Source organism: Camelus dromedarius, chromosome X, assembly GCF_036321535.1.
Source record: "Camelus dromedarius isolate mCamDro1 chromosome X, mCamDro1.pat, whole genome shotgun sequence".
Taxonomy (NCBI): Eukaryota; Metazoa; Chordata; class Mammalia; order Artiodactyla; family Camelidae; genus Camelus; species Camelus dromedarius.
Genome location: NC_087472.1, coordinates 78494331 through 78555278, shown reverse-complemented (window position 1 = coordinate 78555278; position 60948 = coordinate 78494331). Strand labels below are relative to the sequence as shown.

At 51.9% G+C, this 60948-nt stretch overlaps 3 protein-coding genes across 16 annotated transcripts; 2 read left to right on the top strand and 1 right to left on the bottom strand.

Annotated features, from left to right (window-relative positions):
* Positions 1–3871: 3871 nt before the first annotated feature.
* On the bottom strand, positions 3872–6160 carry NDUFB11 (NADH:ubiquinone oxidoreductase subunit B11). Its single transcript, XM_031446633.2, has 3 exons — positions 5919–6160; positions 4266–4396; positions 3872–4096 (listed from the first exon to the last, which is right to left on the bottom strand). The coding sequence occupies exons 1-3, from the start codon at positions 6123–6125 to the stop codon at positions 3970–3972; spliced, it is 465 nt and encodes a 154-aa protein (XP_031302493.2). The 5' UTR covers positions 6126–6160; the 3' UTR covers positions 3872–3969.
* An 88-nt stretch (positions 6161–6248) lies between these two features.
* On the top strand, positions 6249–33402 carry RBM10 (RNA binding motif protein 10). Of its 7 annotated transcripts, none has more exons than XM_064483225.1 (24): positions 6249–7000; positions 8813–8954; positions 18235–18418; positions 19924–20154; positions 22035–22104; positions 23954–24027; positions 25419–25505; positions 27619–27679; positions 27810–27986; positions 28371–28528; positions 28703–28800; positions 28891–28978; positions 29581–29767; positions 29871–30013; positions 30121–30238; positions 30325–30416; positions 30500–30664; positions 31639–31788; positions 31883–31948; positions 32025–32213; positions 32293–32367; positions 32668–32774; positions 32850–32979; positions 33073–33402. In XM_064483225.1, the coding sequence occupies exons 1-24, from the start codon at positions 6931–6933 to the stop codon at positions 33196–33198; spliced, it is 2988 nt and encodes a 995-aa protein (XP_064339295.1). In that variant the 5' UTR covers positions 6249–6930; the 3' UTR covers positions 33199–33402. The 7 variants fall into 7 exon arrangements, with proteins under 7 accessions (XP_064339295.1, XP_064339296.1, XP_031301198.2 ...); XM_064483226.1 differs by having other exon boundaries at positions 28371–28531; positions 29653–29767; XM_031445338.2 differs by having other exon boundaries at positions 28371–28531.
* Positions 33403–39009: 5607 nt separating this feature from the next.
* UBA1 (ubiquitin like modifier activating enzyme 1) lies at positions 39010–60030 on the top strand. 8 transcript variants are annotated; one of them, XM_031445330.2, is made up of 26 exons: positions 39010–39157; positions 46901–47017; positions 47145–47203; positions 47302–47470; positions 47572–47706; positions 48697–48803; positions 49062–49152; positions 49262–49394; positions 49894–49991; positions 50086–50232; positions 50365–50541; positions 50666–50770; positions 50859–50939; positions 51303–51458; positions 52122–52287; positions 52376–52611; positions 54416–54480; positions 54725–54920; positions 55651–55725; positions 55848–56037; positions 57550–57638; positions 57936–58028; positions 58146–58337; positions 59251–59352; positions 59460–59560; positions 59698–60030. In XM_031445330.2, exons 2-26 carry the CDS (start codon positions 46901–46903, stop codon positions 59831–59833), a joined length of 3216 nt encoding a protein of 1071 aa, XP_031301190.1. In that variant the 5' UTR covers positions 39010–39157; the 3' UTR covers positions 59834–60030. The 8 variants fall into 8 exon arrangements, with proteins under 8 accessions (XP_031301190.1, XP_031301193.1, XP_031301192.1 ...); XM_031445331.2 differs by having other exon boundaries at positions 39011–39157; positions 52415–52611; XM_031445335.2 differs by lacking the exon at positions 39010–39157 and adding an exon at positions 42247–42358.
* Positions 60031–60948: the final 918 nt, after the last annotated feature.

Here is a 60948-nt window from a genome sequence, read left to right as displayed (position 1 = left end):
GGTTTCCATGTTTGTTTGCCCTTGGTCTTACCCACGGCCTTGAGGTGAACCCCATAAGGACAGAGACTGTCTTTCTTAGTTTGGGTCCCTCCAGATGCCGACCCCAAGACAAGGACTGAAGTCAAGTAGTTTATCTAGGACATGATTCCAGGAAGCACCTGTAGGGCAGTGGGGACATGTGGACATGAAACCAAGAAGAGAAGGCAACCAATGAAGAGTGATATTAAGTGACTTAGCATGGTGGGCAATTGGGACTTGTCTCCACTGAGGAGTTCTGGGGGGCCAGTGGAGAACACGTACGTCAGGGATGTCCTGTCTGAGGAGTGAGGGGGCAGGAGTACTTACTTATCTCCCAGCTCTCATCAGTCATTGGTTGAAGGCTGCTGCCAGGAGGCATTCATTTCCTGGCCCTTCTAGCTTGCCAGGCCCAGAGACAGAACAGCCTCCTGCAGCTTGGGAGGAAGCCCTCCAGCGAAGAGATGCAGACCCTGGCAATTAGCAGTTGGCTAGCATATGCTGGAGCAATAAAGCCTCAGGACTGTGGGCAGGGAACTGATAGTGTCTCCCCAGGGACTATGACTGCCTTATTGACAGGGCCTTGCACATAACACATGCTCTGTTAGATTGAAGGATGAAAGAGGTTGGTATCTGTTATGTTGTTGGAGCAACGATTGGCCCCAAATATCAAGGTTCGAATATCCTTGGAGCCAAACAGTAAGGTGAAAACATTGAGTTTAAGTTCTCTGACCAACCACATCGGCCCCCACCCCGACCCTGGGAAGTTCTCAAGGACAAGGATCCTGGTATCTGTCAGTCCTGACCCACCTTCCGGGCTTGGCACAGAGTAGGCCCTCAACTCCCAACCCTTCATTCCAAAATGGTCCTTAATAGTTCAGCCACTCCCCAGAATGGCTACAATAAAAAAGATGGGGGTGCTCAGTGATGGTGAGGATGTGGCATCCACCACTGGGGAAGTGTAGATTGGAGAGTTGGCATGCTTCACAAAGCTGGTCCTACGTCTACCCCCAGGAGTTTGCAATTCCATTCTTAGGTATATGCCCAAGAGAAATGAGTGCATATATCCATCAAAAGATGTGTACAATAATATTCACAGAGTTATTCTCAATAGCCCCAAATAGAAAACTATCCAAATGCCCATCCACCTTGGAATAGATTAAGTGTAGTCTATTTCAAACGATGGAAGAGAATACAGCAATGGAGATGGGCAAACACCTGGTTACAAAACAACCTGGATCCATCTCACAAACATCGTGAGATCTAACGTTGTTAGAGGTCCAGAGAGTGGGTACCTTTGGGGTGGGGGGGCTAGACCTGAAGGAAGCTTCTGGAATTTGTTCATGTTCTCTTTCTCGACCTGGGTGCTGGTTACATGAGTGTGTCTGGTCTGTAAAAGGTAAATGAGCTTTGTAAACTTTATGTACACTTTTCTATACATACTTTTTTTTACCATTTAAAAAATTTCAGGGGGAGAATAATTAGGTTTGTTTGTTTGTTTTTAAATAGAGGCACTGGGGATTGAACCCAGGACCTCGTGCATGCTTGGCATGCACTCTACCACTGAGCTACAGCCTCCCCTCCCCACTAGTATTTTTTTTTATTGAAGTATAGTCAGTTTACAATATTGTGTCTGTTTCTGGTGTACAGCATCATGTTTCAGTCATACATATACATACATATATTCATTTTCATATTCTTTTTCATTATAGGTTACTACAAGGTATTGAATATAGTTCCCTGTGCTCTACAGTGGAAGCTTGTTGTTTATCCATTTTATATATAGTAGTTAGTATCTGCAAATCTCAAACTCCCAACTTATCCCTTCCCACCTCCTTTCCTACCTTGTAACCGTAAGTTTGTTCTCTATGTCTGTGGTCTATACATACATTTTATTTTATAAATATTTTTGAGGAGGGGAGATAATTAGGTGTATTTATTTATTTACTTAATGGAGGCACTGGGGATTGAACCCAGGACCTCGTGCATGCTAAGTATGCACTCTACCAATTGAGCTATATCCTCCCCTCTATATATACACTTTAATTCAATTGTTTAAGAAAAGAAGAGGTGGCCAGTGTGGCCAGGCCCCATTGAGGGAGAGGGAAGGTAGTATTGTTGCTGTCAGAAATGGGGCAAGGATGTGGATTTTAGGAATTGGTTTAAGTGTAGCTTCTTTTTTGACCAGAATGGAGGTTTCTGGAGAGCCTGAGAGTTTGATGAGGAGGCGGAGCCGGGAGCATAGGAAGTGCTCCTCCTCAAGGGCCGTAAGTCTGAAGGGAACTGATCGTAGGGGATGGCATCAATACCCATGTTTTTGGAGCACATCCTGCGCCACTCCCTGCTCTAAGTGAAGACGTACCTGAATACCTGCCCTCATGGAGCTTACATCCTGGCAGGGGTCAGTGGGGGCGCGTGTTCTCTGGGCCAATGGTAGGTGTGGCTGCAACAGGTTGACGTTTGTCATAGTGGGTATTATTCCAGTGTACTCAGGTGCTTGGTGGCTGGGATAACATGCCCCTTTCACTCCACAGTCCCAGGAAACCAGCGGGAGGGTGGAGTGTGCTCCCTTTTACACATTAGTATTCTCGGCTTTGGGGCCTGTCCTCGAGTTGGGAGACTGACCCCACAAGGAAGCACTCAGGGAGTGACACTGCTCACTTCCAGAAAGGTTCACGTGGACATCATTCCCACCTTAACCATGTACAAGTGGACGAGGGCTCCTCCCGAGACTCAGCAGCTAGGGACAGGGGCATCACCTGCAGTGGTGGGTCCCCCAGGCCAGATGCTCTTCTGGTAGCCAGTGGCTGGGGGCTCCTGCACTCTCTGACGCCCCAAGCAGGGACGTGCACAGAGATGGTAGCAATGAGCATGTGATGTGGGAAAGCGTGAGCTGTGGAAGGGGGCCACCAGGGAGAGGACAGAGATGCCTGGGATGTGAAGGGGAGCCCAGATGTCCAGAGTTACCAGGGATCAAGAGAGACTCCCTGGAGAGAAACAAAGACAGAGCCAGAGCATGTCTCCTACTCCATCTGCCAGATCCAGAGAGATGGACAGAGACAGAGCCTGAGGTCACTGAGCCCCTGATGCAAGGAGACAGGCTGTTCCCAGAGAAAAAGAATGTGGCAGGGAGGGGCAGGGGCAGGTGGTGGGGAGAGACTTCCTGCTTGAAAAAGAGACAGAGAAAGACAGAGAGAGAGAGAGAGAGATGAGGGGCCTGGGAGAGAAACAGACACCCATTCACACACAGAGTGATGTGCATCTTGAATTAAGAGACCACCCAGGTTGGGGCAGAAGGGAAGAGAGAGGCACCCAGACTCACCAAGACACAAGGCAGAGGCAGAAACCCCAAAGCCAAGAGAAGAAGGCAGGGAGGGAAGCAAACACTCAGCCTCAGAAATAGAAAAGTCTTGCTCTGACCCACCTTCAACCCCTGGTCGCCCTGCTCATCTTCCAACATAGGTGGTCCCAGTGTGGTAGCTTTTTTCTGAAGATGGCTGCCATCAATTGCTTCCTACTCCTCCATCCAGAGGAGTCCTGAGCCAGCCTCTAAAAAAGCCAGGCTATTCTGCTGGAGAGAGACACCGCATAGAAGACTCAAGTACCAAATACGGGAATAAAGGAGCCATCTTGGATGTCCAGCCCAGTTGAGCCTCCAGATGACTCCAGCCCTAGCCGCCATCTGACTGCAACCACCTGAGACCCTGAGAAGGACCATCTAGTTGAACCAAGTCAACCACAGGACCGTGAAAGAATAATACTAAATTGTCGTTTTAAGCCACTAAGTTTTAGGCTGTTTGTCACAGGGTGGCGGATAACCAGAATACCCAGAAAAGACAAAATCAACACCAGCCAGTCACACTTTCAGTCCCTTTAATTAGGTGCTCTGAGAGGGCAGTGTTGGAGGCAGGGAGTGGAGAAGGTGGTGTTTCTTAAGCTCCTCTCAGCAGCCGGTCAGTCCTCATCCTCTGGCAGCTGGATCTTGCTGGGGTCGAAGCAGTTGGACTCCATGATGGGGAGGCCGTTGGCTTCTCGGTATTTTACAAGCCTCTCAGCTTCCCGGCGGGCCCAGTCCCGCATCCTGCAGGCAGCAGCATGGGGGCAGACATGAGGAAGCCTCAGTGGACACCAACCCTATCTTAGCTCCCCATTCCTGTATGGGGACAGGATTCCTGGCAGTCTCCTTCAGTCTCCGCCTCTGCCTCTGCCTCTGCCCCTACCCACCCCGCTCCCTTGGATACCCCATGCACCTGTAGTCAGGCAGATAAGCCAAAAAGGTGCTGCCAAGGACCAAGACAATGGAGAAGCCGAAGAAGAAGACGACCCGCATGTTCCAGAGGTCCACAACGGGGTCCTTGTCATAACCGTGGAAGTCTGGGTTCTGTGGCAAAGAGAAGAGGTCATTGAGGGCTTCCTGCTGCTTGACAAAGCCTTAGGCTGGCCCTGCATTACCTGGTTTCCAGTTTCACCTTGGATCAATCTCCCCTCCCTCCTGAAATTCCTCTCTATTCTTAGGACTTGTCAAGCTCCTTCCCACCACAGGGCCTTTGCACTTCTGTTCCCTCTGCCTGGAAAGCCCTTCACCCTAGTTGTGGCTGGATCTGTCTTCTCATTCAAGGTTTTGGCTTCATTATCACTCCCCTTAGGGGGCATTCCCTAGTCACCTTGTCTATTAAGTGGAACTATAGGAAATTGACATTTTTATACGTCAAAAATGGTTCAATATTGGCAATTTCCTATGGCTCAATCTAATAAAATAACCCCCTACCCCCAAGTCACTCTCCACCCACTTATCCTGCTTAACTTTCTTCCTTGCACTTATTAGTTTACCAAAGTAGCATATCCCCCAAATCCTCTGATCACATTATCTTGCCTTATTGATTGCATCCTCTGTAGTACTGATTCCTAATATTTTACATGTTTATTTTCTGTATTCTCCACTACCATGTAAGCTCTAGGAAAGCAAGGGCTTTATCTGATTTCCATACTGCTAAATCCCTAGCACCACGAACCTTGCCTGGCACACAGCAGGCCCTCAGTACATATTTACAAAGAAGGAATGAATAAATGAGTAAGCATCCTATATCTCCAAGCCCCTCAATCAGAGGTTAGTATTGATGAAGTATCTAGTAAGTGCCAGCCCTTTTCACAAGCACAAGCTGCACAATATCCCAGCGAGGTGGAAAGTGGCAAGAATAATTAACAGCTTCTAATGGTGAGTACTTACTAAGCACCACCTGCTGTTCTGAGCATTTTGACTTACGTAACTACGTGAGTTATTTTATTTTTCAGGTGTCCTAATACTTTCCCCATCTTACAAAGAAAATGAGGCACCAAGAGATTAAGTTACTTGCCCAAGGTGACATATGTGAGTAACGGTCAGTGCCTGTATTCCAACCCAGGCATTTCAGTTTCAGCTATCAGTACAGCACAGCAGACCTGGTTCTGCTACACATACAGTTATGTGAGCTTGAGCAAGTCACTTAACATCTTCATGCTTCAGTTTCCTCATCTGTAGAATGGGTATACTAATAGTGCCTACTTTGAAATAGGGTTGTTTTGAGGATTAAATGAATTAATGTATGTAAAGTGTTTCAAACACCGGCACTGAGCAAGCACCATATCATTTAGTATTCTTGTTTTACTATATTGCTTTGAACGTGTTTTGAGCACTGCCCACTTCAAGTTTGGTATCTGTCCGCAAAATAAGGTCAATCTCGCCTCTGGCCCTGAGCCGAAGGTTATCAGGGGGCAAAGGTGGAAAACAGTCTAGGCAGAATTCCCAAATCTTCGAGGATTTCGCCAGCCGCGCAATCCTCAACCGACTAAGAACGTCCTCTACGGCGCCCCGTCCGCCGGTACCGGATTGACCCTTTCGGCGTCCCGTTTCCCCTCCCTCTCACCTTCTCATACAGATTTTCGTCCTCGGGATGTGGGTCCTCCTGCCAGCGTGAAGTCGGTTCCGACGGCCGTTTTCCCGCCACAGCGGACGGGGTGATCACAGCCCTGGAGGAGCTGGATTCCCAGCGAACGCGGGCAGCCGGGAGCCCTCGCGTCGCTGCCGCTGCCAAAAGGCGGCGACCGCACAAACCTAACACCCCGGCCGCCATGACAGATCGTTCTGCAGCCTCTGGGCGGGGGGGGGGGGGGGGCGGGGGGGGCGGGGACGGAAGTGTGACTCTGCGCAGCTGCAGTCGGCCCGAGCGCGAGAATTGTCGCTCCGCCCCCGCCGCACTAAATAGGTCCCGAGTCGGGATTTTCTTTTCAAACGCGCGAGGCGTCCTCTTTCCTTCCTCTGTCATGGCCTCACAGGAGCAACCTTCTTATCCTCTCGGTCAGGTTATGGAATCTCTGACCACTGACCGAGAGGTCCGCCCAGCTCCTTGATGAGAAGAAAGCGGTGACACTTGGGTGGATGCAGTCCCCAGCCAATCGAACCGAGAACTCCCTCGCTTTCTGGCGAAAGGGGCGGAGTTCCCATTGGTCTTTCATCTTCGAAGGAAGCCAAGCTTCCAAAAAGCGGGCCTCCCCGGATTGGCCAATAGCTACCCCTTCGCCCGACTTGCGGGCGTTCGCACGGGGATCGGGGAGGTGGCATACACTTGCCAATCAGAGCAGGCCAGGGCTGGCCGACGGCGGACGGCGACCAATAGACGGGGCCGGCCAGAGCGCGCTCCCTTAGTAGGTGGATGGTGGTCGAAGCGCCGGCTGCTTGCTCGCCGTCGCCATTTTGTGCTGGTGATCGCGGCCGGCCGGGAGTAGGCGGCAGTGGGTTTCCCGGGGAAGGCTGCGCGCCTGGCGCTTCTCCCCTCCCCCCTCCTCCGCCCTTCCGCCTCCGGCCTCGGACTTAGTCGTTGCGCGCTCCGGCTCCGGCTGAGCTGGGAGAGTTGGAGGAGGTGGCGGCGGGCCGAGGTGATGTCCGGGAGCCCTCCCTTGACAGCCCGGGCCGAGAAGGTGAGCGTCGACGCTGGTCGTGGGGGCGGAGGTAAGGGACCGGGGGCGGAGGGGATGCGTAGAGGAGGCGCGAGGGCGGACTGAGGGCAGCGGGCCTGGGCTACGCGCGGAACCGACCGATGCGTGCGCCGTCCGAGCCCGGGAGGGGGTGTCTTTCTGTTGTTGTTTTTTTGTTTTTCTCCTTTTGAGGGCAGAGGCGCGTGCGCGATTGGGACACAGAATAAGTGCATGCGGGTGGGGGGAAGGGAGGAACGGATGGGAGTGGGCTACTGTGGTTTACTGTGTCTGCCACGCCGAACTTTATCCGTGGGGGGCGGGTGTCTGGGACTTTGGTTTTTATCCATGGGAGATGTGCTGTCTGCTCTCCGTGTGACTTTGGTACTTAGCTATCCATAGGGAAGTGTTCTGTGGCTCCGGTCCTTATTCTTGGGTGGGGGAGGAGGGAGAACGTCTGTAGGACTCGGGTCTCTATCCAGGGTGCGTGTATCTAACCCTGGTCCTTATCCATGGGGAGGGGTCCTTATCCATAGAGAGTCTTCTAGTGACTGGCCCTAATCCACTTACCAGGTGGGTGTGTGGGGGAGTACAAGGAACGTTTGTAAGACTTACTGTCTTTTTTCTTTTGGTGGAGGGGTGGGTTCATAGCTGTTACTCGGACCCTCATCCTGTGAAGGGGGTCCCAGTGTGTGATAATGGCCCTTGTTTACTGTGGCCCGTAGTTTTTCGGGGCTCCAGTCTGTGATTTTGGTCCCTATCTGTTGTGGATACCAGTATGTGACTCTGGCCAGAGTCTAGTGAGGGTTTTGTATCTGGCTCTCCCGACTGGGGCCCCTGGTTGTGAGTCTAACTCTTACCCATCCGGGGACAGGCAATCCTGGTTCCTTGTGGCTTGAGGAGGAAGGGAAAATTGGCATGAGTATATACGTGGAAGAAAGGTGTGGTGGCAACCTAGTGTTGGGCAGGTGCTGCTACTGCCTGGCTTTGCCTGATTCCTGTTCGGAGGGTGGGGCCTGAAGATTCTGGGATCCTTCGTGGTGACCCCTGGCCTAGTCACATGGCTCTCAGGCCTTCCTTACTTCTCACCGCAGCCCCGAGGGTTGGGTGAAGTGCCCTTCCATCCCAGGTTCGGAAAGGGCTCCTTTTACTTCTGAATAACTTGAGCCCAGAGCCGTGGGGGCGGGAACCGCCTCATTGAGGGGCCGGGCTGTGCAAAAGAGATGGGGCTCAGGGCTGAGCCAGTTGCCGTGTGAGGGCCAAAGCTGTGTTGGCCAGGAGCCCAGGGTGGCGGCAGCTGTCTCAGTGCCAAGTTAGCCCCTTCACTGCCCTGAGCCTTTTGGTCTCCTGCCATCTCATAGTGGGCAGCCAGCATGTTCTTGGGAGGATGAAATGGCACCTGGAGGCTGGTGGAACGAGCCCGGTGGGTGCCTGGGACTCCTGTTGTGAAGTCTTGCCTCCGTGCCTGATGTGCCTGATCTCAGACAAGTCATCCAGCACTGAGAACTCCCCTGGGCAGGTAGCTCCGGGCTTGAACTTGTCTAGCGGTCTCAGGTGGTAAAGCCCTGATCACAGAATGAGTGGCACCACCGGGTCTCTCTGCAGGATGCTCCCTGTCTGCTGAAGGCCTTGCTGTCTCTAGGGCAGCGGGCTCTGGCCTCAGGTTTGTGGGGAAAGGAAGGAGCGGGCCAGATGGCAGCTGCCTTCCCACTCGGGACCCCAGGAGCACTAGGAGCTGGGAAACATCACTGGCCTAAGAAACAGCAGAAGCCTGGACAACAAGGGTTTCTCAAGAAGGTGCTCTCGGTCCAGACTGCCTTGACCCCTTTCTTCCTTCTACTCTCCCCAGAGTCCCTGCAGGAGGCATCACCCAGGCTGGCAGATCATGGTGGCAGCAGCGGGGGTGGCTGGGAAGTGAAACGGAGCCAACGGCTGAGGAGGGGCCCCAGCAGCCCTCGCAGGCCCTATCAGGACATGGAGTATGAAAGACGGTGAGTTACCCACTCCCATCCCTACCAGGCAGCCTAGACTTGTCCCTGTGTGAGAATTGATCCAGGAAAGTGCTAGGAGGGGGCTTCTGAGCAGAGAAGAACCCAGTGTAGCAGATGATTAGCTTCTTTTCAGCAAATGTTTGCTTGGCACTTATTGTGAGCCGGGACCTGTGCTAGGCTAAGCATTGGGAGTGCATTGGTGAGTGAGACGGATAAGATTGCAGCCTTCTTCTTATTCAGGGTCTCACGAGGGAAACCGGACAGTTTACAGGCAATGACACGACAGCTGGATGGGTGCCATGTTTGGTTGCAGGGTGGGAAGGGACCAAGAGGAAGGGAGAAATGGAGGCCGATGTCCAGGTCGCTAGTGTGGATGACCCAGATAGGTATGTGGTGCCACACCAAGGTGTGGACAGGCACTGCAGGAGGAGAGGCAGAGGTGGGTGGCGGAGGAGCAATGCCTTATAAGCCTGTGGATTCTCAGGGGAGAGGTGAGGGCTGTAGTTTTGGGTTTGAGGGATGGATGGGAGTGGTGCCTGCAGAGTCAGGAGTTTGCCCAAGACAAGCATGGGGCAAGCCAGGTCAGATAGTATTACTCAGCCCTGCATTTTTAAGATCTGGGATTCAGGGACAGGGTGGGCTGGAGTTGTTATGATACCTCTCTTGGAATGGGACACTTGTACAGTTATTTTTAAACTCCGGTATGAACAAGAAACAGTTGTGACACTTGGTAAAATACAGAGGTCCTGGACCATACCCTTAGCATACTGGTGGATCCCCTCAGTTGATTCTAATGCAGATGGTTTATTCCTGGCATTTAAAGATTGTGTAGGAAGGTAGACCTAACTCTTCCAGAGAGCCTCTATTAAAGAATCAGTTGATCTGTAAAAAGTCAGGGAGGAAATAGTTTTTTTTTTTTAATGTCTTAACAATGGGTTTCTTCCACCACCACCTTTTAAAAAATGTAGAATTATCATATTTTGTTTTCTGAAAAGTGAGCCCAAATTTGAGATGTGGTCATCATCTAGCATTATTCAGTCTTGACCTTCTTGCAAAATGTCTTTTGAAAGGCATTTAACTTTGCTATTCGCTGGAAGTCTCTGTGGCAATTTCTGAGTTTGAGTAGGTAACATACTTGCTTCAGACTTTGTTACCAAATAAAGTTACTAGCTTTTGGCTTTTAAAGGACCTCAGGTGCAGAGGTTTGAGTTAATCATACTTCTCCAGTTCAAGGTAGGTGTCTGTCATAGGTTGGTACAAGACCTTCTCTTGCCATGTTAATTTTTTCCTTTTTATTCTCAATTCCCATAGCTCTCAGCAGCTGTTCTATTGTGTTTGAAATGTCTCCTTCTAAAATATGTAGCATTGTTTCCAGTGTCTGTGTTTTCAATTTACACAAATGGCAGAGTGCTACATTCTTCATTCTGTTTCCTGAACTTTGTATTACTCAGCACTGCATTTTTAAGAGCTGTCTGTATCGACATGTGTATGTCAGTGCTTTGCTTCTGATTGGTCTCAAGGACACCATGGGGTGTACCTACTGCCTTTTATTTAATGATTCTCCCCAGGATGGATACTTGTTCTTAATTTTGGTGTGCTGAAATTCATCCCATTTTTGTCTTATAATCTGTCCTTTCAGAACCTGCTGTGTTCCTACCTCTGGGTCACAAAGATTGTTCTTACTCTGTAGTTGCACCTTTTACATTCAGGTCTTTAAGTCCATCTAGAGTTCACTTTTGAATATGGTAAAAGGTAGATTCTGGTTTTATTTTCTTCCATATAGGGGGCAGTTTTCCCAGTACCACCCCTGAAATAGTCCATTCTTTCTTTATTGATTTGCGATGCCTCATCTCATTTCAAGTTCCCTCATGTACGTGGATCTGTCCAGAGTGATCTGGTTTGCTTCATTGGTCTATTTGCTACTCTTGTGCAGAACCTTACTGTTTTTATTACTATGGCTTTATAGAATGTCTTAATAGCTCCCACTTTGCTCTTACTTCTCAAAGTTGATTTAGCTGTTTTTGGAAGTCTATATAAAAAAGTTTATCAAGTCCCTCAAAAAATTTTAAAATTTTGATTGAGATTGCATTGAATTTACATATTAATTTGGGGAATTATCACCTTTTTAAGTATTCGTCTCATCCAAGACCTGTATGGAGAATATTTTAAAGTTCATTTAAAGGGCATAAAACTCTGAATAAACAAAAGTACAGGTCTTGGGTATTCTTTTTTTTTTAATTGAAGTATAGTTGATATACAATATTCTATAAGTTTCAGGTGTACAGCATAGTGATTCACAATTTTTAAATTTCTAAAGATCATATTCCATTTATAGTTATTATAAAATATTGGCTGTATTTCCTGTGTTGTGTAATATATCCATGTGGCTTATTTATTTTATACATAGTAGTTTGTACCTCTTAATCCCTTATCCCCATCTTGCCCCTTCCCCCTCCTCACTGGTAACCACTACTTTGTTCTCTATATCTGTGAGTCTGTTTCTTTTTTGTTATATCCAGTAGCTTGTTTTATTTTTTAGAGTCCATATATAAGTGATAGCATACGGTATTTCTCTTTCTCTGACTTATTTCACTTAGCATAATGCCCTCCAAATCCATCCATGTTGTTGCAAATGGCAAAGTTTCATTCTTTTTATGGCTGAGTAGCATTCCAGTGTGTGTGTGTGTGTGCGTGTGCATGTGTGTGTGTATACACCACATCTTCTTTATCCATTCATCTATTGATGGACATTTAGATTGCTTCCACATCTTGGCAGTTGTAAATAATGCTGCTGTGAACATTGGGGTGCATATATCTTTTCAAATTAGTGTTTTCATTTTCTTTGGATATATACCCAAAGTGGAATTGCTGGATCATATGGTAGTTCTATTTTTAGTTTTTTGAGAAACCTCTATACTGTTTTCCGTAGTGGCTGCACCAATTTACATTTCCACCAGCAGTGTATGAAGGTTCCCTTTTCTCCACATCCTCACCAGCACTTACTGTTTGCGTTCTTTTTGATGATGGCCATTCTCACAAGTGTAAGGTGATATCTCATTGTGGTTTTAATTTGCATTTCTCTGATGATTAACGATATTGAGCATCTTTTTCATGTGCCTGTTGGCCATCTGTACATCTTCTTTGGAAAAATGTCGATTCAGTTCTTCTGGGTTTTGGGATTTTTTTTTTTTTTGATGTTCTATGAGCTGATTATATATTTTGGATATTAATCCTTTATTGGTATATCATTTGCAAATATTTTCTCCCATTCAGTAGGTTGTCTTTTCATTTTGCTGATGGTTTCCTTTGCTGTGCAAAAGCTTTTAAGTTTAATCAGGTTGTGTATTCTTTGTTAAAGTAATTCCTAGTGCTTCAGTAGCTTTTATTGACATCTTGTTTTTTATATTTTCCAAACTGGTGTTTGCTGGGGTAGAGGAAAGCTACTGATTTTTGTGTTATCTTGTCCCTGCTGTGCTCTCTTGTTACTTTTACTCATTCGTTGTTGATTTTGATGGTCTTTCTAAGTAGTTGGTCATGTTCTATACAAATCAGGCCTGGCACTTTGTATTTCTTTTTCCTCGCTTATAGTGTTGACCAGGACTTTTGGTATCATCTTAAATAGTATCAGTGATGCTGGGTGCACAAATAAAGATTCATTTTGGCAGGTTGTAACAGAAAATCCAAAAAATAGTGACTTAAACAATATAGTTTATTTTCTTGTCCCATAAAGGACATGTGCAGATAGGCAGTCAGTCCAGGCCTGATAGGCAGCTCCTTTTGCTTAGCTAGCGAACATGATGTGTACTGTAGGCTTCTTAAAAGTTAACTAATTAATTAATTAATTTTAACATCTTTTTTTAAGGCACTGTTCTTGCATATTTTTATTTTATTTTATTTTATTTTATTTTGGTGGGGGAGGTAATTAGGTTTATTTAATTACCTTTTTAATGGAGATACTGGGGATTGAACCCAGGACCTGGTGCATACTAAGCGCATCCTCTACCACTTGAGCTATATATACTCTTCCCCCCTGCTGTAGGCTTTTGGAATGTAGTCTTTCATAAATCAAAAGATTTCTCTGATCTTAGTTTGCTAAGATTGATCAGAAATGAGTGTTGAATTTTGTAATTACATGCCTTTCTTCTCTTTTGTCCATCAATTTCATAAATTGCATTAAACTGCATTCTTGATATTCTTGAGATAAACCCTCATGGATCATAGTATGTATGTGTATGTTTATAACTCGTTGTTCTGAAAAAACTTTAAATTTACAAAAAAGTTGCAAGTACAATGAACTCTCATAATCCTCTACCCAGAACCGCTATTGTAAACATTTTGCCGTGTTTGCTTACCTACCTGTAAGCCTAGTCCTTCCTGCCTCCCCCTCCTGCCCCCTCTGTCTTCCCCTCTCCCTTCTCAATCTGTTCAGTTCTTAAAATCTGATGACTAGAGTTCAAATATTGAGGGATACCTACAGTAAGGAAGCATGGAAAAACATTATTCATATCAAAAAACCTTAAAAATACTCGTACCTTTCATACCAGCCACTTCTTGTCTAGGCGTTAATCAGCAAGGAAACAGTTTGGGTTCTAAGCCACACTCACAAGGATCACAACTTCATTTTGTTCTCAGTAGTATCCTCAGCGCCTAGAGCAGTACCTGACAGATAGCAAATGTTATGTTAGTATTTGTTGAATGAACAAACAATTACGAAAAATTAGGAACCAACTGAAATGTCTGGAAACATTTTATTTTTCCCATTTGTTAATTATCTTAACTTTATGGGGGTTTTCTAATATTTTATTATGAAACTTCAAGCACACCAGCAGAGTTGAAAGAATTTTACAGTGAATACCTCTGTACCCATCCACTGGATTCTACCATTAACATTTTACCATATTTGCTTTATCACATTTTTCTTTGTTTATGGTTTTTTTTTACACTCTAGATATTTAAATTTTTTTATGAAGCCAGATTTATCAGGGGGTTTTTTAGTATAACTTCTGGGTTTTGTCTTATAAAGGCCTTCCCCATTATTGAACTAATCAATTTTAAATGTTTTTTTCCCTAATATTTTTAAGGTGTATCTTCAGGGACTTTAATTTTTGATCCGTCTAGAATTTACTTAGTGTAAGAAGTGAGGTAGATAAACAACTTAATTTTCTTCAGGGTCAACAAACTTTTCTGTAAAGGACCAGAGAGTAAATATTTTTGGCATTGCAGCATATGGTGTGTCACAACCACTCTGTTGAAAGAAACCACAGACAGTATGTAAACGAATGGGTATGGCTGTGCTCAAGAAAACTTTGCTTAGATGACTGGATTTGGCCCCCTGGCTGTGGTTTGCCAGTTCCTAGGCCAGGCAGTTATCACAACTAGTATTTATTGACTAATCCACTTTCTCCCTGTTCATTTGAAATGCAGCCTTTGGCTGATTCTAAATTTCCACATGTGTTTTTATGTGCTGTGGTTTTACAGATCTGTCCATTTGTGTTTCAGTTGCTCCACCTTTATAGTATGTTTCCATATTTGGTGGGGCTCCTCTCCCCCTCATTAGTCTCTTTTTTAACAGAATTTTCCTGACTCTTCTCATTGTTTCTTGTCCTTTGCTGTTATAAACAGTGCTGCATTGAATGCTGTTTCCGTATGTGTACAAGTGTATCAGTACATTAAATTCCCAGAGGGGGTTTTCGGGGCCAGAGAGTATATAGATTTTTAGTTTTGCCAGTTACTGCCAAACTCCCCTCCATGGGGATCATTCCATTTTCACTCCTACCAGCAATATAGGAATGCCTATTTCCCGTACAGCCCTGCCAACAGTTTGTTGTCAAACATTTGAACTTTTGCAGATTTGAGTTAAAAACATTCTATCACAAATCCCCCTTACAGAAGAATTCCAAATAATATATGTAGATACTCCCCACTGTAAGAGGTAGGGCTTAATTCCCTTCCTCTTGAGTGTGGGCTGATCTTAGTGACTCGCTTCTAAAGAACAGTGTAAGGGGAAAAGAGACATTGAGCGAGAAGCCTGGCAGACCCCACCATAACCAGGTGCAAGGTGAGCATCACCAGCGCTAAGTCATGGTGATATCCCGCACCCACAGTCCGGTGTGATCAGAAGGGCGGCTCACCTCTATTGTATTTTTCTCTCCAAAAAAAACCATAACCTCCAGTCTAATCACAAGAACACATCAGACTAAACTCAAGTTGAGGTACATTCTAAAAAATACCTGACCAGTACTCTTCAAAATTCTGTCAAGGTCATAAAAAATAAGGCAAAGCTGAGAGATTTTCACAGGCCAGAGGAAACAAAGGGGGCATGATGACTAAATGCAGTGTGGTATCTTGCATTTGATCCTGGAACAGAAAGAGGATAGTAGTGGAAAAACTGGTGAAATCCTCATGAAATCTGTATACTTTTTTAGTTCCAACATGTACCATGGTTCTGTTACTGTTAGCAGAAACTGGGTGAAGGGTATGAGAATACTATTATCTCTGAACTTTTCTGTAAATCTAATTTATTACCATTTCTTGAAATGTTTGATTTCATCAGGATTAGAAACTTGTACATCAAAGAATGCTATTCAAAAGAATGAAAAGGAAACCCACAGACTGGGAGAATGTATTTGCAAATCGTATATCTGATAAGACATTAACACCTAAAATATGTAAAGAACTCCTACAACAGCAACAGAAAAACCCAGTTCAAGATTTAAATAGACATTTCTCCAAAGAAGGTATACAAATGGACAGTAAGCACATGAAAAGATGCAAAGTAACAAGTGTTGCTGAGGATGTGGAGAAATTGGAAACTTTGTGCTTTGCTGGGGAGACTGTAACAACTGCTATGGAATCCTGTTTGGCAATGCTCCAAAGATTAAATACAGAATTACCCTAAGATCCAGAAATTCCACTTCTGGGTATATACCCCAAAGAATTGAAAGCAGGGACTTAAACAAATACTTGTACACCAGTGTTCAAAACCTCGTCATTCACAATACCCGTAGCAACCAGTAGGTGGAAACAACCCAGGTGTCCAGCAGCAGATGTGCTATGTACCATACATACGTATTCAGCCACAGAAAGAAAAGAAATTCTGATGCGTTCTACAACATGGATGAACCTTGAAAGCACTCTGAGTGCTATAAGCCAGACACAGGGGTTAAATATTATATGGTTCCATTTATATGAGGTACCTAGAATTGGCAAACTCAGAGAGACAGAGTAGAATAAAGGTCACCAAGTAGGGTATGGAGTTATTATTTAATAAGTACAGAGTTTCTGCTTGGGGTGATGAAAAGTTTCTGGAAATAGTGGTGATGGTCGCACAACATTCTAAGTGTACTTTGTGCCACTGAATTGTACATTGTAAAGTGGTAAAAATTTTTGTTCTGTATATTTCGTCACAATATAAATACAAATACCTAAATATAAAAATAAAAATGATTTAGGAAAAAATATAAAAGCATAATTTAAGCATTGTGAAAATGGCGTGTCCAGTGTAGTTTTAATTTTCATCTTTCATTGTGAGTGAGATGGAGCATCTTTTCAAATATAAACCATCTGTACAGTTGACCCTTGAACAACGCAGGCTTGAACTGCACAGGTCCACTGATAATAGATTTTTTTCAGTAGTAAGTACTACGCCGCTGCATGATCCATGGTTGGTTGAATCTGAACGTGTGGAGGAACCACAGATACTGAGGGCCGACTTGAAGTTATACTCGGGCTTTTCAGCTGAGCTGAGAGTTGGCACCCTGACCCCCACGTTGTTCAAGGGTCACCTGTATTTTCTGTGAATTCTCCTCCTTCCCTTGTTCTTTTTCCCATATTTTTTCCCTGTTTATTGTTTGTCTTGACTTGGCTGATGATGGTTTTTGTTTTTCTGTTTTTGTTTCCTCCAAGCAGAAATGTTTTATTTTCGTGTAGTCAAATTAATGGTTCTTTTCTTCTGCGGCCTCTGGATTTGGGTCATAGTTTTCCCTGTTTCAGAATTATCCAAAAATTATGTCGTGTTTTCTTCTACTTCTCTTCTGTGGCTTCAGTTCTTCCACTTAAATCTTTGACCCATTTCAAACATATCCTGGTTTGTATGTGTGAAGTAGAGTCAGAAGACCTTGCACAGCTCTAGGTATTTAACCTTTTTGATGCAATTATACTTGGTATCTTCCTGTTTTGAAACAGTGGTGCTCTGAATATAGGCAGAGTACTTTTTTGTGCATATTAATTTTGTGCCCAGAGTCCTTACTGATTTTATCTCATTACTTGTAATCATTTTTCAGTTGATTCTCTTAGGCTTTGCAGGTACATTCTCATATCATCTACAAATAACAGTAATTTTACCTTCTCCCTTCCAGCTTTGAATCTCTTCGTTCCTTTGTTTAAATATTTAATAGCTAATGTATTAGAATAATTTAATAATGGTGTCGATTATGGACATGCCAGAGTCGTTTCGGACCAGGATTGGGATCCTGCTAGTGGTAGTCTATGATGGTGTCCATTTTTTTCTTGTTTTAAGTAAATATGTATTGCTTGCTTTTAGAATACTTTTTTTTATCAAAAAATAATTATTGGGCACCTGCTGAGTATTAGGCACCAAGCTTAGCTTTGGGGAACAGGGCCATGAGCCAAAGAGGTATGGTCCCCTCATCACCTGAAACTCATGGTCTAGTAATTTTGTAAAGAAATGCACGATAAATCAACGTTGAGATCATTATTTTACAGTTATTGCAGTGGGAGAAATTTTAACAAAACAGCTGCCAGCGCTAGCGAGGTGACCATGAAGCAGAGGGGCAGGGGTGCACAGTGCACAGTGAGGCGAGAGAGGTGGGGGAAGAGGTCAGCAGGGACCTCACCCCGCAGGACCCTGCAGGCCTTGTAGGACCTTGGTGAGCCTGTTGGTGTTTTGTCCTGAGAACAAGGGGGAGCCATTGAAGGAGCAGTATGGTTGGGCTTGATTTGCTTTGCTTTATGAAGCACGCACTCACATTTGGGGTGTAGAGAAGGAAGGGCGGGGAGGCCTGAGTGGAGGAGAGACCAGTCGGGGGGCCACACCTGAGGGCCCAGTGAGGGAACACAGGCTTGGACTGGAGAGGTGGGGAGGGAAGGAGAGAAGTGGGTTGGATCTGAGGGAGCGGTGGGAGCCAGCTCAGCCCACGGGGTCAGGATGTAGGGGGCTCCCTGGCAGAGGGTGGGGCGAGGGTCTAGAAGGAGTGAGTGGGTGGGGTCACCGTCACCTCTCGTGCTGTCCTCTCATCCCTCCCTATCCTTCTTTCCCCAGAGGGGGTCGTGGAGACAGGACTGGCCGTTACGGAGCCGCCGACCGTGCACAGGATGATGGTGGGGAGAACCGCAGTCGAGATCACGACTACCGGGACATGGACTACCGCTCGTACCCCCGCGAGTACGGCGGCCAGGAGGGCAAGCACGATTACGACGACTCGTCCGAAGAGCAGAGTGCAGAGGTGAGGGCCGGGGAGGGCCGGCTCCTGCAGGGCCTCTGGCTGCCTGCAGCGCCCTTTCGGGTAGCTCTCCGCTCCCATGCCTTTGGACTGTGCGCGGTGGCTTTGCCTCACCTGGGGGGGGTCTGTCCCACCTCCCTCTCTGAGGGCTCCTCTCCCGAGTTGGGCCCCCCTGACTTCCACATGCTTGGCTCTATACTTCTGAGGGCCCCTAGCCGCCACCTCTCTCCCTTCTTCCCTGTTGTTCAGGTCTCACCGCAAGCCCTATACTGCCTGCTCCTGGCCAATTTGGGGACCTGGCATCTAGGGTTAGGAGGGCACCTGGGAAACTGGATATCACCAAGCAGAGCAGCTCTGGGAGGCTGGCTGTAGGCGTGCCCAGTGGTGGCAGACGGAAGGGACCCCCTGGGCCTCTGCTTTGAACTCAGGGGCTAGCCACCTCCATGTTGGGTAGTTAGCCATAGCCGGAGGGGAGAGGCGTGATGCCCACCACCAGGGAGCCCCCAGCTGAGGGGAAGAAACAGCCTTGCCTTCCGGGAGCCCCAGTTTGAAGGGGCGGTTAAGGCCGTGGTCTAAGCAAGCAGACAGCTCTCCTATCCGACGGGGTGGGAAGGGTACACTTGCAGCCCTAGCCCTGGGAGGCAGAGTGTGGGCTGCCAGCCACCCTCTGGGGGGTCTGGTGCAAAGCCCCCTGTGGTGGCAGCCAGGCTTCCTCAGCGGCAGCTGTGAGCTGGGCCTGGATGTCTCTAGCATAGCGGGTGGGCCCTGGGTGGCCCAGGAGGAGTGAAGAGTGGAGCACTGAGTTATCTGGCCCTGGTGAGGGCAGGAGGGGTGTGGACCCAGGCCTGGCCTGCTCGGTCCTACAAGGATGGTTTGGGCAACACCCAAGAATCCAGTGACCGCACCCTGTTAGAAGGGAGCCCGGTGGTGATGGAGGACTGGCCAGGCACAGGATTAGGGACCAAGAGTCAGCACTGTAGCCCTCGCACCTTTGCCAGCCCTTGCTGGCTGGCTCTGGCCAAGGTCTTGAGCTAGCTATTCCTATACCCACGACGTGGTTGCAGGGCCCAGGCTGGGAATCTGAAGGGATGTGTGGGCTTCTGTGGCACAAGGAACAATTGTGAGCATACTAGCTGAGCTGGCGAGGGGAAGGGGTGGGTAGAAACAGAGCACGGTTTAATGTGCCAGCCCCAAGCAGTCTATTCCCAAGGAAGTTTAAGTGGTGTTTGGTCACCTGTCTGTGGGAGTTCCTCCCCCTGCCGATACTGCCACCAGCCTCTCCCCACTCCCTGCCAGAGCAGCCCCCAAAAGCATCCTGGGGAGAATTTCCAGCCCCAGAAGGATTGTAGTCCAGGGCCTGCCCACCCTGCCTGCCCCGAGCCTTTAGCCGGAGCCCGCCCACCCCTGGCTTTCAGAGCCTGCCTGCCTCGGAGAGCCAGCGGCCAGCCCCTAGGCCCACCCCAGACTGACTGCCCGTCTGGTGTCTCTCATCTCGTTCTGTTGGCCAGGATTCCTACGAGGCCTCCCCGGGCTCCGAGACTCAGCGTAGGCGGCGGCGGCGGCACAGGCACAGCCCCACCGGCCCACCAGGCTTCCCCCGAGACGGCGACTATCGGGACCAGGACTATCGGACCGAGCAAGGGGAGGAGGAGGAGGAGGATGAGGAGGAGGAGGAGGAGGAGAAGGCCAGTAACATCGTCATGCTGAGGATGCTGCCACAGGCAGCCACTGAGGATGACGTACGTGCCCCCCGTGTCCCCGGGCAGGTGGCAGAGCAGGAGGCCAGGCTGGGTTTCCTGCAGGGCCCTCAGCTTCTCCCTTGCCCCTAACCTCGGCACCTTTCATCCCTTCTCCCCAGCAGCTCCTGTCCCCCAGCCCTGATCTGTCCTCTGGGCAGGCCTTGTTGTCTCCTGGTCTGGAAGGGAGGCGCGTCAGATAGGCTGCCTTGGCCAGGGGGCTGCGGCGATGGGTGTGGGAGGGAACAGAGCATTCCTCCTGCACATTCCGCTGGTCATCCATCCATTCTGCATGTGTTGGTCGCGGGCCAGGTGCTCACCAGGCCCAGGGCCAGATGTAGCTGGTGGCAGAGAGCATGCGGAGACCTTGTAGCCTGGGGGTGGGGGTGGGGGTAGGGAGGTTCCCCGTGGGATTTTCTGGGATAATAGTCTCATTCCCCACCTCCACCCTCTTTTGTCAGCAGCATCAGATCTCCTCACTGGCATGGGCACAGAGCCTTGGGTTCTCCTTGGACTCCCTTTACTGCTTGTGCAGCCTTCCCACCCTGTTTTCCTGTGTGACATTCCCCTCCATCCTCCTCCCTGTCATACAGACTTCCCCTCAGGAGCCCGGGAAGACCCAGTAGGGCCACTAGAATAGCCCCCTCACTAGCCCCCCCAGTTCTCCTCCTCCCCCTCACCTCCCCTGAGTTCTCTGCTCAGCTCTCCTCTGAAACCTGCTGGCTGCCTGTGCTGTCGCAGAGAAAATCCCACCTGTGTACTGAGAGCCTTTCAAGTCTGGCCCCCCAGCCCTGTTCAGGGCCAGACTGACTGAGTGCTGAGATTTGTGAAGGGTTTGTCCCAGGGTGGGCCACACGCCAGGGCTGATTTAATCCTCACAGCTGCCCTGCGGGGAAGGTACTCTGTATTTTCAGCCTACGGATGAGGAAGCCGGGCCCCTGGCAGTGAAGCGACTTGCCCCAGGTCCTGTGGCCAGTGAGGGCAGAGCAGAGTTGAGGTCTGAACCTGAGCAGCTGGACCCCAGAGCCCACGTTCTTGCTGTTTCTTGAGCCCTCCCTGAGTGTTCGCAGTCCTAATAAGCTCCTCTTTCTTTTTCATCGTGTGTGTGTGTGTGTGTGTGTGTGTGTGTGTGTGTGTGTGTGTGTGTGTGTTTTTAATCTCCCTTCTGTTGATTAACCTGCTGAGGAAACTGAGGCTGAGGCATTAAGACTGCTGCCCGAGCATGCCCGGCGTAGGTTCCCTGACTCCTGTGAGCGATGCCTCTGGCCTAGAGACCCTGCCTCACCTGGTCCAAGTCCCAAATTGCCTCTGCAGCTTCTTTCTGGCTTACTTCATCCAGCAAGCTTTCCAGACCCCACAGCCATGCTTTCTGGGCTCCACCCCAAGTTACTGCTCCATTCGTGGTCTAGGGCACACGGCTGGGGTTTGCTCAGACCCCAGTCCTTCCCAGTTTGATACTTGTGTCATGGATCTCTTTGGATGCAAGCTGGAAGGCAGTCCGTTTGCAAAGGGCCAGAGTTGCCCCCCAGCTTTCCTCGCTTTGTGGCTGCACCAAGCCTGTTGTCAGACCACCCCTGCCCACCATTCTTGAGCTGCCGGCTAGCTTGCTCTCTTGTGGTTCTCCGCCCCTGAGGGTCATCACGCTGCCGTGCTTCACTTTGCACCACGCCCTTTCTGTCATTGGACTCTGCAGGTGTGGGGCTGAAAGCTGACTGGGTACTGGTGTGGGGCTGGGGCTCTGAGCACTTGGGGGAAAGCCCTGAGAGAGGGAGAGGAGATACATTGCCAGTGACCCCTCCGGGTCCTGGAGGCCTCCGGCCGGCCTCAGGTACCCAGCGGCCCCCTTGCGCTGAGCCTGCCCCAATCCATATCTCCCTGTACAGATCCGTGGTCAGCTGCAGTCCCACGGCGTCCAAGCACGGGAGGTCCGGCTGATGCGGAACAAATCCTCAGGTGAGCTTTTGTTCCAGTACCCTCCCCTTCCGCTGGCCAGCCTCAGCCTCTAAGTCTCCCTCCTACCTCTGCCTTCTCCCTCACCCTCCCTACCCTGCCGTCCTGCCACAGCTGGGGATGGGCAGCTTGGGGGTACCCTGTCTTCTTCTCTCCCCATCATCCCACTCTCCTCACAGCTCCGGCCCACAGCCTCTCACGTGGGGCTGTTGGGGAGAGGGTGCAGCTCCGAGCTGAGCTGAGTGCTCCCCAGGGGCAGGGCCAGGGCCAGGCTCCTGGGAACCTCCTCTTTGGGACTCTTAAATATCTGAGGTGGTTAACCCCATCCTCCCCACCCCCCACCCCCACCCCCAATAGAGTCCCTTCACTCTCCTTTCTTCTCCTTCCCCTGCCACATTTTTGTGGTAACAGCCTCTGACCAGAAAGTAGGTCTGACAAGGCCCCACCCATGTGTCCCAAGAGGGGAGGCAGGGGATGGCTCTTGTCCAAGGGTACACCCCAAGGAGCAGCCAGGATTGCTGGCCTCGCTTGTTCCCTCCCCCCCTCTTGCAGGCTGCTTGGAGCTAGCCTGAGGTTAGCAGGGCGGTGGGGGGCAGTTGTCTCTGCAGGACCTCTGGCCCAGGCTCCCCAAGGCAGGCACAGTGGGGCCTCGCCCTGCCTGGGCTTCTCTCCATCTTTCAGTCTTTCTCCTCCCCATGCCTCCATCTCTCTCTCTCTCTTTCTCTCTCGCTCTCTCTCTTTCTCTCTCGCTCTCTCTCTCTCTCTTTCTTTCTTTCTCCCTCTCTCGCTCTCTCATTATACCACTGCATCCTCCTGTGCATTCGAATGGTTGTTCTTTTGGAGGTCAAGCATGCCCCTCAAGTCCTGCCATGTCTAAGCCCTCCCTGTGTGTGAACCTCCAAAGAAGGAGCTGCTTTCCTGTGGCCTCAAGCCCTGGATCCTTTTCCCAGCCCTAGCCAGGCCTGGAGTCTCTCTTGGTAGCATGTAGGTCTTGCTCTGCTGCACCCCAGCCAAGCTGACAGGATTCTGGTCTTTCTCCCTGAGGCGGTGTCCCAGGTGCAGCCCGTTCTGTGGCCCTGGGTGCTTCTCCCAGGCACCCACTGATTCTTTAAGGTCCACCTGGCCGACCCTGGGCCCCATTCTCTTCTGTCTAGGAGGACCTGGACTGTGGGTGACGGTAATCTTCCCAGCTTGGCCCTGAGGTGGCTCCCTGGTGAGGCCCACCTCCCCTGCACTGTGGTGAGGCTGAGGCAACATTGTATCCCTTACTCCCTCTGGCTCCTGATGGGCCTGGAGCCTTCCCAGCCTCACTGAGCAGCCTGGCCCAGCTTCTCTTTTGCTCCTTCAGTGAAACACCTGTTACAGGACCCCTCCTGGGCTGCCCTGGCCTTGTGCTGGGCCTCAGCATTTGGTTGTTTATTTTGGCCCTGGTGGAGCCAGCGGCCTGCCCATCTGCCCTCCTTCCTTCTCTGGAGACAGACCTTGACTTGTACCCCTTCCCTCGCACCTCCTCCTCTCCGTCTCTGTCACCCCAGGCTGTTCAGGCTGGTCTGCCTGAGCCCCGTCTCTCTGTCTTTCTTCCCAGCTGGCGTGTGTGTCCCCCCCAACCTCTCTCCGGCTCTTTTCCTCCTCCCGCTGCCCTCTTTCCTGCCCCTCCCAGCCATCTACCTTGCCTCCCACCCCCTGGTCTTTCTCTCTCAGATTGCTTCTCTCTCTCCCTTTCTTCCTTTCTCCTCTCCCCACATCCCTTTCTGCCCCCCAGTCCTCTCCCCTCGGGTCCCGCCCCCGGGAACGCCGTGTGTCCAAAGCTGTTGACTAACCCACTGCGTCTGTATCTGAATGCTGTCTCCAGGTCAGAGCCGGGGCTTCGCCTTCGTCGAGTTTAGTCACTTGCAGGACGCTACACGATGGATGGAAGCCAATCAGGTTGCTTTGCCGCACTTGAACCCCCCCCCAAACAAATACTACTTTGTAATCGAGCGCTCCCCATCGCCTGATTCTTATGGACACAGTTCCCTGCCCTGTGGCCCTGTGTCCTATCCCCCCACCCCCTCTCTCTCCCCTTCCTGACCCTCACTGTCTCCTCTTCCCATCTCTCGCTACCCACTGGGCTTCCCATCAAGAACCCACACTCACCACTGGCCCTTCCCGCTGGCCGGGCAGTAGCTCTGCCCCTCCTCCTCTCCTGGCGGAGCTTTCAGAGAAAGGGCTGCCGTGGGAGTGGGGGGGTTCTTCCACCCAGATTTCCACTCCCCAGGGGACCTCCCTGATCTGAGGTTAGGCAGAGCCAGGACTTCGTTCCACTCTCGGGCACTGCTGGAAGTCCAGCCACTGGGGAACTTAGCTGTTGGCACACTAACTAGCAAATCCCGTTTTGCCAGCTCTCCCTGCACGTGAGTTCGGCCCTTTGATTTCCACCGGACAGGCCAGTACTGCTCTGTTGATCAAAAGTACCGGTCAAGAGTGATAGTTCATTCACTAGGACTTGCTTCGCCCCGCCCCTCCACTGCCCCTCCCCCGCCCCCTCCTGCAGGAGTCACCACTTGCCCAGCGGCTCTGGGGGCAGGCCTGCTGCCCGGAAGGGAGGGGATTCTGCTCCCCCAGCCTGGCACGGGCTCCCCAGCCAGCAGCTTTGGGACCTTCCAAGACCCAAGGATCTGCTCTGCTCGCCCACCCAGAGCCCAGCTCACTGGTGTGGGGGCACTGAAGGAAAGCCTCGGGGGAGGAAGGGGCAGATGTGGCGGAAGGGGGGCTCAGCAGGGGCGGCCCTGTGGCCATCTCTGCCGGTCCATAGGCTAATGCCGTGGGCCCAGGACCCAGCCAGCCCCGGGAAGACAGCCTCACAGCAGGAACTTCCATCTTTTAAATATGGCTCTTTCTTTTTCCCCTTCTCCAGCACTAGCGCGCGTGCGCTCTCTCTCTCTTTCTCTCCCCTCCTCTCCCTCCCCACCCTGTCCCCCCTGATCCCAAATGTAGCCTGTGTAGTGCTGGCCCTGGGTGTGGCCCGGCAGTGTCAGGGCCGAGTGGGGGTTTCCCCCGCTGTCTGGCCAGCTTCGGTCAGCCGAGCACTGTGTGCCTGGTGGCGTGTGTTCACGTGTGCGTGCGCGTGCCCGGAAAGGCAGCAAAGAGCTGCGCCCGAGGGCTGTGGCGCTTTCCCTCCCTCCTTCCCTTCCATCTTCCCTCAGTTCTCCGACCTCCCTCCGTTCCCTGTCCCTCATCCATCCAGCTGAAGGGCTCGCTCACTCTCTTCTCCTGTGCTGAAACGGTGCGTGGGGCACCGCTGCCTGGGCCTCACTGTGCTCTGCTTTTCCCCACAGCACTCCCTCAACATCCTGGGCCAGAAGGTTTCCATGCACTACAGCGACCCCAAGCCCAAGATCAATGAGGACTGGCTGTGTAATAAGGTACAGGGGCGGTGGGCAGCAGTTGCCATGGATTGAGATGCCGGCAGCGGTGGCGGCAGTCTCTGCCTCCCCGGGGCCTCTGAGTGGTGTGGGCGTGGAGGGCCAGCTTGGCTCCAGTAGCTGGGCTCCTTGCCGCCCACCCGCCCAGCCACTGATGCGCACTGAGCTTTCCCTCTGCGCCAGGCTCTGCCCTCGTGCAGCAAGCAGTCTTGGCCTGAAAGTCCTGGTAGCTTTAAACAAACATTGATGTAAGTGACTTAAGTAGGGGGCAGTGGAGGCATAATGTGGTCTGTAAAATGTGGACTTCAGAGCCAGTCCAGCTGAAATTAGACTCTCCCAAATCAGCCTTGATTTTGGTCAGGGTGTTGAACCTCCCCCTGTCTCGCTGCCCCCATCTCTCAATTGTCATGATACATCTCCCCAAAGGAGGTGGGGAGGATTGAAAAGCGGTGATGAGAAGGGAACACTTGGAACAACACCTGGCCGGCAATTAGCGTCTTTTAATGTCGGTTGTTGTCCTGAAGGAAAGCGTGGGGTGTTCTGAGAGCCTGTGTCGGGTGACCCAACCTCTGGCAAAGCCGCGTCTGCCTGAGACTGAGGGTGCAGGCTGTAGGTCTTTGCGGTTGTGTTCCCTAAGAGGAAGCTGAGGCTCAGGGAGGTGGAGCCTTGAGCCATGACTTGCTCCTGATCATGGGCTGTGGATGCCACTGTGGGTTCCTCATGGTCCCCTGGGGCCAGCCTCACCAGCAGCCTTGGGACTCCACAGCCCCACCTCCCGCAGTCGGCTGGCAGCCCTGAGACCTGAGGGAGGCCTGGGAGTTTGCGGAGGCCTCGACCCCTCCCCAGGAGGAACCCTGCCCTACAAGGGGAGTGGCGTCTGTTTGTTTAAAAACCAAAAAAGTAATATCAGAAGTCCAGTGTCTCTGGAGAGGTAGGGACAGAGTGACAAGAGGACTCCATCCCTCCTAAATTTTCAGATACTCCTTGAAACTAGGGGATTCTCTTCTTGCCTCTCCTTTGTTTCCCACATCCTGTTGCTCTCCAGTCTTGTCACTTCCATCAGAGAAATGTCCCCAGCCCCACCATTCCCACTGCTCAGGCCAGTCCTCACCCCTCTCCAGGCAGTTGCCGTGGGCCCCTCTCTGGTGCGCTAGCCTCTGTAGCCTCTTGCCTCTTTCTCCCACTCCCTCCCCCGTGACATTCCACAAAACCACCTCTGACCACATCCCTCCTCCTCTGCGTAAACCCCCGCTACTCTGAGCTTGAACGTGACACTCCTCTGTGAGCTAGCGTCACCTTGCCACTCCAGCCTCAGCTTTGCCTCTCCTCACCCCTTGCACCAGCTACACAAAATCTCTCGTCCTCTCTGCTAGCAGTTGCTTCCCAACAGAACCAAACCAGACCAAACTTCTGGGCCTCCCGGATGAGATGTCCCTGTTGACTGTCCCCAGCTGAGTGAGCTGGCCCTCTCTCGGTCCATTCCCCTCCCAGAGCCCCTGTTGGTGACTGTCTCCACAGACTAACCTGCTCCTCTGCACATTGGCTCCCCACTGCTAGGCCAGGAGGGCAGAGGCCACGTCCTGGGCAGAGCCTGGCACAGGAGCAATGGAACAGAGATAGAACTGTGAAAGCTGGGGGACTCCAGAGGCTGGCATGTCCAGACAGATTTCTTAAGAGTGGCAGCATCCAACCCAGTCCCAGGTGGATGGGTAGGAGTCTGGCAAGAGAGGGGCTGCTGGCTCTTCGGGATAGAAATGATGAAGGTTTCTGAATAGGAAAGCACATTTGGGGAAGAGGAACCTACCAAAGGGACTGGAGCGGGAGGAGCTGTTCTGGGAGCTGGCACCTCAGAGGAGGTGGCAGTTAGCGACAGAAGTTGGGGGAGTTGCGGACTCCTGAGTTGAAGGATTGGCACTGAGGACAGATTGGAGAGCATGTAAAGGGAAGAGCCACAGGGCTGAGAATGACAGCCAGAGCCCCAAAGCCCCCTGCCACCCCTGACCCTGGGACCGTCGTGGGGCAAGGCGGGTTCCCTGGGGGATCTCTGGATCCAAGTTTGGAGGGAGCAGCAGAGAGCCTCACCCCCTCTGACGGCCTGGCCTGTGCCTCACAGTGTGGCGTCCAGAACTTCAAACGCCGCGAGAAGTGCTTCAAATGTGGCGTGCCCAAGTCAGGTACAGATGGCCTTCCCCAGGATGTTGGGGCGAGGGGGGGTAGGGGTAGGGGCCACTGCTCTGGGAGGAGGGTGACCGACTTGGGAGCCTTCCCGTTTGTCACTGGCCTGTCTTCTGCTGCCCCTGACAGAGGCGGAGCAGAAGCTGCCCCTGGGTGCAAGGCTGGATCAGCAGACACTGCCGCTGGGTGGGCGGGAGCTCAGCCAGGGCCTGCTCCCTCTGCCACAGCCCTACCAGGCCCAGGGAGTGCTGGCCTCCCAGGCCCTGTCACAGGGCTCAGAGCCAAGCTCAGAGAACGCCAACGACAGTGAGTCAATTGTTCCTTCCTCCTTTCTCCCTGCCCTAGGGTGTCTAGGCTGGGCTCTCCGAAGCCAGAGATGGTGGTAACTCGGATTTAGGCCTCCCAGGGCTCCCCACCTGGTGGTGGGGGGTGGACATGTGACAGAGGGAGAGCAGAAGAGGGACATTGCCAGACTCGACTTTTGGGGTGTGTTGGGAAAGTTCTTGGCAGGTGAGCCACTGAGCTGGGACTTGGACTGATGAGCAGAGTTTATTCAGGAGAATGAAGTGAGAGGAAGCAGCAGGTGCAAAGACGTGGAGGCCAGAGGAGAGGGAGCAGTGGGGAGCCACAGAGGGTAGGGTTGGAGCAGAGTATCAGGGGTGCTCCCTAATGCTGGGCCCCTTCCTGCAGCCATCATTTTGCGCAACCTGAACCCACACAGCACCATGGACTCCATCCTGGGGGCCCTGGCACCCTACGCAGTGCTGTCCTCCTCCAACGTACGCGTCATCAAGGACAAGCAGACCCAACTGAACCGTGGCTTCGCCTTCATCCAGCTCTCCACCATCGTGGTGAGGGCGGCACAGGGGGGGGCCGGGCAGCCAGGGTCCCGGCCCCCGGGGCGGGAGGAGGGACCCTGACCGTAGCCCTCCCACCGCGGCCCCAAGCCTGGAAATGGGGCAATGGAGCCGGGGGCCTCCCCGGGCCTGACCCTTCTGCCCCTGCCTCCCCTCCTCCTCCAGGAGGCAGCCCAGCTGCTGCAGATCCTGCAGGCCCTGCACCCGCCGCTCACCATCGACGGCAAGACCATCAATGTTGAATTTGCCAAGGGTTCTAAGAGGTCAGGGCGCCCCCCGCCTGTGTCCCTTCCCAGCTTGCCCCCCAGCTTGGAGCCTGCCATCTCACTCCCAGTCTCTGACGTCCTCCCCAGGGACATGGCCTCCAACGAAGGCAGTCGCATCAATGCTGCCTCAGTGGCCAGCACTGCCATTGCTGCGGCCCAGTGGGCCATCTCGCAGGTACTCAGACGCCCCTCCCCCTGGCATCTCCATACCTGGGCCACCTCCATCCTCCCACTCCCTTTCTGCAAACAGGAGGGCTGGCTTGCTGCTTTGGCTTTCCATGAACCCAAAATCCCCTCGCGGTGGCTGGCTGCCTGCCACAGGCCTTAGGGACCTCTCTGCGGTTCCCTTCCCAGGCTCTCCCTTTCAGTGCCATCGTGGCTGCTTTTCTCTTCTGTTTGGTGGTTATTTTATCATCCTGAATTGTTACAACTATTTTTTGACAAAAAGGAATTTATAAGTGGCTATGAGAAAATTGGGAGATGAGAAAAAAGAAGGGGAAGATGGTACCTTCCTTGGTCTGACACCCAACACGTGTCCCACATGTAATAGTGTTGGCCCTGGGAGCATTTGGGCACGGGTCTTCGTTTCAGTCTGGTTTTTGTCGCCGCTCTGCTCTGCTGTGGCCAGGTGGCCCTCCAGTTTCACTTGCCTGAGGGCTGCATGCTTTCTGTCAGCAGACAGACACTAGCCTCACCTGTGGGCAGACGCCTCTTAGCGGGTTCCTCTCCCCCCACACCCCCTCCTCTGCTAATGAGCCCCTCCCACCTGCCCCTCAGGCCTCCCAGGGTGGGGAGGGTGCCTGGGCCACCCCTGAGGAGCCACCGGTCGACTACAGCTACTACCAACAGGATGAGGGCTATGGCGGCAGCCAGGGCACAGAGTCCTCCCTCTATGCCCATGGCTACCTCAAGGGCGCCAAGGGCCCTGGCATCCCTGGAACCAAAGGCGACCCAGCCGGAGCAGGTGAGCCCCAGTGTCTCGCCTGAGCCCATGGTGGGGACCGGCAGGCGTAGCGGCCAGGGCTCTGCCATTCACAGGCGTTCTCCCTCCTTGTCCCTCTTTACAGGTCCCGAGGGCTCCCTGGAGTCTGGGGCAGACTCTGTGTCACTGCAGGCTTTCTCCCGCACCCAGCCTGGTGCCAACGCTGGCATCTACCAGCAGTCAGCAGCTGAGGCCAGTGGCAGCCAGGGCGCTGCTGCCAACAGCCAGGTGAGGGAGGTCAAGGGGGATGGAGGGCAGGGGTGGGGGGTGCTCCTGGAGGGCATGGGGACATTGCAGACACTGAGCCCTGTTCCCCTGTCTGGCCCCACGACTAGCCATACACCATCATGTCACCTGCTGTGCTCAAATCTGAGCTCCAGAGCCCTACCCATCCCAGCTCTTCCATGCCACCAGCCACCAGCCCCACTGCCCAGGAATCCTACAGCCAGTACCGTGAGTAGCCGCAGCCTACGGTGAGGGGTGGGGAGTTCCTTAAAGAAACCGGGGAGCGTGACCCGTCCTCCCTCCTCACTCTCCAGCTGTTCCTGACGTCTCCACCTACCAGTACGATGAGACATCTGGCTACTACTATGACCCCCAGACCGGCCTCTACTATGACCCCAACTCTCAGGTGATGAGGCAGCCTGGGGAGTGGGCGGGGGCTGCAGGCCCCTCTGGCCGGTGTCCCTCACACCCCTCCCCCTGCCTCCTCAGTACTACTACAACGCTCAGAGCCAGCAGTACCTGTACTGGGATGGAGAGAGGCGGACCTACGTTCCTGCCTTGGAGCAGTCGGCCGATGGGCATAAGGAGACGGGGGCGCCCTCAAAGGAAGGCAAAGAGAAGAAGGAAAAGCACAAGACCAAGACGGCTCAGCAGGTGAGCCCTGGGGTCTAGTAGTCACTGGCTGGCCGTTCAGTGCCTTGCGATGAATACTGTTCTGTCATCTGTTACCCTCTGCTGCCAAGGGAGGGGACGGTGGTGGACGTGTACCTGGGCAGTATTTGTGTTCACGAAAGACCAGGCTCCTGGTCCCGCTCTGCTCTTTGCTGCGTGACCTTGAGCCGGGGCCATCTCCTGAGTACTTGGCAGGGCTGCCCACCTTCCTGAGGCAGCTGGTGCCATCCAAGTGCACCCTGTCTGCTTTCCCGTCCTCCACTGGGAACCCTCACGCTCTTGGTGGCCATGTGGGCTGGTGTGGGCACGCCTGAAGCCAGGCTAGCCCTGCCTGCAGAAATGAATGTGCACGCATGCTCCTTTGTGCCCAGAACCCCACTCAAGGGTGCGTGTCCGTGTCTGTCTGTGTACGTACATCCCAGAGAATGTCTCACAGGCCCATCAGGGGGTAGGCAGGAAGCCAGCCATCAGTGGTCTGTAGTGGCGGACAGTTGGAGGGAACCTCAATGTGTTATCTGTAGAGGAAGAGTGTGACAGTCTGGGTGCAACACTTAGAAGCAACAGCTTCGTGTTGCCTTGGCAACCTGGTAAATTATAAAACTGGTGTAGTGCCTATGGGGGGAAGAAACAGTATGAAATATGGCGTAGTGTCACACATGTAAATTAAAATTCTACAGAGAGCAAGCCATTCTGTGTGTTTTAGAATAATAAAATGAACACTGCAAACCTAATAGCGGGAGTGCCTGTCAGGAGAATGGGGGCACAGCTGGGGAGGGGCTTGCTAAGGAGCACGAATAACAGAATGACAGGTGTGGGGACTGTCACCACCACCTCCCTCACCTGCTTGAGGCTGCAGGGCAGGAAGCGGTGGGTAGCTGCAGGGGCAGTAGGGCAGTGGGTGGAGTTGTCGAACTCAGCAGGGTTCCTGAGAACCTCACTCCCACCCTCACCCCTAGATTGCCAAAGACATGGAACGCTGGGCCCGCAGCCTCAACAAGCAAAAAGAAAACTTCAAAAACAGTTTCCAGCCCATCAGCTCCCTACGAGACGACGAAAGGCGGGAGTCAGCCACCGCGGATGCAGGCTATGCCATCCTCGAGAAGAAGGTGTGTGGTGGCCACCCATCTGCACCTGCCCCCGGTCTTGTCCTCCCTCTGGCTTCTCTGTGGAGTCCCTGAATTTCCGTGTCCTCCACCCCAGGGAGCACTAGCCGAGAGACAGCACACCAGCATGGACCTCCCGAAGCTGGCCAGTGACGACCGCCCCGTGAGTGCCCAGGGCAGAGAGACGGGTGGGGGCTCTGAGCTGGCCAGGCCTGATCTCTCGCCCTTGCCTTTTCCAGAGCCCACCGCGGGGGCTGGTGGCAGCCTACAGCGGGGAGAGTGACAGTGAGGAGGAGCAGGAGCGCGGGGGCCCAGAGCGGGAGGAGAAGCTCACTGACTGGCAGAAGCTGGCTTGTCTGCTCTGCCGGCGCCAGTTCCCCAGCAAGGAGGCGCTCATCCGGCACCAGCAGCTCTCTGGGCTCCACAAGGTGACTGAGGGAGGCTGGGCGGGGAGCCCTGGCCCACCCCTGCCCTGCCGCTTCACTCCTCCTCTTGTCCTCCTGGCAGCAAAACCTTGAGATTCACCGGCGAGCCCACCTGTCAGAAAATGAGCTGGAAGCACTTGAAAAGAATGACATGGAGGTGAGGTGTGACCCACTCCTGGGCTCCGGCCCTCGGTCCCCAGCCAGGCAGCCCATCCCTGTGGGCAGCTGGTGCTCAAGTTCCTCCATTAGACCCAGCGTGGCCGCCATCGGCCAGCTCCCATCCTGTCCCCGCGGGGCCTCTTCCCACTTCCCCCACGCCGGCTGCTCGTGCCCACTCCGTCCTGCCCGCGGGACTTCAGACCTGTTTGCCAGATCCAGCTCCCTGCGGGGACTCCCACCCATGTCCATGTTTCCTGCAAATAGTGACCGGCTCCTTCATTCTCACACACACTTTCAGCAAATGAAGTACCGGGACCGCGCGGCTGAACGCAGAGAGAAGTACGGCATCCCTGAGCCCCCGGAGCCCAAGAGGAGGAAGTACAGCGGCATGTCGGCGGCCTCCGTGTAAGTGCCCGGGGCCGGGTGGGGGGCCCGGGGCCGGCAGGCCAGTCGCTCATGCCGTACCCCCGTCCCTTGCAGGGACTTTGAGCAGCCCACGCGAGACGGGCTGGGCAGTGACAACATTGGCAGTCGCATGCTCCAGGCCATGGGCTGGAAAGAGGGCAGTGGCCTGGGCCGCAAGAAACAGGGCATTGTGACTCCCATCGAGGTGAGTCCCCCAGGATCCCACCCCTGTCCCCCAGTACTCTCCATGTCGCCCCGGCCCCCGGCTGACCTGACAGAGGCTGCTTCCCTCACACAGGCCCAGACACGGGTGCGGGGCTCTGGTCTGGGTGCCCGAGGCAGCTCCTATGGGGTCACTTCAACCGAGTCCTACAAGGAGACGCTGCACAAGACAATGGTGACCCGCTTCAACGAGGCCCAGTGAGCAGCCGCAAGACCTACTTAACTCATGTCAGGTGTCCAGCCTGGGGCAGGGGAGGATGAAGTTTGAGTGGGGCCATGCACCTGTCTACCAGCCCTACTCCCCTGCTGCAGAGGCCCTGACCAAGTCAGACTTAGAGCTGGTGACTTTTGTTGGAAAACTAGGCTGGAGTTATGTCCTCCGTTTTGTAATAAAAGCTGAAAAGTCCACAGCTTGCATGTCTCTCTCTCATGTCCCAGTATGGTTTGTGGCCCACACAGACACAGGGACATAAACACAGATGGACAAGGGGCCTGTCAGACTGAGGTGGGTGGCAGTGGTGGCATTCACAGTGTCTTGGTACATGGTGGCTACCAGCTTGGTGGGGGTTGGGGCAGAACATGGAGTTCTGACCTGTATCCCAACACACAAGGTCCTGGTCACAGCCCCTGACCATTGTTGTGTCCGGCAGGTCATGCTGTGCTGGGAAATCCAGCACCACCAGGGCACTATCAGGCTTGAAGTCCCTCTGGGTCAGAGGCAGGACTGGGGACCACCCGTTCCCTGGCCTTGCCAACCCGCAGCTGCACTTGCTGTACAATCACAAGGCTAAACTGTACTTGGCCCTCTCTGGGTCTGGGACAGTGCCCAAGGGCATCTCTAAGTGAACAGCGATGGGAACTCTGGCGCCAGTGGGCCTTGTGATCTCCAGAGGGATGGAGTTAGAGAAGTCAGCCTGCCAATCCCAGGTCCCAGGGATGCCCCACCAGGACCATCTGGGTCCACCCTCATCCCCATCCTCTCCACAGCTGTTAACCACAGCACCCTACCGCTCCAGTCACTGCTGACCAGTCCACACCCTGTGATTCACAAGTACATGTATGCGCTCTCAGCACAGGTCTGAGTGCAGTGGGAATACGAAGCTGGGGCTTCCCTCTCCGGGCCTGGGGCCTCCGGCTGGGCTGTGAAATGGTGCCAGGAACCACCCCTCCCCCCCAAAAAAATGCTTGCTTGTGAGACAAGAAGGTGGAAGGGAGGTGGTGTGAGAAGAGCCATTGGCGCAAAGCCCCTCCGTTTACTAATCTGCGTTGTGACGTCACCCTGCACCAGCTGTAGGGACCCTTAGAGGTGGGATGGTGTTCATCTGGTGGGGGGTATATCCCAGTGGGAGAGGTGGGGGTAGAGGAGAGAGGGAGAGGAAATAGGAATAGAAAGAGGCCACTTGAAAGAACCTCAGTCTCTGGATGAGTGGCTTTTAGTCTGGAGACACCCCCATGATCCCTTTCCTCTTCCCACTCCCCAGAGCACAGCTCCCAGGAATCCCACAACAAAGAACCCTCATACATGGCTGGCAGCAGTCAATGGTACAGCCACTTCGTTTCATACGAAGGTGAACATACACTTCCCCTATGACCAAACAATTCCATTCTTGGATATTTACCCCGAATAAACATGTCAACCAAAGGACTTTTATATACATTCATAGCAGCTGTATTCAGAATAGCCAAAAACTAGGGACAACTCAAATGTCCAAGAGGAGAATGGATAAAGTATGGTATAGTCATACAACAGAATACAACTTGGCAATAAAAAGAAACAAAATACTGATACAAACATCAACACAAATGAATCTCACAAACATACTGAGCGAAAAAGGTCAGACCCAAAAGGAGTACATACTGCATGATTCCATTTATCTGAAGTTCTCAATCAAACAACATATTTGTAGTAATAGAGCAGAATGGTGGTGGGGATGTTGTTACTGGAAAGGGTTGCAGGGTAGCTTTCTGGACTAAGAAAAAGCTTCTGTATCTTGACTGGGGTGCTGGTCACATGGGTGTATTAATTAGGTAAACATTCAACAAGCAGCATAATTAAAATCTGAACATTTTATCGTATGAATTATACAAGAAGTTGGGAAAAGACCACCAGAGCAAACCTCAATGAAAAGAAAGGAAATAATAGAAGAGCAGAAATAGATTAAATAGGGAAAACAACAGATTAATAAAACCAAAAGCAGAATCATTAACAAAAATGAAGAGGACAGGCAGACCTCTCTGGCAAGACTGGTCAGTTAAAGAAGATAAAAGATGCAAACAAACCAAATACAAAATGAAAAATAATCTACCTCAGATGCAACAGAGATTTTAAAAATAATGAAAGTGTTTCTGAAAATATAGATGAAATGAGTGCATTCCTAGAAGAAGATAAAATGTCAAGACTGTTCCATGAAGAAACAGTACTTGAATAGAGCAAAAATTAATCAAGAAGATGGTGGTAATCAAAAGCTTCCCTCTCCCCACCAAAAAAGAAACCCAGATGGTTTTTATAGCTGTGATCTACCAAATGCCCAAGGAACAGCTAATTGCTATCTTATAAAAGTTGTTCTAGATTTTAGAAAAAGAACAAAAGATGTCTATTTTCTGAGACTAGTGTAATCTTGATCCATGAAAGAGATGAGAAAATTTCAAGCCACTTACACCTGTAGATGTAAAAATCTTAAATAAAATCGTAGCTAAATGAATCCAACAGTATATTTTGCAAATATGTTTTGATCCAATAGAGGTTTATTCCAGGAATGCAAAATTGGGTCAACATCAGAGAAGCTATATATCTAGTGCTCTACATTAACAGACCAAAAGTAAACAAACATAATCTTAACCACAGAAAAAGCATTTGATAAGGTTCAAGAATCCACAAATCCATACTTAAATTAATGGATAAAAGAATAACTACATGGAGGAGAAGAGAAACAGCTCCTTTACAGAAGAATGTCAACTAATAACCACAGAACAATGATGATGTTCTGTTAATGTTACGAAATCTCTGGGTTGTGGAGAGATACTTTTAATCTCTGGGGGTATTTACAGAGATTAAAAGTATCTCTCCACAAAATACATGTTAGTTGATTCCAAAGGGGAAAGCAGTATCTTTACAGTAGAGAAACCTGGCAGATACCACCTTGATTCAGGGAACAAAGTGGACATCATCAGTATTAAAATTCTGAGCCATAGGATAGAATGAAATGAGGAGACAGCACCCCTTCTGTGATATTCCTAGACAATATGCAGAACCTGAATCTCACCATGAGGAAATGTCAAAGCCAAACGGAGGGACAGTCTACAAAATTCCTGGCTTGTAATCTGCAAAAGTGTAAAAGGTCATGAAGGTCAAGGAAAGACTGAAGAAGGGTTCCAGACTGAAGGTGACATGCCATTTGAATGTTCAAATGTCACTTCCTGACTACCCAATTTAAAGTTCCAAACGCTGCCCTGCCATACTTCCTATGCTCTTTTCCTTGCATTATTTTTCTCCATAACATTTCTCAGTTTCTAACATACACTACATTTTCTTACTTTTTATCTTTTATCTCCTTCACTAGAATGAAAGCTTCATGAAGGAAGGGACTTTTGTCTGCCTTGCTCACCCCAATGCCTCGAACAGGGTTTGGCACATACCAGACCTTGGAAGCATGAATAAATACACACACCACAATTGTTCAAATCACTCTCATCCTCAAGACTCCATTTTTTTAAAGGCTAATATATAAAGAGTTCCTAACAATCCGCAAGAAGTACAACAACCCAATCGAAAATGGATAAAGGATGCAAACAGCAAATTCCGAGAAAACAAGAGCTGCAAATACCTTTAAATCTATGAAAAGATGCCTAAGCTCACTCCTAATAAGAGAAATGATGATTATAATTACACCAGATTGGCAGACATCCGAAGGTTTGACAATCCGCTCAGTGAGGCTGTGAACCAGCAGGCATTCTCACACGTGGCTGGGAGCAAAGTGAAATGATAAAACTCTCCTCCCACCTCCTTTCTCTCTCCCTGCTTTCTTACTTGCCTCAGGCTTTTGCTCTAGCTGTTTCCTCCAGCTGAAATGCCCTTCCCTCTCGCTTGGGAAAGTCCAAATCCAGCCTCAATTACTCCTATTGATCCATTTGAAGGGAATCAGTTCTTCAGAGGAGAAATTGGCCACACCTATGGCTTCAATTGTCACCTCTGATGGTCCCCAAATCCCTAACTTCAGCCCAGCCCTCCCTCCATCCCCTGAATCTCAGACTTGGTCCCCAAACTCTTCACTCAACTGACACATACCAGACTTTGGATGTCTAACAGGCATCGAAAATGTAACACATCAAACAAACTCCTGATTCTGCCCCACACCTGCTCCTGATGGAATATTTCTCATATCAGTTAATAACAATTATATCCTGCCAGCAGCTCAGGCTAAAAACCTGTGGGTCAGCCAGGACTCCTCTCTATTTTTCATGTCCCATATCCGATTTCTCGGCCAATCCTGGTGTCTTTATATTCAAAATCAATCCAAAAGGGAATCCCCCCCTCACCACTTCCTCTTTTACTACCTTTGATGCTCTCTCATCACTTCCTGGACACCTACAGTGGCCTTTCCACTGGTTTTTCTGCTTCCACTTTCCTCCCTACAGTTTGTTCTTTCGGCACAAAGCAGCCAGATTGCTTATTCTAAAATATAACTTATGTAATGTGATCCCCCTACTTAAAATCCTCTTATGGCCCCTCCCGGATCTTAGAATGAAAAAACAAACATCTCAACCTGGCTTACAATGCCCTGCTAGACCTGGGCTCATATCTCATTTCCCAGTGCTCCCTTCTCCACTCCTGTCCAACTACACAGACATCTGTGCTCTTCCCAAACATGCCAAGAACTTCCAACCTAAAGGCTTTGCACCTGATGTGCCCTCTGTCCGATAATTTTTTTGTTACACGTGGCTTGCCTCCTTGCCCTTCACATACCACCTCCTCAGAGAGGCATTCCCTGACATACTTTACATGGGGTATCAGGCAAGCTATCAGGCAAACGATAAATAAAAAAGCAAAGATCTGATGGAAGTGTGTTCTTGACTATTGCAAAAGCAGTATTCTCCTTGCTACCTTCTTTGCCACATTCCCAGTGCCCGACACTCAGTAGGCACTCAATAAATATTTTCCTAGTGAACCAATTTGGAGGTTTTGAGGGCGGGAGATGAGATACAGAATTTGGGATAAGGTGATTAAAGGCATTTCATGTTAAACATCTTTGCTTGGACGTCACCTTCTAAGTGAAGCCTTCCTTGACCACATTATCTAAAAATGCAACCTGAACCCACAGATTTCCCCTTACCTTGTTCTATTTTTCTCCATAGCATTTAGCAGTTATCACATATATACAATATATATTTAATTGTATATTCACGTATGAGTAGACTACATACACTGTATTTAAAACATGATATACAGACGGAAATTATTAACATACTGACACTAGCTATCATGTAGTATTTATATGTACATTTTATTATACATAATTTATATTATATTCACATGTATCTAACATAATTTTAACTTATTTGTTACATTTATGGTCTGTCTCTCTGGCTAGCGTGTCAGCTCCGCGAGGACAAGGAAGAATCCCTAGCACCTGGCCCACAGCTTGAACTCCATAAATGTCAAATGAATGAACTCCTTTGGCCACCTGAACCTCAGCTTTCCCATCTGTAGGAGGGGTGTGCCTTTCCATCTGGAGGTACCCTCATGTTCCGCTCCCTTTTCCTACTGCCCTCGCCGCCCACTCAGCTCCCAGCACGGCTCCTAGAATTCCACAGCCCAGGTTTTCATTTCCCCTTACCCTGGGCGCTGATGCCCACCACGTGCACCAGGCACTGGCTGACCCGGACTACCACCCCCAGCATGCCTCGCGCGTTAGGGAAGTACCACAACGCGTAGGGGTGTCTGGGTCTGACACAGGCGCCGGCGGCGCGGGAGAAGGGGCGGGCGCCCCTCTAGCTAAGCACCTATGGTGCGTCCCAAACCGGGGGCCCTCCAAGGCCCCGCGCTTCCGAGCTCCGCGCAAACTCTGGCTCTTCTTGCACGACGAAGGTGGTTTGCTCTTCCGTTGCCCCGTGGCTTCGGCTCATCTCCAGCAGGAAGGCGAGGCTTCCGCCCGGCGCAGGGGGTGAGCTGGAGCGCGGTACCCCCAAACCTCTGGACAGCATTTGAGGGAGGGAGTTCAATTTCGGGGATCCCCGAGTGGGCATATTTGGAGGCTCCGGGCCCCGGGTGGCATTTAGAGATGGCAGTTTTTGAGGGAACCCTTAGTAAGTGGCGTTTAGGGACTCCGGAGTGGGATTTGGGGGTCTGTTTGAAGAGCGTCCCTCGGAGGCAGGGTTTAGATACCCCTCCGAGGCAGGGTTTATACCTCTTGGAGGCAGGGTTCAGGGGGATGTTTGGGGAGACTCCTAGGGTCCGTGTATGAGTACTCTGTCCATGGGGCAGGGTTTGGTGTACTTTCCAAGGGTAGAGGCAAAGTTTGAGGTTTCTGAACTCAAGGCGGAATTTTGGGAGGGCTTGTTTCAGGAAAGGTCCTGGTGACAGTAGGAGCATTAGAGACCGACGTGGCATGGGGAGGTACCTATGGCCTTTGTGACCTCTGGCTCTATTATGATGTCTCACCACACTTGGGTACTAGAGGCGGAGGGACTGGACACGGTGGGGCCCCCACAGTTTTAGGAAGAGGAGCCCCCGGCCCAGGCTGGGGAAGGGACACCGGAGCCTACTTTGCTGGGCTTTTCCCCGAAGGGACTGGGTGCCACCGGGCCTTCGTTGTCCGTGGCTTTATTCGTTATTCATGAGGAGGTGGGCTGTTGAGGAAGCCCATTTTTGCCTCTTTTGCACCTGGTCCGTTGAAAGTATCAGGTTGTGAATTATTCACGAGGGGGCGGATCAGCGTGCTGAAGGGGCGTCAGTCTGCCGGGCAAATTAGATCTCACTGATTAAGCATCAAGGTGAGTAGTCCGCCCCGATGTTTCCATGGCTTTTCTAGGAGTATTGTGCATAATTCATGAGGGGCGTAGCTTTTACAGCTTCACCTGCAGGATCTGCTGTTAGCTTTCCCTGATAGGTTTCAGGATTTAAGTCTTGTATGTAGTGAAGGGATGAGGCCTCGCTCATTGTTCATTCTTTATGGCTCAGTAATCCCAGATTATCGACAAAGGGTCTAACTTCAAATCGCATCGATCCTTGCCAGCTGTGTGATCTTTGGCAAATCTTTCTGTGAGCCTGAAAAAAAATGGGTATGAGCATAATGATGATCAGATTAGTTTACACTCATTTAGCACTTTATTAGCCCATTTAATCCCCACAACAATCCCAGGAGGTAGGTTATTATCATCCCATTTTATAGATGAGGAAACTGGGACACCAGGAGGCTAGGTAATTTGCCTAAGGTTACTCACAGTCAGTGACTGGCTGACCTAGGATTCAGACCCAGTCAGTCTAGTTCAGGGTCTGTAGTTTTAATCAAATACTACATTGTTCTGCCCTCACACACCCTACTTAATGGTACTACCACTGTTAGTCCTATAGCACTATGTGCCAGGCACTGTTCTGAGCCATTTCAACATATTTCTTCATTTAAACTCCATCACAAGGTAAGTTACCATTGTTTTCATTCTAGGGGTTGGGAAACAGTGGCACTGAGAAGTGAAGTGTCTGGCCCCAAGTCACACAGCTAGTCATCAGTGGGTGGAAATGATTTTTGTGAGGGGTTAAAAACCTTCTAAGAAGGTCACCTTTGAGCTGAGACCTGAAGGACGAGAGGGAACTGATTTCCTGCTCTGCGTTCCTGAGACCAGTGGCACAATGCATGGAGAGGAAACCCTGCATAGTGGGTGATCAGTGATGTGATTTATTATTATTATTATTCAACAGAAATGTATTGGGTGCTTATTGTGTGCCTGGGGCTTTGAGGTACAGTTGTATCTCTGATGACCTGGTAGTCTATCCTACCTATTTAATGGATATGGGTGACCTTACCTTAGCATTCTGTTTTCCAGTGTAATTCTGGAATGGTGTTTCAAGGCATTATTTTTTAAAAATAATGCCCCAAATGGAGGTTCCTCTAGTAGCTGGGTTTTATATTAATATAAATATAACATTTTATATTAATATAAATATAACGTTTTATATTAATATAATGTTTTATATTAATATAAAATATATTTACATATTACCTTTATATTAATATATAATGCTCAAAAACCTTAACAGTTCCCTGTGCCAACACTGCTCTGAGCTCATTCCAAAGTTCATCTTCTCTGGTTTTCATAGTAACATATTTTGCCTTTATAAGGTAGATGGGTTCTATTACTATCTCCATTTTGCAGTTGTAGAAACTGAGGCACCTGCCAAAGACATGTAGTAAATCTGGATTTGGCGGAACCAAGGCAGCCCTGGTTCATGTGCAGTTAGTCAAGGGTGGGGAGGAGGCATTTACACTTCCCCTGGGTTTCCCCTGTGGCTCTGCAGCATCTTTCATTATGCATGAACAGGAAGGCATGACCATGTTGCCTTGTCTGGAGTACCAATAGCCCCTACTTGCTGGGCAGTGCTGTCTTGAGTATTTCTGTCCATCCAGACTCACGCATAATTCACGAGTAACTGAATGGGACCTTTCATGACCTCGCTGAGTCTCCAGGTTTAGCCACTGCAGCATCACCATTCATTATTCATGAGCGGGGGGGGTAGTGTGTTTTACCTGTGTTAGCCCTATTTCCCTGCTTACAGGGTATTAGATGCAGCCATAGGCGGACCTGTCTCTTTTGTTCTTGCCCACCGGGCCTCATGCATTATTCATGAGAAGATGTAGCCTCGGTCCGCTTGACTTCCTGGCTGCAGCAAAATTATTCATTATTCATGAGCATGGGGCGTGGCTTCCATGTTTCAACATTGGCTTTCTGGATGCAGTATGTTAGTCGACCAGCCACCCGGCCTCATGCATAATTCACGATTAGGAAATGTGGCCTTGCAGTCCTTAATTGGTTCCCATGGTAGCCTGGCTGTAACAAAGTATTCTTTATTCATATTCCCATGGGCATGGCCTCTATGTGGTTTTACCTGTTTTCCTAGTTACGGCCACAGTAGCCAGCCACCAGATGGAGCTATTCCTCTTCGAATGAGTCACAGACAGTGTGGGACTCTCATATACATGATTCATGAATGGGCGCGGCCTGCCTGCATCCGGGTTTCTGGGGGTGGTGCCCAAGGTTTTGTTCCGGCCCCAGGCTCCGCGGTCGCCATCTTGTGTCGGCGGCGGAGGTGAAGGAGGTGGCAGGGACGAGCAGGATCACTACAGCCGGGAAAGGAGAAGACAGCGGCGGTGATTCTAGGCGGCCCAGGCGGCGGGGAGGAGGAGGAGGAGAAGGAGGAGGGTGGCGGCGGCCGGGCTTGGCTTCGGCTCCTAGAGGAGTTGGCGGCGGCGCGACCCGGGGAACCGGCATTGGTAACAAACGTCCTTTCTCGGCGCCTTGGCCGGGGCAGAGGTTTCGGGAAGTAGTGCCGGATCTGGGCCGGCGCTGGGCCAGGCTGATGTCGGGGCGGGCAGTGATGACTGGTACGCTAGGGTTCGGAGGGAAGAAGCAGGGGGCAGTTCTTGGGGCGGGGCCAGTTCCCATCCGGGACCAGCCCAATCACTTCGAGCTCCGAAATCTGACCTTGGGGTCAGACCCCCAGGATCTGCTTTTAGAGCTTCAGGCTAGCATTCCTAGTCAGGGACCTGGCCCGATCTCAAACCTTGCATCGCGGGTCGGAACTCCCTTCAGTCAGCAGTAGAGACTTACCGGGTCGGCATTCCTGGTCAAAGCCTCCTACCAGTGCATGTGGTTAAAGATCTTCCCCAGGATCTCTCTTCAGACAACCTAGTCTCCGTATTTGCCCTCGCAACTTCCAGGAGGGATCAGACCTTAGGGAGGGTCCATTTGACTTCATTCATCTGATAGAGAGTCTTCTCTAGCATCTTCCTTCAGAATCACCCTCCCCTGCGACACACAATCGATCTACTCTCAGAGCTTCCAAGAGATCTAGACCCTGTGAAAGGCCATTTGGGCCTGGCCTCCATGTCGGAGACCCCTCCTTCACATCTCAGGGGTCTCCTAACCCCACCCCGGCCCTAGCATCTTCCATCCTAAACCCCTCCAGGCCAGCGTTTTAATTCAGAGACACCCCTCCGCATTCACCTTTAGAGACTCCTTTAATTCCTAGAATCTGCTCTCAGGGACTTCGTCTGCTTTAAGGGAATGCCTCCTTTTCTGTATTCTCTTCAGAGACAACCCCTTGCAGGGCTCAGCATCCCCCCATCAGACCCCCTAACCCCTAGTATTTCGGACAGAGCCTCCCAGGGGACCAGACACGAGGGACGAACTGTTTGAACATATAATCCTCCATCAGATGTATCCCTGCCAGCCTCTGCCATTGCAGACCCTGTTGGCTCCTGGCCCCCTCCATCAGAGACTTGCCTCTCATATCCCCCCCCTTTAATCAATCTCTGCCTTCAAAAGCCAACCAGGGTTCCACCTTCTCTCACAGATCCCTTAAACCTCACATTGAGCCTAAAATCTATCCTCAGAACCTTTCAAGATCCCAGCATCTCCAGTCAGGCTTTCAGCTTCTGTTTTCAGCTTTGTAGGACCCCAACATCACTGTCATTTGTCCCTTCCCACAGCAGGCCCAGTTGTCCTCCATCAGAGTAGAAAACCCCCTTCTCAGCATCTACTCTCAGAGCCTTCATGGGATCCCACGTAATTAGTCAGAGAAACCCAACCCCACTTGGGGACCTAGCCAGTATTTGCTTACTGAACTTTCTAGGGCCAGAACTGTCTGGGCTCAGCCTCCTCTTTCCACTCTTGAGTGACTGCAGGACCTAGCAAGTACCAATCAGATCAACACAAGGCCTTTGTGCTCCATTGGAAATCCCTCCCCAACCCCACCCTGAGCTTTAGTATCCACCCTCATAGCCTCCTGGGACTCTGACATCAGTGCCAGAGACAATTCTTCTCTTGCAGGTCCCTATTATTTTTGGTCAAAGATTTCCCTCTGCCACCAGCAGAGACACCCCCCCCCCAGGGCCCCAGCATCCTATGGAGAACACCCCGGTGGCCCCCAGACCCCAGCATCTTCCTGCAGCCTCCTTTGGCCCCGGAATCCCCCACCCATTTCCTCTGCAGCCTCCAGCCTCTAGTGCAATTTTCTGCACCTCTTCTAAAAGCTGTTTTTCCAAGGACCCAAATTTGGGTCTTAACAACCTTGCCTGGCGCCGCCCCTCCTGCCCCCCAGTGCTTCTAACATCCCCTTTCCTGTCTCCCTCTGAGCCTCCATGTGCTCAGACAACTCCTGACTCCTCTCTTTTGTATTCCCAGGGATTTCTCAGTTAATCCCTTCCAGGAGGCTTGACAGGCCCCAGCATCCCTACCTAGCTTTTCTCCATACTGATAACCTGACCCTGTGCCTTCCCCCTCTCAAATCTGCCCAGGACTCTAACCTCAAACCTTCTTCTCTGCTTTTGATGGTAGAGAATGCCCAGGCTTCAAAATCACCAGGCAATTTCTGAAACTCTCTAAGCCTCAGTTCAGCTTTGCTGAACAGTTGATGGTATTTGCATCCTAACTGGGGCCTGAGCATATGTTCAGGGGGAAAGGGTATCAATTTTATGCTGGGAATAGGGGATCTTTAGCTCCTTCCTGGGGTTTCTTCCCCAGACCCCTTCTGCTTGCCTTGAGACTGGCCTGTTCCAAACCTCTGCAGTTGAAATCCACTCTCAGATCATCAACCAAAACTTGCTTAGAATCCTTGCTGGCAGCACTAGCTACCCAGAGTTAAAAGGTCCTGATAGCAAAGATCTCTTAGGCCTGGATCATCTCTGATTTAGGGAATGGGGAGATGGTGTGTCCCAAACAACCAAACCGGTGACAAGGCAAGGAGATAACTCCAGTAATGGAGGCTTTTGCAGATGCCCAGGGAGGAGCTTATGTCCTCAGATCGCTGAGTTCTGACCACAGACCTTGACTTTTTTAATCTCCCTAGCAGCTCCTTGAGGATAGTTCCATTTGTTCCTGCTTTGGGGGAAAAAGTGGGGCTCAGAGGAAATGCGATCCCTACCCCACGTCAGGAAGCCAGTAAATGGAAAAATGGGATTTGCCTGGGTCTTCCTGTTAACTCACCAAGTCTCTCCCTACCTAGGCTGGGTTTTAGCATTCCCAGCAGTTCAGCTGGGTGACTTGGCCCTAGGCAGCCTCCTGGGTCCCCTTCCCTCACTTCTTAGCCTTGGGAGCTGGGCCCTGGGTCCTGACTCTCTTCCCTCAGGAGGCATTTGGCAAACAATCCAGCACCAGCTGCATGACTCTGGGCAAGTGACTGGAGTTCTCTGAGCCTTTGTTTTCTTTTTTTGTGATGTGGGTATAAGGTTATCTGGTTTGTGGGCATTGTTAGGATTAGACAAAGCCCTTTACCCTGTGACTGATAGGCAGTAAGCTCTTAGTAGATGGTGGGGAGCCCTCGTCATCTTGTTTAGTGCTACAATGTGACAGGTGCCAAGATGGAATCTTAGGTACAGGGAGGGTACTTGGTGTGACTGGGTGTCAGAAAAGGCTCTGTGTAGGAGAACAGAGGCTTAGAGGAGCATTGTGGGTGAGGGGGAATGATCGGGGATCCTGCCGTCTCTCCCCGCCCTCAAGACATCACTTCCACAGCAGGACTGCATTGTTCTGTCTCTGGGACCTAGTCCTCGTAAGCTCGGGTTTTCCTGTTTGTCTGGCAAAGACAATCAACCCTGCCTTACAGGGGTGGGACCATTGAGGGGATGAAATGCCGTATCGTCGGGAGGCAGCCTGGGTCTCAGGGTCAGCAGATTCTGGTGTGGTTCCGGCTCGGCTACTCTGGTTGTGGGTCCCTTCATCAAGTCACCAAAACATCTCTAGCGGATTTTTTTCCTCCAGTGTGAGTTGGGGGATGTTACTGATAGTAGTCCAAACCTCATGGGGGTGCCCTGAGGACAAAGTGAGGCACAGCTCATAAAGTGCCTAGTTTGACATTTGGCACAGGGAGGACTCCTGATACACATGCAGCCATCGTTACTGTTGGCCTGTTTACAGGGCTCCACATGCAGACAAGGCGTGGGAAGTGTGTGTTTTCTGTCTCCCAGTGACCTCTTTTATGAGCCCTGAGTGTTTTCCCCTCCCAGAGCTTGGGGTGGCAGGAGGGAGTTGGACTTTGTAAAACTCTCCTCCCTAAGCCCCTCTGGGGACTGAGTTCTCGGCAAGGTATCTCCTGCCATCATGCTACCCTGGTGGATGTCTGAGCTGCATTTCCCTCCTGCACGCCTGTTGCCGGGGTTAAGGGAGAGGAGAATGGCTGCTTGCTCTTGCCTACCTGCTCTGTGCTAGGCTCTCTGGTCTGGGTTAAATCTCATCACCTCAGCAGCTCCATGGGGTAGGTAAGTGGTATTATCACTGCTTTTTTACAGGCAAGGGAACTGAGCCCAGAAGGGTTAAATGAGAACAGTTGAGTGGCAGGGTCTGACCTGAAGTTACATCCTTCCTCTGACTCCCCAACAAGTACATTCTTCTTGTCACTCCTCCCCGCCCTCCCCCCCCCAGGATTGCAGTCTCTCCCTCATTATGCTGGCTGGGGAGAAAGGCGAATGGCCTAGTGGTCAGCAGCATGGATTGCAAGCCAGACCATGGGTTCGGATCTTAGCTGTGACAGCTGTGTGACCCTGGGCAAGTCACCTTACCTCTCTGTCCCTGTCTCCTGTTCTGTAAAATGGGGCTATTAGCCCTTATGTCTCTGGTTTTCCCACAGTCGCTGCTAACCAACAGAAACACGCATGTGCCCCAGGCTCACCTCTGACCTTTTTTTTTCCCTCCAGATGTCCAGCTCGCCGCTGTCCAAGAAACGTCGCGTGTCCGGGCCTGATCCAAAGCCGGGTTCTAACTGTTCCCCTGCCCACTCTGTGTTGTCCAACGTGCCCTCTGTGCCAACCAACGTGAGTGTCTTCCTCCTGGAGACAGGCAGGAGAGGTGGTGGGAGGGGAAGCTTTTTGTGTTGCTGTCTGTCCGTTCCTGCCCTACTCCTGCGGTCTCCCTGAACCTGTTCCTCCCCTCCATCCCTAGGGAATGGCAAAGAACGGCAGTGATGCAGACATAGATGAGGGCCTTTACTCCCGGCAGCTGTAAGTGGGGACAAGGTGGGACTGCGAGGTGGGTGGAGCGCTGAGAGGAAAGGTCAGGAGGGCCTGGCCCTGACCTGTGACGCCCCCTAACCTGGCAGGTATGTGTTGGGCCATGAGGCAATGAAGCGGCTCCAGACGTCCAGCGTGCTGGTGTCAGGCCTGCGGGGCCTGGGCGTGGAGATCGCCAAGAACATCATCCTTGGTGGGGTCAAGGCCGTCACCCTGCATGACCAGGGCACCGCCCAGTGGGCTGACCTCTCCTCCCAGGTACCTCGTCCCATCCTCCTCCTCCCCTGCCGAGGCCCGAGCCTCCCGCCACCCCCCGGGCTCTGCAGTCAGTGCCCTCCTTCCCTCACTCCCCTTGGCAGTTCTACCTGCGGGAGGAGGACATTGGGAAAAACCGGGCTGAGGTCTCCCAGCCCCGCCTCGCTGAGCTCAACAGCTACGTGCCTGTCAGCGCCTACACTGGGCCCCTCGTGGAGGACTTCCTCAGCGGCTTCCAGGTACCTGGGCCCACCGCTCCGCCTCCGCCCGGTTCTCTCAGAGCCTGTCTCTGGTTTGCTTGCTGCATCAATACTTAACGGGCTGGCGCATGTGCCAGATGTCATGCTGAGGATGCAGACAGGGGATGCGGGCAGGATTTAGAGCCCGGACCTGCCTTTTCAAGGGGGAAGATGTGAGCCGACAGGCCTTACAGCATAGTGGTTCCGTGCCCACCCTGGAGCCAGATGGCCTTGGTGCGGGTTTCTGGTTGTCCTAGTGGGACCTCGGGCAGGTTGCTGAGTCTCCTGTGCCTTCCTTTGGTCTGTTTGTAGACATGGGAGTGGTAGGAATGCCGTCTTCATAGAGAGTTTGTGAGGGCTAAGCACTTAGAATAGTAGCTGGCATGTGATAAGGGCCATCTGGTTGGTTGTTAGCTAAAAACTCTGGGCTAGAAAGAGGAGCTGTGAGTGCTGAGATTCTGCCCTGGGGTGTCCCAGCGAGCCTGGACGCTGCTGCCGAACCCTGATGTCACAGTGGGAGCTCACCTCGATGGGAATGGGTGGGCATTCAGGCGGAGAGCAAAGCCCGGAGGATCTTGGCTGAGCAGGTGTTGTCTTGAGAATTGGGAGCAAGTGGGTGTGGTAGGAGTGAGCTCAGACTTTGGCTGGGGAGGAAGCTTTACTTGTGTCTCGCAGGGCATGGCAGGGTTGTAGGCAGGCAGCAGTGGGTGTTGTTGGCAAATGAAGGAGTCAGCTGTTCTCCAAACTCTGTCCTCCCAGCTGCCTCTTTTCCTTGCCTGCTGTGGTCTAGGGATTCACATTTCCCTTCAGTGAGTTTCGCCCTAGTTGAATCTGATACAAAGTAGATACTTTGTGTCTGTGTAAGCTGAACCAGCAAATCCTTAAGGTCTCCCTGAGCCCTTGTACCAGCCTCCCTCCATTGTCTTTTCCTCTCCCCTCGGCCCTACTACTGCTTGGCCCTCCCTCGCCTGAGCCGCCTCCTCTCCACAGGTGGTGGTCCTCACTAACACCCCCCTGGAGGACCAGCTGCGGGTGGGTGAGTTCTGTCACAGCCGTGGCATCAAGCTGGTGGTGGCAGACACGCGGGGCCTGTTTGGGTGAGTACCTCCTACCCTCTTCCCCCGACCCATCAAGACCCGGTCAACCCCCCCAAGCTCTCCCTGCCCTCAGCCCCCCTCGGCTCCCCGGATTTTGGATGCCGTGTGTTGACGTCTCCCCATGTAGCATGAGCACCATCTGATGCCCTGCAGTGATGGGCTGAATTTGCTCAGCAGCTACTCGCTGCATCTGGAGGGACACATGAGGTCCCTGTGCACATGGGACTCAGGCATCAGCCCTGTTGCCTCCCTCTACAGGCAGCTCTTCTGTGACTTTGGAGAGGAAATGATCCTCACAGACTCCAATGGGGAGCAGCCGCTCAGTGCTATGGTTTCCATGGTCACCAAGGTGAGGAGGCCAGCCTCAGGGGTCCTGGCGGGCAGATGAGCAGCAGCAGGCTTTCCTGTCTGCTCCTGGTACCCTGGGCCTGCTTCTGAGGCACTCCTCCTTTAACCAGGACAACCCCGGCGTGGTTACTTGCCTGGATGAGGCCCGACATGGCTTTGAGAGTGGCGACTTTGTCTCCTTTTCGGAAGTACAGGGCATGATTGAACTCAATGGAAGTCAGCCCATGGAGATCAAAGTCCTGGGTGAGCTAGGGCCATGGGGAATCAGGGGAGATGGAGGTGTGTCCCTGGGCTCCACGTGAGCGGAGACACATTCTGGGTGTCTGAGATGAACCAGAGACAGAGTCCCCTGGGGCCCACCCAGAGCTGGGGACCTCGGGGCAGAGGTGCTGTCTCGGGTTTGAGCTGTTCCTAGACTAGGTCACTGGTATCTGCACTGAGGGGGGAAAGGTCTCTGGTGTCTGAACAGAGCAGATGAGAGGGTCCACTCGTGTCTGAACTAATCCAGACAGGGAACAGAATGTCTTCTGGTATAGACTTGGGGTCGGGTGCACAAGGTCTCGGGCTCTAAGCTGGGTCTGGGACGGGGGAAGATAGTTTCTAACGTTCACGTGGAACCCGGGCTGGAGAGGAGACGGCTCCTGATGTCTGAGCTGGCTCTGGGAAGGGTTTTTCCTCATCCTGTGGGTCTGGGCAGTTTTAAGGGGGTTGGGTAGTCTGACAGCTTCCCTGTCTACTGTAGGTCCTTACACGTTTAGCATTTGTGACACCTCCAACTTCTCCGACTACATCCGTGGCGGCATCGTCAGTCAAGTCAAAGTACCGAAAAAGATCAGCTTTGTGAGTGTGGGGGATAGTGGGCTGTGGGAGCGCTCCTGGGCATTTCCGGTTCTCCGTTCCTCTCTTCTGGTTCTAATGCCCTGCACCCCCACAGAAATCCTTGCTGGCCTCCCTGGCAGAGCCTGACTTTGTGATGACGGACTTTGCCAAGTATTCCCGTCCTGCCCAGCTGCACATTGGCTTCCAGGCTCTGCACCAGTTCTGTGCTCAGCACGGCCGACCCCCTCGGCCCCGCAATGAGGTGGGTGGGTGGGTGAACCAGCCAGTTCAGGTGACCTTGGCACTGAAGGCCCTCCATGCCTCTCTACGGGCTCCCCCCACTTCTGGTGGAGTGGCCTGACAGGCGCGCTCTTGATTCCTTCTGCCCCACCAGGAGGATGCGACGGAGCTGGTGACCTTAGCACGGGCTGTGAATGCTCGAGCCCTGCCAGCAGTGCAGCAGGACAACCTGGATGAGAACCTTATCCGGAAGCTGGCATATGTGGCTGCTGGGGATCTGGCGCCCATAAACGCCTTCATTGGGGGCCTTGCTGCCCAGGAGGTCATGAAGGTCAGCACAGGGGGAGAAGGGCAGCGTTGGGGTGGGCCAGGCACCTCCCTGACTCCATCACTTGTCCATCTGTGACAGTCCCCAGTTGGTCACTGCCACTTCCTCTCTCCTGCCCCATCCCCAGGCTTGCTCTGGGAAGTTTATGCCCATCATGCAGTGGCTGTACTTTGACGCACTGGAGTGTCTCCCTGAGGACCAAGAGGCCCTCACAGAGGACAAGTGCCTCCCAGTATGTGAACGGGGGCCCTGGGGAAGGTGTCATTGGGGACGTTTCTGGTGAGGCCCCTCTCTGACCCTCCTCCCTTTGCATTCTTCAGCGCCAGAACCGTTATGATGGGCAGGTGGCTGTATTTGGCTCAGACCTGCAAGAGAAGCTGGGCAAGCAGAAGTACTTCCTGGTGAGCGATCCCCTTGGACACCCATTTCCTTCATCTCCCTGGCCTCTGGCCACTTCTTACCAGTCTCCTCCTGCCTCCTGAGGGAGGCTCTTTTGATTCTTGTATCTCTGTCGCATAACTTTAGCCATTTTTTTTAATCTTGAGGGAAAACTTGGTGTGTCCTTCGGTTTGCCTCATCTTGTGCCTTGTGTCTCTTCCTTCAGGTGACCCTGGGTTATTTCTTAGAGCCCTGGCACTTGATGTGACACTAAACAGTCTTCCCTTCTCTTGCTGTCTTCAGGGGAAGTGAGGAGTGACGGGTGGCTTCACGCTGACCTGCAGCACCCTGACCAGCCTCTGTGTCTCTTCTCGGCTGTCTTCTAGGTGGGTGCAGGGGCCATTGGCTGTGAACTGCTCAAGAACTTTGCCATGATTGGGCTGGGCTGTGGGGAAGGTGGAGAAATTGTCATCACAGACATGGACACCATTGAGAAGTCAAATCTGAACAGGCAGTTTCTGTTCAGGCCCTGGGACGTCACGGTGAGTGGGCTTGTCATCTTGTTTCCTCCTGTCTTTCGTTCTCATTCTTTCTGGAAAAGGGGCTTGACTGCCTTTTTTTTCTCCTTCATCTCTTTTCTGGTTTCTCTCTGTCACTCGTTCAATGAAACATTTAATTTCCATTGATTCTACCATTTTTTATCTTCTTTCTTTTTTTCTTTTTCCTTGACTACTAGTGCTGGTTGGGACAATGTGTTGGGGGTCCCAAGTTCAGTGACTCACGGGGAGGACTCAGCATATAGTTCTAATCACCGCTGTGATTTCTTCCACCAAAAGGATGCGAGACAAAATAAGCAAAGGGAACTAGCTCACTGGGAGAAGTCTGGGGGAGACCAGGCACACGTTTCCAAGACTCCTTTCCTGGTGGAGTCGCACAAGACATGCTTAATTCCCCCAGTAGCGAGTCACAATAACATGTGTGAGATGTTGCCAACCAGGGTAGCTCATTAGAGACTCATGGTCCTATCCGTATGGTCCTGTCACGGACTGTCTCCTCCCACACCAGGGAGCCTCCTGAACTCGGGGCCTGGTTCTTCCCAGCATTAAATGAGTCAGCCTTCGGGAGGACAGCTCTGTAGAGATTCGCTGGGTGCACGCATGAATGACTGAGCTCTGTTCCCCCATTCCCACCCTGACCCCCACTAGAAGCTAAAGTCTGACACGGCCGCTGCAGCTGTGCACCAGATGAATCCGCACATCCGGGTGACAAGCCACCAGAACCGCGTGGGCCCGGACACCGAGCGCATCTATGACGACGATTTCTTCCAAAACCTGGATGGTGTGGCCAATGCCCTGGATAACGTGGATGCCCGTGAGTTTGGAGGCGGGGGAGGAGGTCAAGGGCCAAGGTGTGTGTGTGTGTGTATGTACATCGGAGGTGCCCGTCTTCCTGTCCTCAGGAAGGCACTCAGGTGGTGTCGTGACTCCCCGCCCCCCAGGCATGTACATGGACCGCCGCTGTGTGTACTACCGTAAGCCACTGCTGGAGTCGGGCACACTGGGCACCAAGGGCAACGTGCAGGTGGTGATCCCCTTCCTGACAGAATCATACAGCTCCAGCCAGGACCCCCCGGAAAAGTCCATCCCCATCTGCACGCTGAAGAACTTCCCCAACGCCATCGAGCACACCCTGCAGGTGATCAGCGTCGGGGGCAGAGCGCAGGGAGCAGCCGCGTGGCCTCTCGGCCACCAGCCCCTGTGCTTTTTCATTTTCCTCTAAACTTTCCCCTTTCACTCCCCACTGTGCAGCCTCAGTTTCTAGAATGATTCATTCTTTTTTTGCTTTAGTTTTACTTTGAAATTTTTTCAACATTTAGTTAAATACAAAGAATAGTATGGGGAACACTCAGATATGCCTAGATTTAACACTTGTTAATGTTTTGCCGCATTTTGTTCTTAGATTCACGTATTTATTTATTCTTTTGCTGAAGTGTGTCGTGGACATCACAGCACTTCACTCCCTATGTTTCCTCAAAGGGAGGATGTGTTCCCACAAAACATGTTCTCAGCCTCAGCACTGTAGACAGTTGAGGCCTGAAATTCTTTGTCATGGGGGCGTCCTGGGCACTGTGGGATGTTCAGCAGCATCCCTGGCTTCTACCCACTGGATGCCAATAGCACCTTCTTCCAGCTGTGGCAACTAAAAATGTCTTCAGACGTTGCCAGATGTCCCCTGGGGGCAAAATCGCTCCCAGTTGAGAACTGCCGCTGTCTAACCGAAACGCCACCTTCATGCTGAACGGGAGTTAGTGATACTTCCTTACTGTCTCTCCTAGGTATTTATTTGTCTTTAATACTCAGTCCACATTCAGGTTTCCCCCACTGTTGGCTTAAGGTGGATTTAAGAGCTGGTTTTCCAGGATGATTTTGTTTGGGTGGTGTGTATACATCCAGAGTACAGAGCAGTGCACATGTCATCTGGCTGAGGTTTTATAAAGAGAACATATGTAGGTGTGCAGCACCCGGACCACAGGCCAGAACCTAAGGGTAAACCATTGTGCTATCAGATGATTCTTAGTACAGTCTGGGAGCAAGCCATTCAGAATGTTTAGTAGCAGTGTGGGGGTGGGAACAAAGTCGGGAGGGAGAAAACCACTCCCCCCCGCCAACTTTCCCTTCCACCTCTGCAGTTGCAGACTAGGCGTGTGTGTGTTCGCGCACCCCCCCCCCCAGTCTCCCCACGTGTGACCTTGGACTCACCCTCTCCATGCCCCTGATTCCTCCTCTGTGAAAGGGAGCTGACAGTAGTGTCTACTTCACAGAGCTGTATAAAGCACTCAGCATTTACTATGTATCTGGTGCTGCCTTAAATAAGCAACATATGTGTATACTTGCAACCCGTGAGGTCGGCGTTACTGTTTACAGTATGTTTTGGAAAGGAGGGCACAGAAGTGTTACTAGGTGTTCCTGAGGTTACAAAATTAGATGCTATGTAACAACTGGGTTTGAACCTGGATCTCTAACATGTATATCCTCCAAACCCCCTTGCCAGTGACTGCATTTACTGTCCTAGAGAGTTCTCAGAATTTTCTGCCTTGTTTGCTCTAAGTCCTCAGGACCTGTATAGGAATTATTTTTGTTTTGGGTCTGAATTTTTTTGTTTTTTGGTTTTTTTTCCTTTTGAATTATATACATAGCTGAATTTTTTTTTTCTTTACTGAGGCATGACATACTTTGAGTAAGGTACACAGACCTTAATGTTTTCACACATTGACTAGTGTAGCCACTGTCCAGATCAAGTTCAGTTGGTTTTTAAATTGAGGTGCTGGGAGTGGGGAAGGTTGGGAGCAGTGGTCGCGGGGGGGGGGGGGGGGGGCTTCCCTTCTCCCAGAGCAGCTGCGTTCTTTCTGTTTGATTTATTCGCTGGTGGTCTTTCTGATGCTTCTGGAAGCCCGTTTTGTCAGCCATGGCCATCCGTAACCCATTTGCTCTGTCCACAGTGGGCTCGGGACGAGTTTGAAGGCCTCTTCAAGCAGCCGGCGGAAAACGTCAACCAGTACCTCACGTAAGTCAGCAAAGGCCCCGTCAGGCCGCCTGCCGCCCGCCGCCCGCCAGCCGCGGAGTCCTGCCTGCTCTCCCCGCTGCCGCCCCCAGCCCCAGGCGCGCTTCTCCAGTGAGGCAGCAGATGCTCAGGCCTCGTTGTGCTGGGGGTCCGGACTAGCTTTCCGTGGAGAGAGTGGGGTTGCCCTGGAGCCCGCCCTGGGGCTGCTGTGTAATCTTGCCCCTTTGACCCCTCCGATTCCCGATAGAGACCCCAAGTTTGTGGAGCGGACCCTGCGGCTGGCGGGCACCCAACCCCTGGAGGTGCTGGAGGCCGTGCAGCGCAGCCTGGTGCTGCAGCGGCCACAGACCTGGGCCGACTGTGTGACCTGGGCCTGCCACCACTGGCACACCCAGTACTCTAACAACATCCGGCAGCTGCTGCACAACTTCCCTCCCGACCAGGTAACGCCCACCTGCCGGCTCCGTTTGGAGGAATGCCTTTTCCCGAAACAGAAGCCTGCTGTGAGCTCTCCCCGGGGCGCCTCCCGGTCACCAGTGCAGCTGCGGCAGGCGGCCTACGGCCTGGGGATCTCAGTAGAATGATTGAACCTGACCCGTCTTTTGCCGGCCCCTCTCCTTCGAGCAAGAGACTTCATTTCTGTTGCCCTTCCCTGTGGTGTGGGCTGACTCATACCCGCCTCCCAGGACCCTGGGGGTCATGGGGAGAAATTTTGGAGTTAAGAGCTCAAGAATCAGCGGGGGTTCAAATCGCAGCTCCATTAACACTTGGACAAGTCACCTGGCTTCTCTCTGTACTTCAGTTTGCTCATCAGTGAAGCAGAGATAATAATAATCTGCCTCGTGGGGGCTCTCGGGAGGATTGGCTGGTATTTACTAATGTTAAGCTAGTACAGTGCCAGGTCACTCGTAAGAGTTTGTTAAATGGCTGTTTGTTGCACAAAGTAAGTGCCCAGGAGTTTTCTCAGGGAGGCCCCTGGTTCAGCCTGGCAGCAGAATTTCCATCTACAGGACCCTACAGTCTGGATCGTTCATGATTGACGCCAGCCCCCTGTGCTCACCCAGCTGGGGATAGTGAGTCAGGGCACACCCAGGGCCAAGGTGAGAAGTTAGGAGTGTTGCAGAGGTGTTCCATCTCAGGTCCTGCTCCTCAAAAATCTCTCTACTTCTTTAGCTCACAAGCTCAGGAGCTCCGTTCTGGTCTGGGCCCAAGCGCTGTCCTCACCCACTCACCTTTGATGTCAACAACGTAAGTCTCCTTGCAAGTCTCCTGGGTTCAGGCAGAGGGGCAGGTGGGTGGGTGGAAAGGAGGCTGAGACGCCCCAGCCAAGAGCTGAAGTGCTCACCCTTCCGGGCCCTGCCCTCTCCCAGCCCCTGCACCTGGACTACGTGATGGCTGCCGCCAACCTGTTTGCCCAGACCTATGGGCTGTTAGGCTCTCAGGACCGAGCTGCCGTGGCTACACTCCTACAGTCTGTGCAGGTCCCCGAGTTCACCCCCAAGTCCGGCGTCAAGATCCACGTCTCTGACCAGGAGCTGCAGAGTGCCAATGCCTCTGTTGGTGAGGATGCTGAGCCAGTCGGCCAGGAGTCACCACCCCCACTTGTCCCCACCCTGCCCAGTCCAGCCTCCCAGCCCGTCCTCTGCCCCGGCACTGCTCTGTGACCCCTGTTCTGAGGCTTCCCCACACCATCCTTTGAGACTCCCTTTACAATGAGGTTGGGTTAAATTCTGTCCCTCACTCTCTTCCCCCACCCATACTCTGGCCCTCAGGAGAACTAGCTGTTTCTCTTGTTTTACGTGTATTCGCCTTGAAAAGAGCAACTTTTCTCTGTTTCTCCTCAATCTGTTTATCTGGAGGATACGATTTCCACTAGCGGTCTCCCTCCCTTGATACCTGACCCCATCTTCCCACCCCCATGTTCCTGTGTGTGCGTCTTCACTGTAGTATTGCCCTCCATATCGCTTTCTTCATCTCCCTCCCCACGTCTCTGTCCCAGTTCCCCATCTCTCTCCATCTCTTTCCCCCAGCTCATGCTGTATATCGGGGTAAAGCACCAAATAGTGACTCTTTCAGGCTTTGCAGACCATTTAGCGTCTGCAGCTAATCACCTCTGCAGTTGAGGCACAAAAGCAGCCGTACGCAACTTAGAAACGAACGAATGTGGCTGTTTTCCAATACAGTTTTATTTGTAAGACAGGTGGCAGGCTGAATTTGGCTCATAAGACCATAGTTTGCAGATCCCTGGTCTGTGTATTTATCCACCTGGCCTCCCCTCCCTGTCTCTCTCCCTCTATAAAGAATGCATCTGTAGCTGTGTCGGCTCCCTCCGCGTTGACCTCCCACCTCTCTCCCCTGTCTTTCTCTCCATATTATCTTCTCCCATGTCCCTATCTTCCTTCCCAAATATGTACGCCTCATGTTCCTCTGTATATTTCTTCCACTTCTGCATTTCAGCCATATTTCTTCCATCTTTCTCCTCATATACAAGTACATGTATGTCTCTGTATATTGTATATAATGAGTATAAAATATATGTGAAACATGTATGTGTAATGTATATAAGATACATCTATAATGTGTATAAAATCTCTTTTCACCCATCTCACCCTCTATATGCCCCTATTCTCCACTTTCCATATCTTCTGTCCCCCTCTATATCTTTCCTTTATATCCACATCTGCCTATTTCTCCCAACTTCCCCTCCTCTTTTTCTCCTGTATCCTCCATGTCTCCCCATCTCTTTCTACATCATTCTCCCCGAGTCCTACAGCTCTCCCATCTTGATCTCCATCTCCACGTTCTCCTCATGACTTCACTTCAGTTCCTTAGTGTCTCTAGAGATAGCTCTCTCGATTTACTGCCCCCTCCCCCATTCTGTCTTCTTCAGGCTTGTACTCTGTTGTCCTGCTCCATCCACCTCTCCCCATGGCCCTTCCTCTCTCCCAGGATGTCTTTCCTTTTCAGGTCCTTTATCTACCTGAACACCTTTTGCCCCACCTGGGGTCTTGTTTCTACCACAGACCCTGGCCTGGGACCAAAAGGGTTGATGGTGTCCCTCTCTTCCTGCAGATGACAGCCGTCTGGAAGAGCTCAAGGCCACACTGCCCAGTCCCGAAAAGCTCCCGGGGTTCAAGATGTACCCCATCGACTTTGAGAAGGTGCTGGATGGGAGCCCTGGGCAGGCAGGGGGATGGGCTAAGCACAGACGGGCTCAGGCAGAATAGGTCTCTGGGGATCTGGAGGCAGCCCCAGGCCTTTGTGGGGATTGGATCACGGGCCTGCTACTTGGCCCTGAACAAATAGGTGCTCCCAGCCATGCCTTTGTGATCTGAGGGCCCAGCAGGTAATTGCAGTGGAGGATACTTGCATCACCAAAGGCCAGGAGTCCTCTTCCCTCTCTGATCCTCTCCTCCCTGTCTCCCTATGTTCCTCCCTTAACTGCCTGCTCATAAAAGGATGATGACACCAATTTCCATATGGATTTCATTGTGGCTGCATCCAACCTCCGGGCAGAGAACTATGACATTCCCCCTGCAGACCGGCACAAGGTGAGGGGAATCGAGACCTGACGTCCCACCCGCTGCCAGGCTGGAGTTGCCCATTTTCCATCCCTTGTGTAGACTCTGCACCCCTTCTGCCTTAACTACCTGCTTCCTGCCTCACAGAGCAAGCTGATTGCAGGGAAGATCATCCCGGCCATTGCCACTACCACAGCAGCCGTGGTTGGCCTTGTGTGTCTAGAGCTGTACAAGGTGGTGCAAGGACACCGACAGCTTGACTCCTACAAGAATGGTTTCCTCAACTTGGCCCTGCCCTTCTTTGGCTTCTCTGAACCCCTTGCAGCACCCCGTCACCAGGTGAGGGCCTGCGTCAGGGCAAGTGGGTTTGTGGGTGGGGTGTTTCTCTGTACGGCTGGCTCTGGTTTGCTTCATAGACTGTCACCAGGAGAGGGTTTCTGTCAGTGTTGTACCTGTTCCTTTTTTGTACCCCCTTGTTCATTTATTCACTCATCATATTTTTTAGTACCTTCTGTGTGCTAAGTACTGGTCTGATTCTGCCTGTGGAAGTCCTCATAAAAGCTATTTGAATATTAGATGATTATTAATAACTGCACAGTAGTAGCGCCCAGCATTTATTGGGTGCTTACTATCATTAAGTGCTTTTACTTACTTCATTCATTAATTCACCCAAATATTTATTGAGCACCTACTATATGCTAGGTATTCTTACAGCTGCTAAGATTGTATTAATGAAATAGAAGAACACAATAAATGATTTTGGGACCCCCCCCCCCAAAAAAAGAGCAGAATAAGAAAGACTTGAGAGTACCAGGTAGTTTGGGATTTTAAATGTGGGACGGTCAGGAATGGCCTTGCAGAAAAGATAACGTGAGTCCAGACTTGGAGGAGGCGAGGAGACAGGGCCATGCAGGCTTTGCGGGGAGGGTTCCAGGCAGAGGAACCAGTCTCTGCGGGGGTACTGAGGGAGGAGTATGCCTGGCATGTTTGAGGAAGAAGTTATTAGAGCAGAGGGAATGAGAGGATGAGGGGATGGGAGACGGAAGAAGAGAATAGGATTCCAGTGACTTAAGGCCTTGTCGGTTATCATAAGGGTTTCAGTGCTCACTCGGCGAGACGAAAGCCACAAGAAAGCTTTGGGCAGAATCGGCTTGTGGTCTGCCTTAGCATGTCTGCATGAGTGGAGGGGGAGACTGACGGAGGTGGGCCGTCTGGTGGCGCTTGTGCCATTGGCCTGCTCCTTGTCCCGCAGTACTATAACCAAGAGTGGACGTTGTGGGATCGCTTTGAGGTACAGGGGCTGCAGCCCAACGGTGAGGAGATGACCCTCAAACAGTTCCTTGACTACTTTAAGGTGAGGCCCCTTTCTCACTGTCACCCCACCTGGGGGCGGAGTGTGCTGGTGACCCGCTAGCCTGAGCACCCCCGTGACACTGCTGTCCCCCTTCCCTCCTCCTCCAGATAGAGCATAAGCTGGAGATCACCATGCTGTCCCAGGGTGTGTCTATGCTCTACTCCTTCTTCATGCCAGCCGCCAAGCTCAAGGAACGGTTGGATCAGCCGTGAGTTGGGTGTCGGGGAGCCTCAACTTGTAGCTCTCCTCCTCCTGTGGGCTGCCCTGCACCTCCTCTGCCCCCAGCTGCCCGCCCCTCCTCACTTACATTTTTGTCTCCCCGACCCTCTGCTCCTCCGCCCCTAGGATGACGGAGATCGTAAGCCGTGTGTCGAAGCGAAAGCTGGGCCGCCATGTGCGGGCGCTGGTGCTTGAGCTGTGCTGCAACGACGAGAGCGGCGAGGACGTCGAAGTCCCCTATGTACGATACACCATCCGCTGAGCCCTCTCCTCTCCTGTAGACGGACCCCAGGCCCCTTCTCCAGACCCCTCTCCAGCCCAGGGCTCCCGTTTGGCCTCTGGCAGTGGCCCAGCTAGCCAAGCGTGGTGTTCCCTCGTCATTCCCTCCCTGAATCCCTCTTGCCGCTGCTTTCTACCTTGTTTGGAACCTGAGTCCTAATAAAGAGTTATTAACCCAGACATGGACACCCTGCTTGTCCCAGGGAAGGAAGGGACTTCCTGGAGCTCTCTGGTTCAGTTGGTAACCCAAAGGGCTCCGCCTCATCCCAGTTTCCTGCCAGTTTCCTGGACAGAGAAAATGTGAAATGTGGAAACTGCCATTTCTTCCTCCTGCCCTCCCTGCTTAGGGAGAAAGGGGGCACCGGTGAGGCCATAGAGAGCAGGTACCTAGGTCCATGTGACTTCGTTTGAGCGGGGTTCAAATTCTGCCTTCCCTATCTCTAGCTCCTAACTCCCTGCCGTGTTGATTTTGAGAGGTAGTGGAGAATAGTGTTTGAGCAAGTCCTTTAACTCCTCTAGCCTTATCCCCCACCTCTGTGAAGCATACAGCATATGCCCTTGCCCACTCCCTCTCATGACTTTTTTTCTTGGCCTATGCTGCTTGGGTGACCTCGTCCTCTCCTTCTGTAAAGAGGAGAGTTAGGGCAACCAGTCGGCCAGGGCTTGGTCAGTGTGGCTTATGTCCTTGGGGAAGATCCCTTCCCACCTGGGTCAAAGCACTCAGACCCTGGACAAGCCTTTAGCATAGTGGCTCCCAGTGCCAAGAATGCCTGTGGTCCCCTTAGTTCAACTTCCCTGCTGCAGGGGGGACTCAGCAGCTCTGCTGGACTGAGGAATGCCAGTGTTTGTGAATGCCAGTGTTTGTACATACTTTGCAGTTTTGATGAAAATATTTGGCTGAGAACATCCGTAGAGGAAAAGCCCCTTTCCTGTCCTTCAGGCCTGGTCTGCCTGTTGTGAGGCCTCCTACTTTTGAGAAGAGCTGGCTGTGGGTTGTTGATTGGTTCGAGCAGGCAGTAGGAGGCTCACCATGAGCCCCACCAGGACTGCAGAGCTGCCCACACCCCGTCCTTGGTTTTGGCTGAGCACCCTAGACAG

What these genes read in the sequence shown, in the direction of transcription:
- NDUFB11 (XM_031446633.2), bottom strand. Translation starts at nt 6,125, where the DNA reads ATGGCGGCCGGGGTGTTAGGTTTGTGCGGTCGCCGCCTTTTGGCAGCG. An exon ending in ACGAAAATCTGTATGAGAAG is followed by an intron (nt 4,397 to 5,918) that starts GTGAGAGGGAGG and finishes TCTTTGCCACAG; the next exon opens with AACCCAGACTTCCACGGTTA. An exon ending in GCTTATCTGCCTGACTACAG is followed by an intron (nt 4,097 to 4,265) that starts GTGCATGGGGTA and finishes TGCTGCCTGCAG; the next exon opens with GATGCGGGACTGGGCCCGCC.
- UBA1 (XM_031445330.2), top strand. Translation starts at nt 46,901, where the DNA reads ATGTCCAGCTCGCCGCTGTCCAAGAAACGTCGCGTGTCCGGGCCTGAT. An exon ending in GACACGCGGGGCCTGTTTGG is followed by an intron (nt 48,804 to 49,061) that starts GTGAGTACCTCC and finishes CTCCCTCTACAG; the next exon opens with GCAGCTCTTCTGTGACTTTG. An exon ending in AACGTCAACCAGTACCTCAC is followed by an intron (nt 54,481 to 54,724) that starts GTAAGTCAGCAA and finishes GATTCCCGATAG; the next exon opens with AGACCCCAAGTTTGTGGAGC.
- RBM10 (XM_031445338.2), top strand. Translation starts at nt 6,931, where the DNA reads ATGTCCGGGAGCCCTCCCTTGACAGCCCGGGCCGAGAAGGTGAGCGTC. An exon ending in CCGAAGAGCAGAGTGCAGAG is followed by an intron (nt 18,419 to 19,923) that starts GTGAGGGCCGGG and finishes TCTGTTGGCCAG; the next exon opens with GATTCCTACGAGGCCTCCCC. An exon ending in TTGAAAAGAATGACATGGAG is followed by an intron (nt 32,368 to 32,667) that starts GTGAGGTGTGAC and finishes ACACACTTTCAG; the next exon opens with CAAATGAAGTACCGGGACCG.